Genomic DNA, 72,089 nt, shown 5'->3' with positions numbered 1-72,089 from the left:
GTTGTTCTCCCCACATGAACTACAATAATAATGTGCTTTCTGTTGATATTTACTGCTGTGTTGCTGTCAATTACCTGGAAGAGAAGTTAAGGTGATTCAATGGGTTGGAAAAAGTTGAGCTAAATCAGAAAGCAGGTCTAGTTAAGCAAGTTTATTCTCTATCTATCTATCTAAATACACACACACACACACACACACATATTTATATGGCTAAGGTGACTCGTGCATGTGCCATACATATGAAGCTCTTGCTGGCGCCAATTGCATGCATGTGTTTCAAATCATCCTTGTCAATCTGAATTTGGTTGACACTGCTATTATACAGAAAGGGAAAATAGCAGTATTAAAATATTTCTTCTAATTAATTTCCTTTCAATGTGCACAAATCCACGCACTTGGCCACTGGTATTCTAATAGTGGCAAGATATCATCCGTGAATACTAATATTCTATTGGGCCAGGACATGCCAAATTGGTCACACATATCTATATATATAAAAGCGTAAGCGACATTATGAGTGGTTGGTACAATGCACACCGACCACCAGGACGCAGACGCTCAACACAGGAGCTTCCCCCAGGTGGTCAAGGCTCTCCCACAGCGAGAGCATCACTCAGCCAGAAGGCGGGCTAAAGGCTGGAAAGTGCAGCTGTGACAGCAAGAGCCTCTGCTGCCTATGTGACAAGGCTACGAAGCAGTGGTGGCAGGTGGAGTGGGGCTTGGATGAGCAGGAACAGAGCACCTGGCTCCAGCTTGGGCTCCTGCCCGGCTGCCTGCCGTTTCGTGCACTGCTACATCCCTCAGGAGGTGTCAGACCTAAACTGGCAGTCCCACATCTCCCAAGGTGTCCCAGATTGCGCAAGGGCGCAGGCCAGGCTGTGGGACACCACCAGTGCTTAAATTTCATTCACTGGGCCTCTAGTCATTTTATTATTTATCACCGATTTAGCACGGTTCTCTTCTAATGCTGAATAATTTAAAGGTATAACCTGAATTTTGGTAATAATGGCCATTGAGATTTTACTGCTCTTTAGCGGTATTATTTAATGGCTTATAGGAAGGGCACTAATCTCCTTCAAAATATAAGAACTATTACATCTCCCACAAAAAGTACTATGTTTCAGTGCTAATTCTTTCCACTAATGCTCCTAAATGAGCCTTTCACTAATTTTCTTTGCTCACTAGCTCATCCAAAATTGAAATGGGCAGGCTGCTTGTCTATATTCAAGTGCAGAGGCATATTCTTCTTAACTACACTGATGCTCTCAATACTTTCAATTTTCCAACATAATTTATAGTGAGGGTCTCTATGTTAGACTTGAAAACATCTCTTTACTAATATGAATAAGTCACTTTTACCTTATTTCTTCACAACTATGTGCACACTCTGATTTAGCAACTTTCAATAACTGACTCTTTCAAGTGTAACTTTCCACCCTTCTTTTCATTAAAAACAGACCATCTGAATCCACACTGATCACTTTTCTGCCTGTTGTGATAATGCAGACATTCCTTGGGTTACGTTGGACTCGAAGTACATAAGTTTTGTGGTTACATAGCCATTCCCCATTTATTTATTAAAAAAAAGTTTGATCATTTCTACGTATGTACATATGTGCTTTATGTTTTCTTATTATTCATTTACCACAAGTAAAGGTCAGGAATTGTTATCTTACTTTTAATTTTCCTTTTTTTTTTTTACTGTTTCACGCCATTACTGCTGTGTATGTGTGCTCCATGTGAATGACATACGTGCTTATGTAGGTGGGTTCTGACTTACGGGAATATTGCATTACATCCCACTGCTGGAACGTGTCAACAATGTAACGCGAGGAACTACTGTACTTCTATCCTATTGATTAAGATGTAGTTATTTAGTCTCCATATTTCTTCAATACATATATGATTGTTGGAAGTACAAATTATATCTTTATATATTTATGTGTTTCTTAGAATTTTCATTCAATAAAAATAAATGCCTCGTCCTTATAAAAAGATCTGGCCTTATAATTGAATGGCCTAATACATTTTAGAGTAGGGCACCATTTCCAAAGTATTCTCAGAAGAACATGGCTTGAAATCCAGGGTGTATCCTTTAACACTCTATTGGAAACAAGAGCCTTAGTTGGGCTCCATCATGATCCAAACAGAAACAGAAACAGTAAGAGACATGGCAGGTTTCTGTTACTATATGCCTACTGAGCATGCCTCAATGCACATTTCCTGATGGTGCTGTTGATCAGAATGTGCACTCACAGGACATTAGGGCCTTCATGCACAACTCCATCCTGAAACCACATGAAAGAGAAGCCTATTGGACAAGAATGTTAGCAGGGACTTTACAATGCAGAGGGATTCTGAAGAAGATTGAAAAAGGTGGCAGAACCCTAGCCAGTTTGGAACAGTGGACAGATCACTGGCCTTAAGAATGAAGGGCCCAGATTTGATTCAGGTCAAGGGCACTTGCCTGGGTGTGGGCTCAATCTCCAGTTGGGGCATACAGGAGGGAGCTGCTCAATGAATCGCTCTCATCACTGATGTTTCTAACTCTCACTAGCTCTCCTTTCCTCTCTGAGATAAATAAAAATATATTTAAAAGAATGGTGGCAGAATAAGTGGATGCTGCAGGGACATGCTCCCAGCAACAAACTGATATTCCAACTAAAATACACAAAAACTTCCAGAATAATCAATGGGAAACTCACAGGAGAGAACCCTGACACCCAAGGACCGAACCTGGAGACCACTTAGACACTGGTAGGAGGAGAGGAGGCTTGAAGGCCTGGTACCCACAGACAACAACTGAAGTCCCGGAGAGATATCTCAGCTGTGGAGGACTGCCACTGAGAACTCTGGGTCTAATCCCCAAGCTGGGCCGCCTGGCAGAGAGCACCAGAACTGAGGAGGGTACCCATATAACCTGTGGATGTGAATAGCAGCAGGACACTGTCTGTCAGGGAGAGAGAGCTAGAAATTCAGGTATCCTCTTAAAGGGCCAGCGCACAAATTTCCCTGTGGAGCCACACAGCTTGTGCCCTGGCAAAGGGAGGGGGAAGTGGACTGGAGCTGTGAGGGAAAAAGCCAGAACTGGGGAGTCAAGGGTTCCAGCACAGAAGACAGACACTTCAAGTTTCCTGGGAGGAGTCATTTCCTCATGCAGCAGAGAGAAAATCTTTCCCACTCAGACATTTGCCTTTCCTGCAGGGGACACAATTAACACACACTACTGGGAAACACCTTGCCCTGAGGACACTTAAGAGATTATAAATAACAATTAACCTCCAGGCAGAGGCAACTGCCCCACCCTGTTGGAACAAACTCTTGCTATAACCTGAGGACCATTGCCTTGGAGGCAAGTTAAGTTGGAATCCTATCAGTCTATAGACAGAGGAGGTCTCTAGAGGCTTTGATTCTTTGCCTGACCTACTTAGTCAGAAACATCCTTTAACAATATTCTGCACTAGAGACTGAGAGGTACAGAGGATCTACCTAACTCGTCACCAGAAACCCACACAGAAAGCCAGAAAGAGAAAATAAAGAAACAACCTCCAAATGAGAGAACTAGAGAATTCTCCAGATATAGAGAGAGATGAAGCACAGAGAAGACATTTATCTGAATCTGACTTCAGAGTTATGAAGGTAAAAGAGCTCAACAGCATGAAAAAAGATATAGAGACTAGGAAAAGAAGAACAGTCCTAGATATAAAATACATAATACAAATAAAGAACACATTAGAAGGAATAGGCAGATACTAGGGAAAGCTGAGAATTGAGTCACTGAATTAGAACAGAGTTAAAAATATCACCCAATTAAAAAAAAAGACAGAAAAATTAAGATTTAACAAACAAACAAACAAACAGGAGGACCACTTACATCACAGTATTAGAATAGCGAGTGTGCCACAGAGGCAGGAGGGGAGAAAGGCATAGAGAAGGTCTTTGAAGAAATAATGGCAGAACACTTACCTAACCTGGTAAAGGAAAAATCCCACACAAGATCAAGAGCCAAAGAGAACCCCAGAGAAGAAGTACCCAAACAAACCCGTGCCCAGACACATCATAATTAAAATGCCAAAAATTAAAGACAAAGACAGAATCTTCAAGGCAGCAAGACAAAAGAAAACTGTTAGCTACGAAGGAGTTCCCATAAGGCTGACTCCTGATCTCTCATCAGAAACTCTACAGGCCAGAAGAAGATGGCATGAAGTACTCAAGTTAATGGAAAGCAAGGATCTGAGACCAAGATTACTATATCTGGCAATTCTTTCATTCAAAATAGACGGTCAAATACAGAGCTTCCTAGACAGAAAAAGGCTGAAGGAGTACATCATCTCCAAGTCAGCTTTACAAGAAATGCTACAGAGATTGCTGTAATGAGAAGGAGAAACAGAGACAGAAAGTTAGCCACACAGAAACGAAATGGAAAGAAATAAATATCTATCAATAATAACCCTAAATGTAAATGGGTCAATGCTCCAATCTAAAGGTGTAGTGGAGCAAAATGGATACAAAAACATGATGCAAGTATATGCTTTCTACAGGAACACCACCTCAAAACAAAAGACACACACAGGATGAGAGTGAAGGAATGGGAAAAATTTCCATGCAAATGGAAATGAAAAAAAGGCCAAAGTAACAATACACACATCAGACAAAATAGACTTTAAAATAAAGGCCATCACAAGAGACATAAAGGTCACTGCATGATACTAAAGGGACCAACCAACAAGACGATATAACCCTAGTAAACATATATTCAGCCAACATAGGAGCACCTCTGACTTCACTAGATAGATCTTCCATATGAAAAAATAACAAGGATGCAGAGCCTCTAAAGGACACACTGAATCCATTTGATTTAATTGACATTTTAGAATAGCGGTTCTCAACCTGTGGGTTGTGACCACTTTGTGGGTCAAATGGCCCTTTCACAGGAGTCGCCTAAGTAAAGGGTGTCCCAAAATTCACACAAGAAGTAATTTTGATAGAAAACACAGGTTTATAATTAAAAATTGTAAATTTTTATTGATTCATAAAGAAAGTAAAAGAACTGCACTTGGAAAACTACAGGACATTGAAAAAGAGATAAAGATATCAACCAATGGATTAATATACCATGTTGATGGGTTGGTAGACTTAACATCATTAATATGTCCATACTACCAAAAGCAATCTATAGATTCATTGTAAGCTCCATTAATATACCAACAGAATATTTCACAGACACAGAAAAAAATCCTCGAAAAAATTCAAATAGATTAAAAATAGCCTGAGCAATCCTGAGCAAGAAGAAAAAAGTTGGTGGGCTCACAATACCAGATATTAAGCTATATTATAAAGCCACCATTCTCAAAACTGCCTGCTACTGGCATTAGAAAAGAATATACTCCACTGAAACAGAACAGAGAACCCAGAAGAGGACCCAAGTCATTATGCTCTATTATTAATTTACAAAGGAGGCAAGAGCATACAATGGAATCAAGACAGTCTCTTCAATAAATGTTAGGAAAATTAGAAAGATACATGCAAAATAATGAAACTAGACCACCAACTTACACCATTCACAAAAATAAACTCAAAATGGATGAAGGACTTAAACATCAGATGAGAACCTATAAAAAAAAACTTATAAGAATGCCTATGTAGCAATATATCAGATAGGTCTTCGCAGTATCTTTATTGATACAGCTCCAAAGGCAGTGCACACAGCGGAGAAAATAAACAAATGGACTACATCAAAATAAAAATCTTCTGCACAGCAAACAAAATCCTGAAGAAAACAACCAGAAATCCCAATGCATAGGGAGAACATATTTGCCAATGGTATCTCAGATAAGTGTTGAATCTCCAAAGTTTTCAGGGAACTCACACAAATTAACAATAGGAAGATAAACAATCCAATCACAAAAATGGGCAAAGGACCTAAATTAACACTTTTTAAAAGGAGACCTATAAAACGCCAAGAGACATACGAAAAAATGCTCAAAGGCACTAACAGTCCAAGAGATGCAAATCAAAACGACAATGAGGTTCCAATCCACACCTGTCAGAATAGCTGTCAGAAAAAAATCAACAAACAACAAGTGCTGGTGAGGATGCAGAGAAAAAGCAACCCTTGTGCACTGCTGGTGGGAATGCAGACTGCTGCAACCACTGTGGAAAACCATATAGAGTTTTCTTAAAAAATTAAAAATGGAGCTCCCCTTTGACCCAGTGTTCTCTCTTCTAGGTATATATCCCAAGAAATGAGAAAGGCCAATCAGAAAAGATATACGCAACTGTATGTTCATACCAGCCCAATTTACAATAGCTAAGATTTGGAAACTGTCTAAATGCCCATTAGCAGATGCACGGATTAATAAACTGTGGAACATCTACACAATGGAATACTCTACTGCTGTAACAAAGAATGAACTCTTATAATTTGAAACAGCATGGATGGACTTGGAGAGCATTACACTAAGCAAATTAAGCCAGTCAGAGAACAATAAATATCACATTATCTAACTCATTTGTGGAAATTAATGAACAACATTAACTGATGAACAACAAGACATCCAGACACAAAGAAGCATTGATCACACTGTTAAACCTCAGAGTAAAGTGCTTGAGGCAAAGACCAACAGTAGTATGTGTGTGTGTGTGTGTGTGTATGTGTGTGTGTGTGTGTGTGTGTGTGTGTGTGTGTGTGTATAGAGGGCTAATGAACTTTGATATGAACTTTGATATTCAGCAGGGCTGAAAATCAGCATTATATTACACGGCTGTTGGCAAAATGGCTGAAGGCAATCTTGCTAACCTGATAATTAAACTTTACTACTGATATGCCTGTTTGCTTTGATAAAGGGCATATATGAGAAACCTACAGCCAAGGAAATGAAAGCTGATGGGTGCTGGGTTTCAGAGAGCCTCTCAGCTAGAGAAAAAGGTCTCCGCCTGGCTCCCCAATGCCTTCTAAATTTATATTTGTTGTCTAGTGTATTCATTTGTGTGCAGCTCCTTTCCCAGATCCTGAATCATTGCAGCAAAAGGTTGCAACATTCTGGCGCCCAATGTGGGACATCTGGAGAATAAGTCTCACCAGAGCAAAAAAAGAAGACTGTCAAGGGCATGTACCTTGGTTGCGGAGATATACCCAGTGGGGACTGTGCAGGAGGCAGCTGATTGATGTTTCTCTGTCATTGATGTTTCTAACTCTCTATCCCTCTCCCTTCCTCTCTGTTAAAAATCAATAAAAATATCTTAAAAAAAACAAAACAAAAAAACTCATTCAAGCATTAAATCTCACCATTAATAAAACACGATAAGTAAAAAGATAGTTTTACTTAATCTGTATGCATTACAGCATTGGCCAGCATATCTCTCTCCAATTGGTATTTCCAAAAAGAAACCAAGTTTGTAGCACTATTTAAAAGAAAGAAAAAGGTTTTTAAAAGAAACTCCATAACTGTGGCCTAGAAATTTCTCTGGAAGAAGAAACGGAAGGAGATTCCCTTCAAATATCTAGAAAACTGCATATAAAAATAAATGTATCAGGCCTCAAAAAGAAAACAATTTGCATTATGCTTTCCTAAAAAAAATATTATGTCAATATACTCAAAGACTGATAGCAGAAATCCAATTAGTGTCATTCACTGTCCCCACCCAATGAGAAAGGAAGATAGGAAATAAGCCTTGTTTTAGACTGATTTAAATTAGCAAATGGAAATAAAAGAATATTCAGGGGAACATAGTTGGAATAGGCAGAAACCTATTCCTGGAGAAGTCACTGTTTTTACTGATAGTTCATCTCATGGTAAAGCTGCTTATACTGCAATGAATTCAGACCAAGTCATGCAGACCAGTCATACTTCTGTGCAAAGAATCGAATTAGAAACGACTAAGGCTGACTTGCAGGATTTCCAAAAGCCTCTTCATATTCTCTCTTTATCTGCTTATGCTGCTGGCTTGGTAAACAGAACTGCAACTACTCAATTTAAATGGCTCAGTGACCGAAGCCATTCTATACTATTTGAACAAGTCCTGGTCCTTTAACAAAAGGAAATGAATATGCCTGTCAGTTAGTTATTTTATTAAACAAGTCACAGAATTTCACAAGCTTTTACATCAGCCTGCCAAAATATTGTACAGCCGGCAAAACAGATTATGAAGAAATGCCCTCCTTGCATGTTACATCTACTACAAGGGCTCTAAAATCCCAACTTGGAAAACAAAAGTGGCGGAATAGTGAAGACATCTCTTGTAAGTAGACCACACCAAGCCTTAATTACTTTAAATTTTACCCTTGTAATGCTGATGGCAAGACACCCATAGAATTACACTGGTGTCAGAATAAGCCAAAGCAAAATGGTCTGGTTAAATGGAAAGGTACCGAGTCTGGTTTAAGGAAGGGTCCCTTTATTAATCTTTGGTCAAGGATATGCTTGTGTATTTCCAGAAAACTCCTCCAAGCCTTTGTGGATTCCTGCAACATGAATCTGACAGAGGAACTGACCAGACTACTCCAACCACAGATAGCAGTGCCCCAAGCAACATGCTGAGGAGACAGAGGAGAAACATCTAGAGATGGGGGATGGTGACCACGCCTTGCCACGCTAGCAGTCATCAGCTGTGCCTAGGTGCCGGTGGCTCTTGACAAAGCCCAAAGAGGTCAGACCTGCATTGTCATTTCTCACCGTTTGCCCACCATCCAGAACTCGAACATCATTGCTGTCATGTCACAAGGGAACAGTGACTGGAAAGGGACCCATAAAGAACTGATAGCCCAAAAAGAAGCCTACTATGGACAAATTCCTTCAATAGCTGAAAACGATATTTAAAAGGACATGAAAGAACTCAATCCTTTTCATTGAATCTCCTTACATTTGCTTTTTAGAATAACCAATGTTGTCTCTCTTTCTTGTTCTTCTATGTTTTCTTCCAGTCTGAAGAAGCAGAATCACAAGTCTTAAAAGAATCTGAGCCCAGAAGATGGCATACACCTTGCTAAATTAATTAAGAAAACAAAAAGGGGGAAATGAAGGGGTAAAGACCAAAAGTAGTTAACATATCAATGGGAGAAGTCCCACAGAAGGCGAATGGACTTTGATGTTCAGCATGGCAGAAAATCAGCATTTTGTTATCCTGTTGTGGGAAAAATGGCTGACGGCAACCTCCTAACATGAAAATTCTTCTATTGTTTACCAAACTTTACCATTGATATGCCTGTTTGTTTTACTAAAGGACAAATGTGTATTCAAGTAAATAAAAGCTGTTTTGTCCTGGGCTTCAGAGTGCCTCTCCATTAGAGAAAAAAGCCCACAGTACACAACAAGAAAGAGATAATAAAGGTAAGGTCAGAAGAGAAATAAATGACGTAGGGATGAAAAAAAAATAATACAAAAGATCAATGAAACCAAGAGCTGGTTCTTGGAAAGAATAAACAACATTGATGAACCTCTAGTCATGCTCAGCAAGAAACGAAGAGAGAGCACCCAAATAAACAAAAACAGAAATGAGAGAGGTGAAGTAACAAACGACCCCACAGATATACAAAGGATTGTAAAAAATTACAATGAACAACTCTACTACAACAAACTGGACAAGCTCAATAAAATGGACACATTCCTACAAAAAGACAAGCTTTCAAAACTCAATCAGGAAGAAGCAAAAATCCTGAATAGACCGATAAATACTGATAAAATTGACACAGTAATCAAAAAGCTTCCAAAAAACAAAAGCTCTGGACCAGATGGCTTCACAGGGGAGTTTTACCAAACATTCAAAGAAGAAGGAAAACCAAACTTTCTCACACTATTTCAAATATTTCAAGAGGATGGCATACTCCCAAGCTCTTTTTAAGAAGCCAGCATTACCATAATCGCAAAGCCAGAAAAAGACACTACAAAGAAAGTGACTTACAGGCCAATATTCCAGATGAACATTAATGCTGCAATCCTCAACTAAATTCAGCAAACTGGATTCAGCATTGCATTAGAAAGATCATACACCATGACCAAGTGGGATTTATTCCAGGGATGCAAGGATGGTACAAAATCAGCAAATCAATGAACGTGAAACATCACATAAACTATTTGAGGGAGAAAAACCACACAATCATATCAATTGGTGCAGAAAAGGCATGTGACCAAGTGCAACAGCCTTTTCTGATAAAAACACTCAGCAAAGTAGGAATAGCAGAATCATCCTTCCACATAATAAAAGCCTTATATGACAAACACACAGCCAACAACATACTCAAAGTGCAAAACAAAAACCATTTCCCTCTAGGACAGGAACAAGACAGGGACGCCCATTTTCATCATGCCTGTTCAACACAGTACTGGAAGTCCTAGTCAGTGAGAGCACACAAGAAAAAGAAATAAATGGTTCCCAAATTGGAAAAGAAGAAGTAAATTGTCATTATTTGCAGATGACATGATACTGTACATAGAAAACCACAAACACTCCTTCAAAAATTTAATAAACTTTGAAAATGAATTTGGCAATGTAGCAGACTACAAAATTAACGCCAAGAAATATATGGCATTTTTACACACCAATAGTGAACTTACAGGAAAGGAGATTGAAAAAAGAATCCTATGTATCATCCCACCAAAAAAATTAAGACACCTAGGAATAAATTTAGCTAAGGAGGTAAAAGACCTACACTCAGAAAACTAGAAGATGTTGAAAAAAGAGACAGAGGAAGACATAAACAGATGGAAGGACATACCTTGTTCATGGATTGGTAGAAACAACCTCATTAAAATGGCTATACTACCCAAAGCAATCTATACGTTCAATGCACTCCGCATTAAAACAAAAACAGCATATTTCACAGACCTAGAATGAACTCTCCAAAAATCCATCTGTAATGAAAAAAAAGACCCTGAGCCCAAACAGGTTTGGCTCAGTGGATAGAGCGTCGGCCTCTGGACTGAAAGGTGCCTGGTTCGATTCCGATCAAGGGCATGTACCTTGGTTGGGGGCACATATCAAGTAGGGGGTGTGCAGGAGGAGGCTGATCTATGTTTCTCTCTCATTGATGTTTCTAACTCTCTATTCCTCTCCTTTACTCTCTGTAAAAAATCAATAAAATATATTTAAAAAAAAAAAAAACCCAAAGAGCTGCAGCAATCCTGAGAAAGAAGAACAAAGTAGGAGGGATCTCAGTACCAGATATCAAGCTGTTTTACAAAGCCACTGTTCTCAAAACTGCCTGACACTGGCACAAGCATAGACATATAGGCCAATGCAATAAAACAGAGAACCCAGAAACCAATCCAAACCAATAAGCTCAATTAATATTTGACAAAGGAGGCCAAAACATACAATGGAGTTAAGACAGTCTCTTAAATAAATGGTGCTGGGAAATTTGGTCAGACACATGCAGAAAATGAAACTAGGCCACCAACTTTCACCATGCACAATAATAAGGTCAAAATGGATAATGACTTAAACAGAAAGCTGGAAACCAGAAAAATATATAGAGGAATCCATAGGCAGCAGAGTCTCAGATATATGCTGAAGCAATCTCTTCACCAACGCAGCTCCTGGGGCAATGGAAAATAAAGTTAAAGCAAACAAATGGGACGACATCAAAATAAAAGGCTTCTTCATAGCAAAAGAAACCATCAACAAGACAACAACAAAGCCCACTGCATGGGAGAACATATTTGCCAATGTTCTCTCTGATAAGGGTTTCATCTCCAACATTTACAGGGAACTCATACAACTTAACAAAAGGAAGATAAACAACCCAATCACAAAAATGGGCAACGGACCTAAATAGATACTTTTCCAGAGAGGACAAAAGGAAGGCCAAGAGACACATGAAAACATGCTCAGAGTCACTGATCACCCAAGAGATGCAAATCAAAAGGACAAGGAGGTACTACCTCACAGCTGTCAGAATGGCTATCACCAACAAATCAACAAAGGGCGAGTGCTGGTGAGGATGGGGAGAAAAAGGAACCCTCCTTCACTGCTGGTGTGAATGCAGACTGGTGCAGCCACTATGGAGAAGAGTATGGAGTTTCCTCAAAAAACTAAAAACGGAACTCCCATTTGACCCAGTGATCCCACTTCTAGGAATATATCCCAGGAACCTAGAATTACCAATCTGAAAGGATGCATGCTCCTCTATGTTCACTGCAGCACAATTTACAATAGCTAAGATTTGGAAACAGCCTAAGTGCTGGTCAGCAGATGAGTGGGTTAAAAAGCCGTGGTACATCTACACACTGGCATAGTATGCTGCCACAAAAAAGGAAGGGGCACTGACCATGTGCAACAGCATGGATGGAGCTGGACAGCATTATGCTAAGCAAAGCTAGTCAGTCAGTCAGTCCGAGAAAGAGAAATATCACATGACCTCACTCATCTGTGGATTATAATGAACAACATAAACCGATGAACAAAAACAGATCCAGAGACAGAGAAGCATGGATCAGACCATCACCCTCAGAGGGAAGGTAGGGGAGGGTGGGGCTAAGGGGGAGAGATCAACCAAAGGACTTGTATGCATGCCTATAAGCCTAGCCAATGGACGCAGACACCAGGGGGTGAGCGTGAGGGCCTGCTTGTGGGGTGGGGGTGGGGGTGTGGGGGTAGTGGGGGATAAGAACACATATGTAATACCTTAATCAGTAATAGGAATGAAAAGGAACCCAGGAACATATCATCAGGTGAGAATTCACACACTCACACTCACGCACACTCAGGCACCTGCACACTCACACCAGGAGAGGGCTCTGCCGCTCTCAGTGGAAGTCACCTCTTATCTCCCAGCCTGACCACCGCTTTCTCACCAGCTGAACCAGAGGACAATGATGAGTGACGGCCCTGGTGCTCTGCGGAAAGCGACCTCTCCCTCCCGGACACTTCCGACCGTCCAGCAGCCTCTTTTCGGCCCCCTCTCTGTCCCCCACGCCCTGAGCAGGGCTGGGCTGGCCTGAGAGCCCACAGACTTGAGGACCCAGATCCCGGGGGTGTTGGCGCCGGGGCCTGTGGGGGCCCCCTTGGTCAACTGCAAACTCGGCCAGCTGAGGTCACACAATAAAGGCCGACGCCAGAGTTCCATGAATTGTTGCGTGTAAGTCCCCTCAGCGACTCTGGCGCAGCAAGCTGAAGGCCTCACGCCAGCGAGCCAGGTTTGGACCTCAGGCCTTCACTCCAACCAGGTGGGAACTCATTTCCAGATGGAAAAAGCCGACTGGGGAGGGGCTGGGGGTTGCCAGTGACTAGAGCAAGTTCACCCCTGGAGACAGCAAGTTCACCCCTGGAGACAGCAAGAACCCAGAGTGTGCTCTTACCTGTTCCACAGGCCTTGCTCCTCACCACATGGACTCCTGTACAGCAGGGAGGCTGGCGGGAAGGAAGAGGTGGGGGGCTGCGCCTGGCAAGCTTCCTGGGACTGCGCCCTGGTTCCTGCCAGGGCGAAATCTCGCGGGATCACGAGATCAGGAACAAACCAAGATCAGGGGGCAGGAGGGGGGGCGTGTTTTAACAGGCCCGGAGAAGGTGGGGACAGGGGCGCCTGTGCCACACCCACCAGGCTGCAAGGGGTGGCAGAGGGTTTGGGACTGTCAGGGGGACCCTGTGCTTCCAGGCATGAGGGTGGGGGCGGTCGCAGAAGTGGAGGGAGAAACAGGAGGCCCCGACCCCCAGCTTACCTCCCACTCGCCACCCCTGGTCTGTGTTTCTGGGGACCCCTTTCCCTCTGTGGTTGTGGCTGCCACTTACCTACCTTGTTCCCTGGGCCAGGCTTGGCGCCCCACTCCCACCCCACCGCAGCCCTCTGTCTAGAAAAGAGCGCCCTGCCCTGGGCTAGCCCACTGTCCCTACTGTCTGGATGGGGACATTTTAGTAACCCCCGGGGCAGAGGAGAGCTGGCCAGATGCAATTACATTGTCTCTCTCCACAGGTGCCCTCCTCAGTCTACCCCTGGGGTTTGGGTCACCAGAGCTCTTTGACAAGCCTGGAATCCAGCCTTTGCTCTGCTCACCTCCCCTAAGCCTTCAGGTGATGGCAGCCTCCCTGCCTTCCTGCGCCCTCAGGAAGGGGTTCTCCTCTCACCAACAAATCCCTTTGGCAAAGTCACAACTGGGCCTGAAAGCAGAAGGAGTGGGCAGGGGGCTCCTGAGGAGGAGCAGGCCAACAAAGCTGAGGAGAGGTGGGGAGGCACCAGCCACAGCCTGGTGCTCAGGCGCTGGCAGAGCTGCCCCTTAGCTGAACCTTAACCCAGGGTTCTCCTCTCAGGTGGTGCCTCCAGGGCACACAGAGGGCCTGGCATGCTCATTCTGACAGGGTTTGCTGCCTGCTTTTCCATAGTCTCTTTAGGAGACAAAAGTCAGGCTTGTGAGGAGAGAGGGAGAGGGGAAGAGCAAAGCTGAGGCCCAGCCCTGTCATCCAAGCTGGCCTGAGGCATCTCCTGGGCGTCCTTGGAAATCAGCTTCTCTTAGTGAGGAAGGGCTTCTCTAATAAGAATAGAGCCACAGTTGTTTAATCATTACTTACAAACTATAAATACGAGGCCCTGGGACACTGGAGGATGAAACAGGCTCTACTGAAAACATAGGCTGCCTCCATGGCCCATTACTCAGAAAAGAACTGCATTTTGGGAAGAGACCAGGCACAGGACAGGCTTTGATTTGGCAGCTGTGCCTGCACCCTGTCCCCCTCCTGGGGTCTTCCTCAGGAAGGCTGACCATTCCAATCTCATCCCAGGAAGAGGCTGAGCTGTTCCTAAAGTCTTGAGAGATTAGCCACCTTGTGGTCAGCCTTTGAGCTCCTGAAGGGCAGATAGTAGGCCCTCCCCTCCCCTTTGCATGTGACACTTGCAGCTGGCAGCTACAGGTAGCTATCTTCTCCCCAAGAGGCTGAGAGCCGAATTTCCAGGGTGAGGGACTGCTCTCCCCTTACTGACCGCATCCTTGGATAAACGCTCATTGTGTGGTTCAAACCTCTCTCTGCTTAACTTGGCTCAAGGAGTGACAGGCAGCCTCAGACACATTGTGCTGCCTTTCTCTTCCTCACTCAGACTTGGGGAATATTCAGACTCTGCAAACTGTGAGACCTTATCTGAGAGAGAGAATGGGCAGAGGACACTGTGTCCCTGTCATGCAGGTGACCCTGCATCTCTTCACCATAGGCTGTGGGGAGGTCGTGGGGGCAGAGCGTAACAGCAGGGTGGTGAGGCTGGCTTCTTGTGTGCCCCTACCCTGCCATTCCTCCAGACGTTCCCCATGCCTATGAACTAGCAGAGTTTAAGGTTTCCAGCTACATAGATGGAGGAATGAGGACAAATGAGGCGACTGCTCTCAGCCCCAGTGGATCTGGGATTGTCACCTAGAGCAGAACCGATAAAAAGCAGAAACAAACAAACAAACAAACAAACAAACAAACAGGAACCAACTCTATTATTTTATACTAGAGGCCCGGTGCACAAAAATTTGTGCACTTAGGGGTGAGGGGGATCCCTCAGTCCGGCCTGTGCCCTCATGCAGTCTGGGACCCCTTGGGAGATAATGACCTGCTGGCTAGGCCTGCTCCTGGGTGGCAGAGGGCAGGCCCAATCCCTAGGTGCAGCCCCTGGTCAGGCTCAGAGCAGGGCCGACTGGGGAGTTGGGGTGCCGCCTCCTGTCATGCACAGAGCAGGGCCTATTGGGGAGTTGGGGCGCCGCCCCCTGTCATGCACAGAGCTGCAGGGTGATCAGGGGTTTGGTCGCTCCCCCTGTCACGCTGATCCTGGTGCCGGGAGGTCTCCTTGCTCCGCTGACCCCGGGGCCAGGACCCCTCTCGCTCCGCTGATCCCGGGGTCCTGAGGCCTCGCGGCTCCGCTGATCCCAGGGGCTGGGAGGCCTCTCAGCTCTGCTGACAACCTGGACAGGGAGGCCTCTTGGCTCCGCTGATAACCTGGACAGGGAGGCCTCTCAGCTCAGCTAATCCCAGGGGCCGGTAGGTCTATCAGCTCAGCTGATAACCTGGACAGGGAGGCCTATTGGCTCTGCTAATCCCAGGGGCAGGGAGGCCTCTCACCTCCACTGATAACCTATACAGGAAGGCCTCTCGGCTCCACTGATCCCCGGGTCCTGAAGCCTCTTGCTCTGCTGATCCCGGGGTCCTGAGACGTCTCGGCTCCGCTGATCCCTGGGCCGGGAGGCCTCTCGGATCCGCTGATCCTGGTGCCGGGAGGCCTCTCGGCTCCGCTGATCCCCGGGTCCTGAGGCCCTCGGCTCCGCTGATCCCCGGTTTTTGAGGCCTCGGGGCTCCGCTGATCCCGGGGTCCTGACGCCTCTTGGCTCCACTTATCCCCGGCCAGGAGGCCTGTCTGCTCCACTGTTCCCAGGGCCCTGTGGCCTCTCTGCCCTGCTGCTTCAGGGCTGTATGGCTTCGTTCAGCTTGCAGCCTGAGTATGCAAATTAACCGCCATCCTTTAGCCTCTATAATTAAAACATTGTATCTTTTGGAGTTGTTGCTTCAGGAGCTCAGAGCCCCCCAGCTGCAGATGGGGAACCTTCGCATCCTCATGCTGGGGCAAGCAAGCCTCCCTGTTCCCATCAACTGCCTGGCTGCCGGCAGCCATGTTGGCTGCCAGTTAATTTGCATATCTCGCTGATTAGCAAATGGGAAGGGTAGCGGTCATACGCCAATTACCATGTTTCTCTTTTATTAGTGTAGATTGGAACTAGATATTCAGCCTAGCTCTCCCACCTCTTTCCTAGATGCATTTGGCAATTATTTGTCCTGGCGGGGTTTCCCCCATGGCCTGGGCTCTACTCCCTTCTTTCTCCCCAGGACACACGTGACCGTTCCCAAGGCAAGTTCATGTGGGTGCCTGCACTGACGCCTCTCCCTCCCCTCCAGGTTCACCTGAGTCATCCCCCTCTTCTCCTCTGCATTTCCCCCTTTTCTCCAGGCCCTGGGCCCAGCCATCCTGGAACCAGCCTCTGCCCTGTCCAGCTGTGGGCCTACGAGGTGTGCTGGGTGAGCTGAAATGCCACCAATTCCAGTACTGGACACAGCAGCCACAGGAATTTATAACCCTGCCTCCTGGGACCAACAATGTCTGGGAACCGCTCCCACACTCCTGATTGATGGTGACAGGGGAGGAGGGGTATCTAGCTAATAGAAATCTGCTGAAGCCCTGTTGTTTACCATGTTTCACTCCAATCAGGCAAAGGCAACAACCTTCTGAAGAAGGTCTCTCCCTCTCTCTCTTTTGGCCAGGAGGGTGCTGGGGTGCCCAAAGGTGCTCTCTGACACTTTGGCTACTTAATAAACAGCTGAAAATCAATATCCCCAAAAGAAACTTCAGGGTGGCAGAAACTTGGTTTCCTTTATTTCTTAACCGTTGGCTAAGAGGGTTCAGACTGGTGTCAGTTGGCTAGTTAACCCGTGTCTCATGGTTTCTTAATTTTCCTGACACATGTGTTCTGTTCTTCCTCAACTACCTGCAAATTGCCCATTCTCACTTCTGAAAAATAATGTCCGCCCTTTCTCCTTTGTTCAAAATATATACTACATAGTCCAATCGGCCTGGCTCAGTAGTTGAGCATGGACCTATGAGCCAGGCATCAGCATTCATTTTCCTATCAGGGCACATGACAGTTTTCAGGCTGGATCCCCAGGGTGGTGCCCACGGAAGGCTGAGGATCAATGATTCTCTCTCATTGTTAATGTTCCTACGTCTCTTTCCCACTCCTTCCTCTCTGATATCAATAAAAAACTTGCTTTAAAAACTTTAAAAATGTCATATACCCAATGTTGCTTCAATGTGTTTGTAATTTTATGGCTACGTCAATTCTATGTGAAACCTACTTGCACATGCACTAACCCCTGATGTTTTCCTGTTAATCTCTGTGTGTTAATTTGTCTATTCGCCTGGCCTAGAAGAACCAAGCAGCCACAAATAAAGGACTTGTATGCCTGCATATAAGCAAAACCAATGGACATAAGATACTGGGGGGTAGGGGAGGCCAGGGGATTGTCAAGGGTGGGGGGAAAAAATTAGACATATGTAATACTCTTTGTAATACTTTAAGCAACAACAACAACAAAAAATGTTAATGAGGTATTTTACCTTCAAGTTTTGCACAAAGTCTTCTTAGTTTGATGTCTCTCACAGGCCATCTCACTAAGGATTGAGTGCTAAATTGTATCTTTTTAAATCAGGAATGCTGAGTCTGTATTTGCATTCCCTAGCATTTGATAAAATAGATTCATTGACACACTCAAGGTGTTCTAAACAATAAACAAAGTATATGTTACCTTGATAGATTAAAATAAAAACTCAGCTCCTCAAGTGCACTGCATATATTTCAAGGGCTTAATCATCACATGGGGTTGGTGGCTACCGTACTGGACAGGGAGGCCCTGACCATCTGCTATGTGCAGCACAGCAGGTACTACAAGGCTGAGTACCTTGTTTCCAGGGGTGGGGAGGGACTGCTGTTGGTGAAACTGGTGCCAGGTGAGATGTTGCAAGCACTGGTCAAGGGGAGACACTGCAAGGGTAGATGCTGCAGCTCTGTTTGGCTGTGTGGCAGCTGCAGCCACAATTAGGGACACAGCAGGGAACCTTTGTTTGGGCCCCAGTGTCCCCAACCTCAGTCCAGGGCTCACTAAGTTTTGTGCTGAGCAGAGGTCTCTGGGCTCTGCAAACCTCCAAGTGGGGTGTGTGTGGGGTGTGTGGGGTGAGGCTCCGGGCTCCCTAAACTGCTCCTTATATTTGATTTGCACCCATAGATGAGAAAGTGAATCATGCGCAGGTATCATGAATGTTTGTTTACCAGCTGTTGTCAAACTCTGGGTCAGGAACAATGGAACTACATCCTGCATATCAGATATGTACATTACTATTCATAACAGTAGCAAACTTACAGTTATGAAGTAGCAACGAAAATAATCTTATGGTGGGGGGTCACCACAACATGAGGAAATTTATTAAATGGTCGCAGCATTAGGAATGTTGAGAACACTGGTTTAGACAGTTGTGGAACTATGGAACAAACCTTGGCTCACACTTATTGGGTCCTGTGGTCTCAGCTCTTCGCCCTGAATAACTCTGCTCAGGGGCCTTGTCTCCATGGGGAGCCCCTCCCAGATTTATTTTTAAACATATATACCAGACACACCCTCTTGGCCAGGTCCCAAGGAGGCAGGACACTCTTTGAGGTCCCACCTTTAGGGGTCTGAAGTGAGGGGGGACAGTGAAGACATTCCAGGCTCAGAGAAGGCCTCTGAATGAATAGGCATGAACACCTTCCCACCTCCACCGCCAACACAGGACAGCCTGCTGAGACCAATAACCCCAGGGGTAGGCTGCCCTGTCCAGCTCTCGGCTCAGGAGGCACTCTGAGAGCCTCTAGCATGGCTGGGTTCCTGTGCTCCTCACCACCCTTGATCACTGCACAGGCATAGTTTGTTTCTTGGGTGACCAGTTATTTCATTGAGGCTCAACTGGAGCCATGGTCCTGGACTTGCAATCTGCCTGTGCCTTTGTCTTCATTTTCAAGTTCATGAACTCTCTCTTCATGACTCAACCTCCCTCAGCATTCAGGTCTCTGAAGCAGAAGCTCCAGAAGAGCCAGTGACACTGGGTGGGGAGGAGTGCGGGTTATAATGAGGTGGCCTAGCCCCAATAAGGCAGGGCCACTGCCTCTCAACTTCTGATGGATCCTGTCAGTTTGTAGCCTTCAGGGATCTCAGACCATTCCTCTAGCTACCGGTTCAGCACTCCAGCCTCTGTGATCATCTCTAGGCTCCAGCTTGGAAGGGGGCTGATGTCATTGTTTCATATCCCATCTGTGGCACTTACCACAGTGCCTCAAGCAACTGGGGGAAATGAGAGCAAACCTGCCTGAGCTCCCAGGATCCCTGCTCACTGAATTCCTGTTTCCCTGTGTCCAGGGACATTTATGTCTCCATGGCTGGAGTTCTCTCTGAACTCCTCTCACCTCTCATCATGGACACGAGGAACCTACTCCAGTTTGGTGGCCCCTTGAAAAAGAAGCGTACCACAAGAGACACCACAGATGAGAACTTCCTTTAGGCTCTCTGTCTCCTTTGACACAACAATCAGTCAATATTTCATGAGGACTGAGCTGGGGAAGAGTTGGAGGGACAAATCCTGTGCACTGTACAGAACTGACCCCCCCAAGGCCCTACCCGCTGCCCTCATACCAAGCTTGAGACAGTGTCCTTTCCATCTTGATGAAATATTTCCCAATTGGCTCCTTTGCCCCATCTATCAAAAGATAGCATGGGGCTTTGTCTGTTGAGCAACTTTCTCCTAACTGCATTCACCTAATTTGCCTAGATGAAAGCATGAAGAAATTCATCCACCCACAGGTGTCATGAATGTGGAGTCTATGAAGAACTTCTGAACAAACTTGGGCTTGTGCTTCTGGAGCCTTGTGTACCCGGTTCTTCTCTCTTCCGTATTTTCCCAAACTCAGAGTATAGCCATCAGTCCCAGCTTGAGGAATCTCCTTGCCCCTCCTGGAACAGAGCCTCACAGGGACCAGGGGGAGCCTCTCCTCTCTCAGGTGGAGTCACACCCTGATCACCTGTCCTTCAATTCTGTAATGCCAGGTAGGTGCTGGGCCCAGTGCCTCCTTAGACATCAAGGAAGGAAAGGGCAGAAAGTTGAGAGGTGCCAATGGATGTCACCCAGGCTCCACACGGAAAGCATCTTCCTGCCCGTGATGGGAGGGAAGGAATTCCTTAAACAAAGAACCACATGGGAACCAGTGTGGGAATTCATAAGCGACGTCCTAAAATGTCTTTGATTGTAGGAGGAAAATGTCCTCTTTGGTTTATGGTAAGGCATAATTCAATGGGAAGCACTAGTGAAGGCTACAGAAGCTAGACTGTGAGCAAGGTTATACTGATGGATATTTCTAGGTCCTTCCCTTACTTTGTGTGCAGTCCTAAGCAGTGGGAACAGACTCTCAGGTTTCCATTAATATTAAAAGTATTTCAAGAAAAGGACAGCCAGGTCAATTTAAACGCTGTTTAAAAGTTGGTTTGGGGTAGCTCCTGTGTCTGGAACACCTCCATGTGCTACTGTGCAAAACATCCTGAGAACAGCCTCTCAGAGCCGTGTGTGTGTGTGTGTGTGTGTGTGTGTGTGTGTGTGTGTCACTGTGCAGGACTGGAAGGCTGGTTCCAGAGCCTAGGTAATGAGGCCACAAAGATATCCTGGTGTTAATCCCTGGGATCTGGGAATGTTACCTAATAAGGCCAAAGGGAGTTTGCAGATGGGATGAAGGCTTTGAGATGGGGACTGGGATTGTTAATTGTATGCCTTGTTTTCACAGCCCACAGGACAGGACAGCAGCCCAACCTAAACATGATTTCTGGGTGTGTCTCTGAGCTAGTTTCAAGAGAAGTTTAGCATTTGAAGTGGTGGACCCTAAAAGGATATCACCCTCCCTATGTGCACAGCATCAATGCACTGAGAACCTGACTAGAACATAAGGAGGAACTCACCCCTATATTCATGAATCACTGTAGGGTTGGGACATCACATCCCATCTCACAGGCCTCTGTCCTCACACTGGATCTTAAACCATCAGCTCCTCCGGTTCTCAGGTCCTTAGTCTCAGGCCAAATTAGACCAACAGTTTTCCTGGGCCCCCCAGCTTGCAGATCTTGGGGTTTCTCAGTCTTTGGAATCACACCAGCCAAGTCCTCATATCCTCCTGCTGCTCTGAAGAACCCTGACTAATACAGTGGATTACCAATGTGTGCAAGCAGAGTTGGGGACAGAAGATGAGCAGGAGATGGGACCACAGAGCAGAGATTGGAGTCATGTTGCTACAGCCATGGAATGCTGGCGACCTAGCAACTGGAGGAGCCAGGAAACAGACTCTCTCTGGAATCTCCACAAGGAACCAGCGCATCTCTCACCTTGACTTCTGCTATTCTAAGCCCCTGGGTCTTCTCAATGCCACAGAGCCTTTGCTTCTTTGAGCGCATCTCTCACCTTGACTTCTGCTATTCTAAACCTCTGGGTCTTCTCAATCTCACAGAGCCTTTGCTTCTTTGTACAATATTTTTCTCCTCACAATTTGAGAAGTCAGTGTGTCTTCACCTGGCACCATGTTTCTCATCCAACCTTGCTATTCGGTGTTTTTAGGTAATGTGTCCTCAGCCTTGAGCCAAGAGCTTCCTCACAAGCAGCACCATGGTGCCTAGTCTATGGTGGGGCATACTAATAAGCCCTGATAATAGCATCTGGTGTGGCAGGCAACACCTTCCAGTCTAGAAGAAGTTGATCGACAATGGGCAATGGGCTCACCGGGAAATAGAAGGGGTCAAGGAACCTGGTACTGAGCTGGAAGAGACAGAAGATGGGAAGGAAGTAATCTGGGAATTGCCCCTTCCCACTCAGCTGCCTTCCCTGAGGAATGCAGTCTTGGCACCCCAGGGGGATGTATAGTCTTAGGACCCTAGAGGCACAAGAGCCTGGATGTGGGGAAGGTACTTGCTGGGCTTTATGCTGTCCTGGGATGAAGTTTGAAGTGCTGCTTCCTTGCAAGCCCATGAGGTCCCCAAACTGTTGTGCCCGATACATCATCTCTTAAAAGAGCTAATACATTCAAGGGCTCTGCTTCAGAATAAAACCACTGCAAAGACAGAGGATGGAGCCATGCAGAGGAGCCATCCTCACTAAGGGGAATAAGAAGGAGTGGAGGGCAATATGCAGACCCCAGCTCTGCCATTGACACCCAGGAAATGGAGTGCCCGAACCTGCCTCAGTCAAGCTGTCTTTACCTTTGCCCACACCACACAAAGGGAAGTCCTGGGATAGCTCATCCAGGAGACACCAGGACTCCCTTAAGAGAAAAGGTAGGTATCCCTTGACTGGCTCCATTACTGCATGCTGTCCTGGGCTCTGTCTGACCTTACTTAGAGTATATGAAAGAGTTTGACTGTTTTGAAAGCATTTACTGATTGAATTTAGGGAGAGAGGGGAGGAGAGAGAAGGACGTGGAGGTTTTGTTCTGATTTCCTAAGCACTCATTATGAATTCCTGTATGTGCACTGGCCAGGCATCAAACACCCAACCTTGCCATACCAGGATGATGCTGTGACCCACTAAGCCACCCAGCCAGGGCAAGAGCTTCATTCTTGGGAAAGCTCTTCTTTCCAGGGTTGCAGGTGTATGTAGACTCCAGGTCAGTATGGAGTGGAATGTGTTGAGGCAGGAGAAGGAAGCAGATTTGCATGGAGGCCCCTCCCTCCTCTGAGGCAGGGGAGTGGATAAGAGAAGTGTGTGGAGCCAGGCTCAGGCTTGGGGTGTCAGAAGGCAGCATTGTTGGTGTACCTCCACCATGACCTGGCCTCTGCTCCTGCTCACCGGCCTCACTCAGGGCCCAGGTGAGGCCTCTGTGGAAGGGACCGTGGGTTCACCTTGGCCTGATTCTTTGCCTCCTCTTCAGGCTCACCAGGTCCCCAGCACTGCACCCACCAGTGAGTGCTTTTGCTGTTTTCAGGGCCCTTGGCCCAGTCTGCCCTGACTCAGCCTCACTCAGTGTCCAGGGCTCTGGGACAGGCAGTCTCCTCCACCTGTGCCAGATGCATTGATGATTTTAGTTGTTATGATCATGTCTCCTAGTAAAAAGAATGACCAGGCATGGCCCTAAACTGCTGGTTTATAAAATCCAAAAATGGCCATCAGTGATCTCTTATTTATTCTCTTGATAAAAATGTGGAAAAAGAGCTACACTGCCCAGGCCTGGGCTGCCATTACAGGATGGGGCTGATTAGTACTGTTGTTCTTCACATGAGTCATGGCACTACCCACTGCCGGAGTCCATTCATTGTCTTCACTAGCTGAGTTTAGACAGAGACCCCCCAAAAGCTAGTAGCCCTTGAAAGTCCTAGTAAAGGTCAGGGCTTGAAAGTCCTAGCAAAGGTCAGGGCTGTGCACCACCCAGTTAATCTAGGAACCACTCAGTTAATTTAGGTAATAATAGTTGAAGCATCCCCACCTTAGTTCCCTTAATTCCTTAGATACTTATGTAGATCCTTCTTGATTATTGTTAATCACATACTCCCAGAAATCTATTGATGGGCTAATCAGATACTTTGTCTATTCCTGGAAATTTTCTGCTGATCTGTGTGTCATTGAAACCTCCTTACCCTAAGGGCTACTCCAGATCAATAAAAGATTGGAGCGGCCTGACCAAGGAGGAAGTCCTTCGGGACTTGCCGCCTGGTCCCCCAATATTGCAAAATTATCTCGCATCTTTTTCTCTCATTTGCTGTGCGGCTCCTCTTTCAGATACCGAACCCTACTCCAAGCAGAACATGGAGTGAGTCTCACTCGACAATCCACAGTGGTGCTTGTTTGTGGGAACGTGAGACCAACACCTGCCCTGGGCTCACAGGCTCCCTCCTTGCTCTGAAGATGCTTCACCACCCCGAGCAGGTGCTCATGCAACATGGCTCTGAGGAAAATTCATCCTCTCTCTGTCCTTCCTCCTCTCACAAAGCATTGAGAGCACAGTTGTTTTCTTCAGATAGTGTCCTCTCTCACACACAATCCCAAAGCAAACTCTCCGTTACTGGCTGGTTGTCTTTACTTGTGTTTTGTGCATCCAGATGACCACTCATTCAACCTTTCATTGTAACAGCCACAAGGAGGCCCCTCGTGTGCTTATTGGGTAGGTTTCCCACAATGCTCTGGGAAATCCCCACTTTAAATCCCTTAGCCTCTTGAAGGGACAAAACCGAACTTGAAAGAACTTAGCAGAACTAAGCAGAAATGCACCCTCCTCCCTCTTCAAGGACGAAGCAGGGACATACTCTTCTCCCTCTCCTCTATCTTGTCTTGCAAGGCTGGGCCCTCAGTCCAAGCCGCTCCCCCGCGAGAGTGACCACAAGAATGCTGGTATTGTCCTAACTCTCCCAACCACCCACCTGAGTGGACCAATGAAGCTCCAGAAATGTAGTGACGGTCCTAATAAGGCTACAGTGGAGGACGGCTCCAAACTTCAGAATATGATGGTCACTTCCTGACCCTTATGCTGTAAAACCCTGACCAATCTCTGTAACTCACGCCACCCCTAAAGCCCACCCCAAATAGCTAGCCCTATATAACCTTTGTTGTCCTGGGACACTCTCTCTCGCCTCACCGCTGTGCCGGATAGAGGCTGGGAGCCAATTCTAGAATTGATCAATAAAGACTCGTTGCTTTTGCATCGGAGGAGGCTCCCTGGTGGTGGATTATTGGGGACCCCGAGCTCTGGGCATAACACTCTCATACCTGTGCAGACCACCTGGATTCAGTTCTCCACAAATGAAGTGGGAATGAGAATAAAGGAAAAAAATTTATTTCCTTCTCTTCCTTTCTCCCCTCCTTCCAATTTGATTTTCTGTCTTTTTATGCTCCCAATACTTCCCAGAACCTAGGAAGGTTTGAGGCTGTGTTTTGAGTTAAAGGTTCTGTGTCCTCTCAGAATCACCTCTGCACTCAGGTATCTAAAGGATGCTTCTAAAAGCAGCCCATGGCTGCTTGGATCTTGCAGAATCTGTGGGAGGTGGCCCCATTCCTCAGGGGTCCCCAAAGATTTCCGTGATGCTGCAACACATTTCCAGTGATAATCCCAGTTAAAGTGCATCAAACAGTACAAGTACACATAACTATCAGGCCAAGAATTTCAGGACTGTTGAAGGAAGCTGGGCCAAGGTGCCACAAGCCCTGATGTGTGACCTCATGATCCAAAGGCTGTAAGCCATCTCTGACTACCAGCCCTGCAGATGTCAGCTCTTAGAAATGACATGGATGATCACCCTACCTGGAAGTTAAGTCTTTGCTATAATTTTCTCCATTTAAGTCACTTGGTGACATTTTCCCAAGTACTGCTTTTTTTACCATCATGCTTTAATCGTCCAAGCTGCAACAGTGACCCATGTAAACCCTCTCCAGTTGTGTCACAGCGCAGTGGGAAAGAGTCCCTGTTAATGAAGACGCGGAGAAGATCCTGAGTCCCAGCCCCACATCTGTGTAAAGCTTGTCAGAGGGGTGAGCCTGCCTGTAGGGTGTGTGTGTTTGTGTGTGTGTGTGTGTGTGTGTGTGAGGGGGCGGGGGGCGAGCAATGTCGCTATGCTGGACACCAGTACGAACCAGAGAGTAATGGCTCTGCTGACCCTCCACCATGGCATCTGAGATTGGTTGTGGCTCCTGACTGTAATAGCAGGGCCCATAGGTTGCATGTTATTTCGATGTTCATAGGACTGTGGGAGCCCCCACTGGCCCTTCTAGTGTTTCTCCTCAAAGGTGGACCACCATTTCCTTTTAAGAAGGTAGTCACTATTTCATAAGAGGGACTATTACCAGGAGAACCAGGACAAGCTGTTGGGTGCTCAGGGTCTCTCTGATGAGACCTTGCTGGAATAAGAAGCACACTGTTCCCTGGGTATTTGGGGTCTCAGATGGGAGACATGGTCCCTGCATTTCTCAAGTAACACCATTGGACACCTGTTTAATTTTTATTGGATGTGGAAGAAGGGTCATTTTTGATGGAAGGGATTAGAAGTGCTTTAGGTGTCACTATGGCCAATGTACCCATCACTCTTCTCCCATAAGATTCAGTCAGAGACTCAGAACCACAGAGCATGACCTTTCATGTGTCACAGAACCTCCGTGTCAGGTGCCTCTCTCTTTATCATGTACTATTTCCGGATGTTTCATCTTTCTCCCTAGTTGGCATTCTGAAAGGAAATTATTATATTTCTTTGACCTGAAAGTATGGGTTTGGGAATAAATATTAGTGTGTTTAAATGTATTTGTTTAGCTCTATTGGTTATTAACTATTTTTGCAAGTGGTCCTTTTGCCTGCTCTGGCAGCCATCATGCTTAGCATGTCTACGTCACGTGTTATCATGTGGGCACACAGGTAGAGGATGGTGTTAAATGAGAGTGGTTACTCCTGCAGCACTGGCCCTGGGTCCCTGTGGTCCTGACAGAACAAGGCGCAATGAACGAGGACAAGGTGCAATTCCATGAAGGTCAGAGGTCTGCTTCCTGCAGGAAGGATGAGGATAACTGGAATGCGCCCAGGGCTTCCCACACTTTTCCCAGGAGATGAGGATTCAGTCTACTTGGTCCACAGGTCCAGCTGATGGATTTAAGAACAGGTCAGGGATTAGTACCATTTCACTGTTATCTCACACCAAAGACATTACTGTGGAAACTGACTTAATGGAGCACATACAGGTTTAGGCACTGACACTGAAGCCATGGTATCACATAGAATATTGTCACCGCCTAACATATCCAATTTACACGGCTCTGCTCCATCACAGATGTCTGACCTCCCTTAGCCAAGGTGTCACCACCCTTTGCTCTTCAGAATGTCTGTGCTGTGGTATGAACAATAATACAAACTTTGTGCCCTAGCTTTGTGGGAGCATCTTGATCCATAGGACTTCCAGTCATTACCTGAGTACAGTGCCATGTCAATCTGGCAAGGACCACTCGGTTCTGACTTGTCTGTTCTCCAAATCCAACTCTTTCCAGAAGAATACACCCCGCCAACCATCTCTCTGTGCATGAGGCAGATTTTGCCACCAGAAGTCACATGGCTCAGAGGTGAGGATTCCCAGTGGATCATGTAGGGGGTACAGTGAAGAACATGGTGTGCCCCATTTGAGATCCTGCCACACTCTTGGGAGAAGACCTGGGGTTAGGTTTCTTGCCAAGTCACCTCCCTGAATCTCAAACTCAGGATCCCACTTCCTGTTTTCCTCTCAGTGCAATCAGTCCTACTGAGCTCTCTCCATCATGGGTATTGTGACCTTCAACGTTGTGGGAAGTCATTCTGTCTTCCCTTGATCCCATTTTCTTTTCACCCACTTGCCCTCCTGCAATTGATTTTACTCAACGTCTAATGTCTCCTCAGGCAAGGCAAAGAGCTACCTCAGGAGCACTAACCCTCTGCCAAAACTACCTAGAAACAAGCAAAATGGTCCTAAGGGGAGGGTCTGGTCCACCTCCTGTGGCCGGTGACAGCCCATGCAAAAGGAAGTGGGATACAAAGGTAACTGGGCTCAGATGCATGTAGGAGTTATCGAGGGGCCAGGTACTGAGCTGGATTGGACTTGAAAGAGTAAGAGAAGCAGACAGAGCAGTGTCTGCCACCTCCCTCTCAGCTGCCTTCTCTGACTCTCAGGTTGAATCATCTTAGGCCATCAGGGGGCACCGCTGTCCTCATATGGGGAGGAAGTTTGCTGTGGTTTACCCCTGACCTGTATGAAGTCCTCACTGGTGTTTAACAGGAGATTCTCTTGAGTCTGTGTCTGCCACAGAGGTGTATGCCCTGTGTCTGCTGTGTCCCAACATTTCAACTTCCCAATATTTCTACTTCTGGAAGTGGCAATAACGGGCCCCGAGCATCAGACACTATGCAGATTGGGACAAGGGGGGCATGAGGACTCATTGCAACTGAGAGTGTCAAGGAAATGGCTGAGAAAGAATAAAAGAGTCCAGATTTGTCCATGGTTCTGGAGTAACCAAGCGATTGGATGTTTTCCGAGACAACCTCAGTCACTGTCCGCTCTTTCCTCCCAATGTCACATGAGGGAAGTCCTCAATTCCTCAGTCAAGTACCATGTTGATGCCCACAGGAGGAAAGACAAGGGCATCTGAGGTTGGATCCAGTCACCAGGTCTCAGTGTGTCCTGAGTAAGAAGAAACACTCAAACTATTCCCATTCTCTCAGGTTGGCTCGCCAGATTGTGTTCGTGGTCTTTTCAGGGTCCTGTGTCCTTGTCTGCCCTCAGGGTCTTGTGCCTTGTCCGGCACACCTGGAAAGTAGGTCACCATCTGCTTGCTGGAAGAAGTGATGGCACTGGGTTATGTGACCTGGTACCGTTTATGTCTCTGACATGGCCCCTAACCTCCTGATTTATGGGGTCACACTGGCCCTCAGGAATCCCTGAGCAGTTCTCTGGCCCCAAGTCTGGCAACACAGCCATGCTGACCATGCCTGGGCTTCAGTTGGAGGACAAGGCTGATCATTACTGTTGCTCACACACAAGGAGTGACACTCTTTACACAGTGGAGCCAGCTCATGGGACACTGGGAACTCAACTGGCCCTGTGCTCACAGGCTCCCTTCGTGCCCTGAAGATGCTTCCACAGCCTTCATTCACAATGGGCTGGAGAAACATTGCAGGAGCCTCTCTCACCATGGCATGCAAACCTTCTCTCTAGCTTATTCTTTTGGGACAGTGACGGTTTCCTCTTTACCTGTGTTTCAGAGTCCCAGAACATGCAACTCTTTCCACCTCTTCAACTGCAGTCATGGGGAGAAGAGGGCGAGCATGCATGGGGCCATTTTACCGCTCTCAGGAGAATCTCCACTTTAAGTGCTTTCATCTCTACCGCAGAGCAGAGCGCCTGAGATGGATTTTCTTCTACTGTTGCCCACTTCAATTCTGAGTGCCCAGGCTCTCTTGGCAGGATGGCCCTCCTCAGTGGGTGGTCCCTCTCTGGGCCCGTTGCTGAAAGAAGAGCAACTGAGAAAAGGGGACTGTGTTGCTGAGGGACTGAGGAGAGTCAGGTGCTCTCAGTCTTTTGGCATACCTCATTGTGACACCATATCCAAGGAGGCTGAGCAGTAAAGGTCTGGAGTTGCAACTCTGTTTCACGGAGAATGTCCTCTCCCTTAGAGCAATGGACTCCTAATCTGGAGGCGGTTCTCACAATGCCTCTCTCCCTATCACCTGGCCTCTTTCCAAAATGGCTCCTTTTTCCCCACAAGGGAAGAGATACCGGGTGTGTGTGTGCCCTCTTTGCAAGGACCCTCAAGGGGTCTGCGATACGTCGATGAGTTTCTACCTGGCACATATGTATTTCTGCTGTGTATATACAATGCCAAGAACTGTTTGGATGTCTCAATCAGCCTGGCAGAAGCACTGGAAAAACTGCACTGTGACTGATTCTTGCCATTTTTCCAGGATTTCCCCGGTTTTAGCACTGAAAGCGTATATCTTAGCAAGGTCCTCATTCTCAGGGAAATTAGGATAGGTGTTCATGGTGAAGATTAATTTAATGGTGATCTCGAGTGGGCTACGGGGTTCTGGGATTACACATTATTTCTGGGTGTATCTGTGAGGGTGTTCCTTGCTGTGACCGACATGTCACTGGCTGACTCAGTTTAGCAGACACATTGCCCTCCCGTGAGATTGAGCTCAAACAACCCGCTGAGGATCTGAGAAGAACAAAAGGCCAGGTAAGAAGGATCTGAGCCCCCCTGTGTCTCATGGATTGAATGGGGACATCTCATCTCACCTTCTCCTGCCCTCAGACTGAAATTTACATAATCTTCTTCCCTGGTTCTCAGGCCTTTGTAGTGAAATTGAGTGGCAACACCAGCTTTCCTGTCTCTGTAGCTTAGTGGGCAGCTCCTGGGACTTTCCTGCCTCAGTAATCAATAACCATGTGAGAACCTATTTTATATATCCAGGGTGGAGCAAAAGTAGCTTAACAGTTGTTCATGTGGAAAAGAATACCATGATTAATAAATAATAATACAGGCATAAACTCTGTGTTTCCCATACTCACAGCTGGAAACCTGCCTGTGCCCCATCCGTGTGTTTCTGAGTCAGGACAGACGGAGCCCAATGACAGAGCCGAGGGAATCAAGGCCGCCTTAGGGTGTCCTTACTTTCCTACTGCAGGAGTTACAGTGCTGAAGGCAGAGGAATCCTAGGACATCCCCCATTGCTGTGTGGGACAAAGGTAACAAGAACATCACAGGATGGCTGGGGTTAGGGCGATCCAAATCCTGCCCTTCTCGGGGACCACGGGCAGAGCTGGAGATTGGAAATTCTCCCTCAACCCCTTCTTGATCCCGCTCTGTTGGGAGATGCTTACTGGCACTTCCAGAAAAGGAATTATCCTGACACAATCAACATTGATACAAACAGTAAACATTCTTTGTGTCCCACTTAGGAATGGCTCAGCATGCAGCTAATGAGACTCTACATAGCAAAGGATAAAAACGAAAGTACCTTTCCCAACTACAGGCCCTTGCTGACCCCTTGCGGCCTTAGATAGTGAATACCGAGCACCATGCTCTGCTCCTACTCCTGTCCTCCCTCCCCAGCTCATGACCAGGGCCCGGGCCCCTCTGATCCAATTCATGATCCTTTAAAGTCCGCCAGAAAGGCTTATGTTGGGCAAAGATGTGTCGCCCATGGTAAAGCGTTTCTTCTTTGAAAGCAAGGATATACCTTCGCACAGACCCCAGTCCATTTTGAGATGTGTCAACAGCACCCTCTCCTTAATGGTTTCCCCACCTTGGTAGGAACACCTTGGAACTTAGAGGGGATGGAAGCCACCTCTGATGCCCAGAGAAGACCTCTGACAGAGCATGGAACTATCGACTCCCCACAGGTCTCTGGGTAATGAGAATCCCATGGAGCTTGGCCTAGAGGTTAGCTCATGTCAGCTATCCACAAGCCAGTGAACCATGACGATCAGGGTTGCTACCTTCTGGGTCTAGTTCCACGGCTTCTGGTTTAGCAGTCATGGCAACTTGAAAACGTCACCTGTCTTCTGTGCTGACAAGGGTAGGTGTCTGAGAAAATTGCAATGTCAGTGACTACCCAAGTCAAAGGTATTGAGAAGCTATGGACCGGGAGCTAACATCAGGCCGCTGTCCTCCTGAAGTGTACACAGCCCCTGTCCCCTGAAAACGTATAACATGTCCTTTTTCTTTCCATTTTTTTTTCATGGCAGTTATTTTTTAAAAATCTTTATTGTTGAAAGTATTACATATGTCTGTTTCCTTCCCCCCAGCGACCCTTCCAGGCTACTCCAGCTCCCTTCCCCAGGCCCTGACCGCCCCCATTGCCTGCTTCTGTGGGTTGTGCATACATTCACACAAGGTCCTTGGTTGGTTATGTCTCAGCCATCACCCACTCACCCTCCCCTGCCTTCCCTGTGAGTTTTCACAGCCTGTCCATGCTTCCATGTCTCCGCCTCCATGATTTTTAAATCAATGTATTTTGTTCATGAGATTCCAAATAAGAGTGAGATCACACGATACTTGTGTAGTTCTGGCTTGCTTATTCCCTGAGCATAATGCTCTATAGGTCCACCCATGCTTAGCAAATGAAAGAGTTCTTCCTTTTTTTCTGCTGAGTAGTATTCCATTGTGTCAATGTACAGCAGTTTGTTTGTCTTATCCACTCACCTGTTGATAGGCACTTAGGTGCTTTCCAAATCTTAGCAATTGTAAATTGTGCTGCTATGAATATAGGGGAACATGTATCCTTTCTGATGTGTGTTTTGGGTTTCCTAAAATATATTCCTAGAAGTGAGATGGCAGGGTCATATGGGAGTTCCGTTTTCAATTTTTTTATGGACATGCCATTTTGTTTGTCATTATGGCTGCACCAGTCTGCTTTCCCATCATCAGTGTGCTAGGGTTCCCTTTCCTCCACAACCTTGCCAGCACTTGTCATTTGTCGATGGTACCCATTCTGACAGGAGTGAGGTGATTCCTCATTGTCCTTTTAATTTGCTCAATGTCCTTTGGGTTTCTGGTATGTTGAAGGTGCTCTTTACATATTGACCTTTATACTCTACGTTCATATTTAGGGTTTTGTAGTAGCTAATAATTAGATTTGCCTCATAATTTTTGTTGAGTTCAAAGATCCATTTATTTGACTTATGAAGAATAATTGATGGTCATTCCCTTTTTGCTACTTTCTAAGCACAACAAAATGTAGTTTGTGTAGACGTTATTCCTCAATTTCTTCTTTCAACAGATATTTACACGTGTGCCTTCTGAGTGCTAAGTACGAGAAACACCATATTTTATTCAGCAATGAGTTTTGTGGTAAAGACAACAGATATTCAAGGAAAAGAAAGTAAGTACTATTATGCACAAGAATGTTGAGAAGGAAAATAAGGGTGGTAATTTAGGCGGAATCAGTGGGGGCACTTGAAAACGCTTTTATTCATAAAAAATCAAGGGAACCAAGGGTATTAGCTAAATCTTGAATGTTGGGGATGTGGCAGAGGTGCGTAGATCTCGAGGGAATATTTTAGACCCAGAATATGTGAATGGCTCTTCTGGCTGTCACTCTGTATCAGGGTCCCTGTGTGGCAGAAATTTTATTGGGATTTGTTTACAAAAGTAATACCAAATTTTCCTTCTGAAGTTGTTTATGTGCATCAGTTACTATCCCATCAGTTATGTTTACACAGCCAATTTGACTTTGGGACATCAGCGAATTTAAGCACTTATAATAATGAAAATGCTACGTTTTAAAATGTTATATTCATAGACCCATTTAAGTAAAAATAGCTGAGTGATGTAAACATACGATAGATTATGTAATGATTCTATTTCATAATAGAAGAGATGAAATCATTTTAAACTGTAAGCAAAGAATGCAATTCAAATGGAGAATTTTTACTTCTGGCATTTTAAACCAGAGAAGTAATAAAAATAATACAGACTATAAGTAAAATAAAAAAAATCACTCTGAACGAATGATTCAATACTTTATTTCCAAGCTAGTACACACTTGTTGACCACCTGGGCACACTTTAAAATGAATAAAAGCTGACAATGCAAAAATGAAGAGAGGGCAATGCATGTAATCTCTCATCATATGGGAGACATGTAAAACTTTGCTTATTTCTAGGGGGCATTTGCATAACTTTTAATAATCAATATATATGGCCCACACTTTTTCCTCCACCTTAGTGGTTTCCTGAGTCCCCACCCCATCTATTTAGCAGCTCCAGCCAAGCTGTTTGTAGCAGCTTTTCCATATGCATGGCCTGGCCTGGCTCAGGCTTCAGACTCTCTAACACCTCTCAAACAAGCAGCAGCTGGCATCAGAAAAAAATGTTAAAAACAACCCAAGATCCAGCACTAGCAGAAATCTGCATTGCTTCATGCTGGGTCTCTCCAGGGCATTTCCAAGCCCAATGAAAATAGCAGCTGGTGGTGGGCACGGTTGGAAGGTGCTGTGCCCAGCTTCACAGACCCCTCTCTTGCAGGATACAGGGTGTCCCGTGCCTCTCCCATTCAGTGGTACCAGCATTGTGAATGAGAAGCCTCCATGCACAGGCACCAGGACAGGAGACCCAGCTTCTTCTACTGGTTCTCTGACTACAGTGTGGCAGCATCTGGCAGGATTGCTGAGGTAGAATGTCGCTGGCCATGCCAGCATGCAGCTTCCTGTGTCCGCCTGCTGCTGGGGATTCTATTCGGGTCCCTGTGCTCTCCTAACCCAGGTCTGTTTGCCCTACCAGATCTTCAACAAGGACCTGTGGCTCAATGCCCTGAAGAACTATGAGTGGGCGATGGCCCCCAGTGAGCGGACAGGACGGGTGAGGAGGGGCCGCCTGGGTCTCCCCCGGTGTGCTGCCAGGTTCCTGGGCCATTGCTTTTCTATCAAAGGGACCCCTGGATGCTGGGAGGGATACAGCCTGTGACACCAGGGCCGCAGGGTGTGTGCCTGAGACAGGAACTACCAGTACAACAAGGGCAGTGCAATTCCAGCTCAGGCAGGGGGGCTTAGGCAGGAGGAGGGAGTGTGCATGTCCACTGTCACTCAGAGTCAAAGCAGATTCCTTGAGCCACTCCTCTGAGCTCTCCCTCTAGGCCGCCCACAGCACCTTCAGGCCTTGCCACCTGGCCCTCAACAGGGGCTGCCATGACATGTTCTTCCTATTCTCCTTTCCACAGGTGTCTGCAAATCCTCCTCATGCCGTGGCCTAGGCTGCTGCACTGCCACGCCACATTGCCCTGTTGCTGCTCACCACCATCTCCTATTTCCTCAAGGTCTCCTCTTCCTCCTGGGGCCACTGGGATTGGCCTGCTCCTTATCAGTATCTTAGGGGGCAAAGTGTGGGCCACAGAGCTGGAGGAATCCTTGTTTTGCAGCCTTGTCAGAGGTTCTTCAATCCTTTTATCCATTTAGGTTTTCCAAGGAGAATACCTCATTTGTGTACCCTCCCTAACTGGAAAACAGGGCAGCATGCCCTGAAGCAGAAACACAGTGCTTCATTTTGTATACAGTTCACTTCAAAGACTTTATGTACGTATGGTCATAGACACCCTGGGAAATCTGGGCCATGAATATAACTCACCATCCAAACACATTGCTTTGTATGTTTGTAGTAAAGTCAGACAAATTCAATTTTGTGGGAAACTTTATTCTGAAAATTTTAACACAACAAGTATTCAAATTAAACATTTAAGTATATTGTAATTAAATGAACACCTATGAAAAAACCTTGAATAATTCAAATTTTGCATTCTATAAAGAAATTTCATAAAGGGTCGATAATTCTTGCTTCTTCCCCATCCCACCGTTTGCTTTTAGTCATTCTTAAATAAAAGAAGGCAATGTCTTTACAAATTAAATGTCAACCAAACCTTAGCATTATTTTTTATTTCAGTGTTTACTTCCTTTGTCACAGGGGCTTCCCCTATGACTCCTCCAGAGGAGCCCAATAGTTTAGCTACTGCACTGTATGATTCACTCTCTCCTGCGTAGATGGTGAATCCTATGATCCCCGCCAGCACCACGCTCAGGACCTCTTACAGGGGTGTCCCATCGGCTGTTGCAGTAATTGTTAATCCCCCTCCATCATATCCATCTCGTCTGCGGCTGTAATAATCATCCCAGCGACTCCTTCCACCATAAGTCAGAGGGGCCCTCATGTTGGTGGTGCTCCACCTGAGCTTCCTGGAAAGTCAGTGACCAGATAACAATACTTTAACATCTTAAGGAATAAGTTTAAGTCAGTATGACATGACCCTAGTAAAGCCTTACATAGTTGGAAAACCTATGCTTTTATACATACACCTGTGCTAAAAATATGTCAGTATTGCTGAGGCAAGAAAGGGAGCTTACATTTATCTAAAATACAGCTGAAGAATAATGTTTTAACTGAAATAATTGATTATGAATATATGTGAAGGCACATTTTCTGGAAACAGGCTGAAATCCTGACCTTCGTATTATTTCTATGCTTCACACTATCAAATTATCCTTCTGAAAAAGAAAAAAGTGAAAAGAACCCCCTGGATGTTGTGCCTAAGTGTGTCGAGCACCAGCCTTTGCACTGCAGGATACCGGGTTTGACTCCAGGTCAAGGGCATGACCCTGATTTTCAGGGTCCATTCCTGTCGCTGGATGGGAATTGTACATGAAGAAACGAAACAAAGTATCTCTCTCACATTGATGTAGAGTTCTCTCAGCCCCACTCCCTCCGTACCACTCTCCCGAGGTCAATGATATATATCCTCAGGTGAGAAAAAAAAAAGAAAAAGAAAATGTTGTACTTTGTTTCATTAATAAAGACAATAAATGAGTGTGATCCTTCACCCCTGAAAGAATTGCACTGTTCCAAATGAGCTGCTAACAAAAGAAAACAAGACCTCCCAGATAATACAAAACCCATACTGCATATAGTCCTCCCTGTGGCAAATGGAAGTAAAATTAGAGTAAATCACAAGGCGGCCTGTTAAATCCAATCCTGTCACTTACACACAGTCTGTCTGGACACTTACCATAGCTCTCATAGGAACCTCTGTAATAGCCTCCAGTTCGATATTCAGAATAATATCTACCAGGACTGCTGCCACAGCCATCACAATCACTACGTTAAAAAAACACGGTATTAATTTTGTCCAAGTTAACAACTGCAGTGTGCTACTAGATAAAAAGAGAGAAGCCTTTTAAACACCTGTGTCTCCTACAGGAGTGCTCATCTCCAGAACCTGAAAGGCCATGGTCACAGTGTGCACCCTCCCTAGATGGTGGGCCATAATGCTTCCTGACTCGGGAACCTGGATCACCTCTGCCGGAATAACTGAAGGAAATAAAGCAGAAGTATTTTGAAATCACCTTCTAAGATACAGAACAGGGACACACTCTGACTACACAGATAGGAAAATGCCAATGGGCAGAAGGCTTCAAGAGACATTTCTCCAAAGAAGATACACAAACAGCTAACAAGCTCATGAAAGGATGGGTCATTAGGGAAGTGCCAATCAACTAAAATGAGATACTTTATTCCTAAGTAGGTTCCAATGTTTGAAGAGGAAAACATCAGGAAATGTTGGGGATTTAGAACAACTGGAATCCTGTGCACAAGGAACAGAAAGGTGACAAGGTCTGGCTACTGTTGGAAATAATGGAAATTAGGACTCTGAATATACTACATGCTACTTAGTCGGTCAATGGTAAATATTTAGTGTTATGATAGATGAATTTCACCTCACCAACAACAGTACCTAGCATGTATTAGGTGTCCTTATGTTTTGTTGCCGGTTACCTATAATTAGTAGTGCCATCATCATTTCTTGGAGACAAATGGTAATTTCTCCTGGAAGGGGTTTTCTCTTTGCAAGGAACGCCTGCATAATTCTCTCTCACACCTGACAGCGGTCCTGTAAATGACAAATACTTACGTGAGGGTATCACAATGGAGATCAATGTTTTAAGGAAAAAGCAACTATTCAAAGCACCACTTTATTTCCTCTTTCAATGAAAATGTTTACATTTCCTCTAAGACTCCAATAAGCTCATGGTTAAATGCACTGTAGAATGTTATTCTGGAATGTATTATCTTTTGACATCTTGTCCTCCCTCTATATCTTCCTTAATTTCTTAAATTACCATCGGTGGGAAAAACCTGTCCACTCCTGAACAAAGTGCAAGCAATTTCCATGATGTCCACATACATATTTATCAGTGCCTTCCTATATCTTGACACGCATTTGTCAATTTTTCTCCTTCTCTACTTTGCACTGTCTTTCTCACAATCTCTTGTTGACATTACTAAAAGATTCTTAATCGTCCTGCTACACTCACTCACCATGCACTTTCACTTATGAACTAATAATTCCTTCATTATGCAAGTATTGAATTATTAGCTTCTCGGTGAAAACACTTTCCATTGCTCCCGGAAGTCCATAATATGCCAAGTAATGCACATGCAATTTCAAAATCAACTTCCTCACTTATCTAAGAACATTTCATGGTGTACTTTCAAAAACATTTTGGACAGAGGACAAGCCTTGTGCTCTTGTTGTGCACTTGGGTATATCTATATATCCTATCTAATAAAAAAACAATATGCAAATTAACCATCACTCTGTCACAAAGATGACAGCAGCCACAGAGCTGGGGCAAGGAGGAGGCTTGGGTTTCCCCAGGTGATGGAGCAAACCAAGCTTCCCATCTGCCCTTGCTGGCCATGGGCTCTGCTCAAGGCTACAAAGTTTCAATTATAAACTACCCCCAAAAAAACAATAAATCCCCCATAAACTAAAAAAAGGAGAGTCTGGGAGCTTGGGTCACCAGCGGGTTAAAAACAGCCCTCAGCCCCTCACCCCGGCTGGCCAGGAATACCAGCAGGATCCTCACCCTGATCCGGGACACCCTTCAGGGCAAACTAGCCAGCCCCTACAGGTGCACCAGGCCTCTGTCCTATATAACAAAAGGGTAATAGGCAAATTAACTCTATCAGGAGAACAACTGGAAATGACTGATCACTATTACACACGCTGACCACCAGGGAGAAGATGTTCAATGCAGGAGCTGCCCCCCTGGTTGTCAGTGCACTCCCACAGGGGGAGCTCTACTCAGTCACAAGCCAGGCTGATGGGGGCCAGCACAGTGGTGGTGTTGGGAGCCTCTCCAGCCTTCTCAGCAGTGCTAAGGTCGTCCTACTGCAGCTTACGCCTTCTCCCTGCTGGCAAGTGGACATTCCTGAGGGCTCTCGGGTGGCCAGAAGGATGTCTGACTTCCAGCTGAGGTGGACATGCTAAGCCAGCAGGTGGACAACCCCCGAGGGAGTCCCAGACTGCAAGAGGGTACAAGCTGGGCTGACGGACCTCCCCGAGTGAACAAATTTTTGTGCACCAGGCCTCTAGTCTACACTAGTAAAGGACAAACTTGCAAATTGACCGTACCTTCACTACACCTAAGCCATGCCCACCCGCCAATCAGAGTGACTATATGCAAATTAAACCAACCAATAAGGCAGCTGGCAGCCATGGAGCTGAAGCGAGCAGGAGGCTTGGTTGCCCCAGTGATGGAGGAAGCCAAGCTTCCTGCTTGCCATGACCGGATCTGAGCTCCACTCAAGGCAACAAATTTTCAATTATAGAAGATAAATAAATCCCAGATTTCTGCTTAAGCTGGCCGTGGCCTCGGAGCTGGAGCGAGCAGGAGGCTTGGGCTGCCCCTGGTATGGAGGAAGCCAAGCCTCCCGCCCGCCCTGGCTGGCTCTGAGCTACACTCAAGGCTACAAATTTTCAATTATACTAGGTAAATAAATCCCAGAATATAAAAAAAACAAAGACAAAAACAAAAAAGAGGAGAGGCTGGGAGCTTCCATCGCCAGGGTCTTGGCCAACCTAAAAGCAGCCCTCAGCCCCTCACCCAGGCTGGCCAAACCTTCATGGCGTTAGGGTATCCACTGGGGTGGGGCTTGACCAGCCTGAAAGAGCCATCAGCCCCTCATCCAGGCTGGCCAGGCACTCCAGTGGGCACCCCCACCCTGATGGGTGTGTGACCTGCTGCAAACAGCAATCATCCCCTCATCCAGGCTGGCCAGGCAGCCCAGTGGGGACCCCAACCCTGATCCAGGACACCCTTCAGGGCAAACCAGCCGGCCCCCACCTGTGCACCAGACTTCTATCCTATATAGTAAAAGGGTACTATGCCTCTCAGCACCGGGATCAGCTGAGCCTCGAGGCCTCCCGGCACCGGGATCAGCGTGACAGGGGGCAGCGCCCAAACCCCCTGATCGCCCTGAGGCTCTGTGTGTGACAGGGGGCGGGGCCATAACCTCCCTATCCGCCCTCTCTGTTCGTGACAGGGGAAGGTGCCCCAACTCCCCAATCAGCCCTGCTCTGAGCCCGACCAGTGGCTGCACCTAGGGATTGGGCCTGCCCTCTGCCACCCGGGAGCAGGCCTAAGCCAGCAGGTTGTTATCTCCCGAGGGGTCCCAGACTGCGAGAGGGCACAGGCCGGGCTGAGGGGACCCACCCTCCCCCTCGAGTGCACAAATTTTTGTACACCGGGCCTCTCTCTACATATAAAAGACTGAGTGACTGTATGTCTTTGTGACCATCAGACCCACAGCCAGTATACATGATGTGCACTGGCAATCTACATTTATAAAAGGCAAATATGCTAAGTGTCCATCTGGGTAATGACATCATGTAGCAATGCCCGGCTTCCTCTCCCCAGCAACTCACCTCCTTGCAGTTTCTTCAGTCCTGGAACATGACTTGGTTTAGAGCCAGGTGGGAATATTTTACACTAACCAAATGTCTGTGAAGCATTTTCCCGTGTGTCTTTTGATCCTCACAGAAGTCGTGGAATAGGTAGATGGTAGACTCGGTGGTATCCTATTTTCTCTTCATTAGCCAGAAAACAGAGATTTAGAAAGCTGAGAAACTTGACCTGACTGAAAATAAGGAAGAAATGATGGAACTTGTAAATGACTTCAGGTTTTCTCACTGTGAAGAATATAGTCAAACACTGCTGCAGTTAAATGGTTTACTCTTTGTTCTCCCTGGGTGAGCTACAATAATAACCTGCTTTGTGTTGAAATTTACTGCTGTGTTGCTCACAATTACCTGAAAGAGAAGTTGCGCTGCTTCACTGGGTTGGAAAAAATTTAGCTACCTTAGACAGCAGGTCTAATTAAGCAAGTTTACACCCTCTCACTCTCTCTCTGTCACTCTAGGTTGACCTGCCCACGTGCGAAACATATGCAGCTCTTGCTGGCGCCAATGGTATGCATGTGTTTCAATTTGTCATGGTCAATCCTGAATTTGGTTGACACTTCTATTATAGAGAAAGGGCAAATAGCGGCATTACAATATTTCTTCTAATTAATTCCTTAGTATTACTTAGTATTTCCTTAGTATTAATTAATTAGGGCCACAAGTATTCTAATAGTGGCAAGATGTCATCTGTGAATAGTAAGGTTTTATTGGGCCAAAAGCCTAAGGGACCATTATGAGTCGTTGCTATGATGCACACTGACCAGCAGGTGGCAGATGCTCAACACAGGAGCTTCCCCCTGGTGGTCAGGGAGCTCCCAGAGTAGGAGCCTTGCTCAGGCAGAAGCCAGGCTCATACCTGGAGAGTGCAGCTGTGGCAGCAGGAGCCTTCGCTGCCTATGCCACAGTGCTACCAATTGGTGGTGGCAGGTGGAGTGGGGCTTGGATGAGCGGGAACACAGCACCTGGCTCCAGCTTGGGCTCCTGCCCACCTGCCTGCCGTTTTGTGCACTGCTACATCCCTCAGGAGATGTCAGACCTAACCTGGCATTCCCATATCTCCCAAGGGGTCCCAGATTGTGTGAGGCCGCAGGCCAAGCTGTGGGATGACGCCGGTGCTTGAATTTCATTCACCGGGCCTCTAATCATTTCATAATTTATCACCCATTTAGCATGGTTCTCTTCTAATGCTGAATAATTTAAAGTAGAAACTGAATTTTGGTAATGATGGCCATTGAGATTTAACTGCTCTTTAGCGGTATTATTTAATGGCTTATATGAAGGGCACTAATCTCCTTCAAATATGAGAAATATTACATTCCCATAAATATTACTATGTTCCAGTGCTAATTCTTTCCACTAATGCCCCTAAGTGAGCCTTTCACTAATTTTCTTTGCTCACTAGCTCATCCAAAATTGAAATGGGCAGGCTGCTTGTCTATATTCAAGTGCAGAGGCATATTCTTCTTAACTACACTGATGCTCTCAATACTTTCAATTTTCCAACATAATTTATAGTGAGGGTCTCTATGTTAGATTTTAAAACATCTCTTTACTAATATGAATAAGTCACTTTTACCTGATTTCTTCACAACTATGTGCATGCAATGATTTGGAACTGGCAATGCCTGACTCTTTCAAATGTGCCTTCCCACCCTTGTTTTCATTAAAACACCATCAGAACCCACATTAATCACTTTTCAGTCTGTTAAGAAAATGCAGACCGTCGGCGGGTTACATTGGACTCGAAGTACATCATTTTGTGGTTACAGTGCCATCCTCTGAGTATTTATTTTAAAAAAACTTCCACCATTTATATGTATTTACATATGTGCTTTATGTTTTTTTATTATTTACTAGAGGCAAGGTGCACAAAAATTTGTGCACTGGAGGGGGGCCCCTGAGCCCAGCTTGGCCCCTATCACATACTGGGAGCCCTCAGGGGATGTCCTACTCCCTGCTCCATGCTCCCTTTGGCCTAAGCCACAGCCTGGCCTCCCTTTGTGGGCGCCGACCGGACTTATCAGGCAAAGATATCAGCTCAATCACCCCGCTGTTGCAGCCACTGCCAGTCAACCTCAGCCACCAAGGTGTTTTCATCAACACGGACTCCAGTCCCTTTACTATGAAAAAAATGACAACTTTTATTAGGCATTCTCAAGATGTGTCTTTCATAGGATATGACATTTCTTTCTTTCTTCCTTTTCTTTCTCCCTTCCTTCCTTCCTTCCTTCCTTCCTTCCTTCCTTCCTTCTCACCTGAGAATATGTTTCCATTGATTTTTCAAGAATGTGGAAGAGAAAGGGAAAGACAGAGAGAAACATCAAAGTGAGAGGAACACTTTGATTGGTTGCCGCCTGCATGAGCCCTGACCTGGGCCCAGGCCAGGGAGGAGCCTGCAACCTATGTACATGCCCTTAGCCAGAATTGAACCAAGACTCAGCAGTGGGCAGGCCAAGGCATTATCCACTCCGCAAAACCAGCAAGGATACGATATGACATTTCTTACCCCTCCAGCAGTGGACCTTCCTTTTTTCTCCAGGAGTGCGGTAAAAAACCCTACATCACCTATTTTGATTCTTATTACCCAATTTACTAAGAATATTACCAGTGGCATAGAGGGAGCTTTACCAATGAGCAGTCAGAAAAGGTGTTTCCTCTGGAGTTCACACCAATTGCCGGCTTGGTCCCTGCCCAGCCCTAATGCCTGTGGTCCAGTCATTAGCTCTGGGAAGGGGACCACCAACTCCTTCAATCGTCTGCTCAGACCCTGCTCCCCATGATCACTGGCTCTGCCCCTGCTCCCCGCCATGGCCAGCTGCCTCCCTGCTCTCCGAAATTGCTGGCTCTGCACCTGCACAGGGCTAATGCCTCTGGCCGGGGCATTAGGCCTGGGCAGGGGACCCCCAACTCCGAGGATTGCCAGCTCCACCCCTACCAAGGCCTAATGCCATGGGCAGGAGACCCCATGCTCCCCTCAATCACAGGCTCCTCCCCTGCTCAAAACTAACGCCTCTAGCAAAGGCATTAGACCTGGGAAGGCACCAATAGTACCCCTGCAATTACCGGCTCCAGCCCTGCCCAGGCCTAATGCCTCTGGCAAAGGCATTAGGCCTGGGCAGAGGACCCCCAGCTCCCACCATCGCCAACCCCTCTCCTGCTCCCCACCATCGCTGGCTTACCCCCTGCAACACCCAAAATCCAAGCTCCGCCCTTGCCCAGGCCTAACGCTTCTGACCAAGGCATCAGGCCCTGGCAGGGGACCTCTCAGCTCTGATTGCAGGCTCCAATAGCCTATAGCCATTGGGCACCTACTTATGCAAATTAACCGCCATCTTTGTTGGTGGTTAATTTGCATATCATGCTGATTAGCCAATGGGAGGTTAAGGGAAGATACTGTCAGTTACCCTGTTTGTCTATTATTAGATAGAATTTAGCACAAGTAAAGGTCAGGAATCGTTATTTCCCTTTTAATTTTTTACTTTTATATTTTATTTTTTTTTATTGTTTCACCTCATTACTGCTGTGTATGTGTGCTCCATGTGAGTGATGTAGATGCTTATCTAGGTGGGTTCTGACTTACGGCAAAAATCATTATGACGTGCTGCAGGAATAGATCTTAAATGTAACATGAGGACCTATTGTACTTATATTCTCCTGATTAAGATGTCGTTATTTCGTCTTCATATTTCCTCATTAAGTACATGATTGTTTGAAGCACAAAGTATATCTTTATACATCTATGTGATTCTTAGACTATTAATTCAATAAGAAATAAAAACTGGGTTAGGGGGAAGCTGGGGAGTTCAAGTGGAGAAAACAAAAAAAAAAAGGACACATCTCTAATACGCTTTGAAATACTTTAAGGAATAAAAAAAAAATTTAAAAATGAAAGCCTTATCCTTATAAAAAGATCTGGCCTTATAATTAAATGGCCTAATACATTTTAGAGTAGGGCACCTTTCCAAAGTATTCTCAGAAGAACATGGCTTGAAATGCAGGGTGTATCCTTTAACACCCTATTGGAAACAAGAGCCTTAGTTGGGCTCCATCATGATCCAAACAGAGACAGAAACAGCAAGAGACATGGCAGGTTTCTGTTACTATATTCCTACTGAGCATCCCTCAATGCACATTTCCTGATGGTGCTATTGATCAGAATGTGCACTCACAGGACATTAGGACCTTCATGCACAACTCCATCCTGAAACCACATGAAAGAGAAGCCTATTGGACAAGAATGTTAGCAGGGACTTTACAATGCAGAGGGATTCTGAAGAAGATTGAAAAAGGTGGCAGAACCCTAGCTAGTTTGGAACAGTGGACAGATCACTGGCCTTCAGCCTGAAGGGCTCAGATTTGATTCAGGTCAAGGGCACTTGCCTGGGTGTGGGCTCAATCTCCTGCCTGGGGCTTGCAGGAGGAACTGATCAAAGAATCGCTCTCATCACTGATGTTTCTAACTCTCACAAGCTCTCCTTTCCTCTCTGAGATAAGTACAAATATATTTAAAAGAATGGTGGCAGAATCATTGATGATGCAGGGACATGCTCCCAGGAACAAACTGATATTCCAACTAAAATACAGAACAACTTCCTGAATAATCAATGGAAAACTCACAGGAGAGAACCCTGACACCCGAGGACCAAAGGTGGAGGCCACATAGACACTGGTAGGAGGAGAGGAGGCTTGAAGGGGCGGGCCTGACACCCACAGAAAGCAACTGAAGTCTCGGAGAGATATCTCAGCTGTGGAGGACTGCCACTGAGAACTCTGGGTCTAATCCCCAAGCTGCGCCTCCTAGCAGAGAGCACCAGAACTGAGGAGGGTACCCATATAACCTGTGGATGTGAATAGCAGCAGGGCACTGTCTGCCAGGGAGAGACAGCTAGAAATTCAGGTTTCCTCTTAAAGGGCCAGCACACAAATTTCCCTGTGGAGCCACACAGCTTGTGCCCTGGCAAAGGGAGGGGGAAGTGGACTGGAGCTGTGAGGGAAAAAGCCAGAACTGGGGAGTCAAGGGTTCCAGCACAGAAGACAGACACTTCAAGTTTCCTGGGAGGAGTCATTTCCTCATGCAGCAGAGAAAATCTTTCCCATGCAGACATTTGCCTTTCCTGGAGGAGTGACAATTAACACACACTACTGGGAAACACCTTGCCCGGAGGACACTTAAGAGATTATAAATAAAAATAAACCTCCACGCAGAGGCAACTGCCCCACCCTGTTGAAACAAACTCTTGCTATAACCTGAGGACCATTGCCTTGGAAGCAAGTTAAGTTGGAATCCTATCAGTCTATAGACAGAGGAGGTCTCTGGAGGCTTTGAGTCTTTGCCTGACCTACTTAGTCAGAAACATCCTTTAACAATATTCTGCACTAGAGACTGAGAGGCACAGAGGATCTACCTAACTTGTCACCGCAAACCCACACAGAAAGCCAGAAAGAGGAAATAAATAAACAACCCCCAAATGAGAGAACTAGAGAATTCTCCAGATATAGAGGGAGATGAAGCACAGAGAAGACATTTATCTGAGTCTGACTTCAGAGTTATGAAGGTAAAAGAGCTCAACAGCATGAAAAAAGATATAGTGACTATGAAAAGAAGAACAGTCCTAGTTATAAAATGACATAATACAAACAGGAGGACCATTTACATAACAGTATTAGAATAGCAAGTGTGCCAAAAGAGGCAGGAGGGGAGAAAAGCCTAGAGACGGTCTATGAAGAAACAATGGCAGAAGACTTTCCTAACGTGGTAAAGAAAAATCCCACACAAGGTCAAGAGCCAAAGAGAACCCAAAAGAAGAAGTACCCAAACACGTGCCCAGACACATCATAATTAAAATGCCAAAAATTAAAGACAAGGAGAGAATCTTCAAGGCAGCAATTAAAAAGAAAACTGTTAGCTACGAAGTCGTCCCCATAAGGATGAGTCCTGATATCTCATCTGAAACTCTACAGGCCAGAGGGATTGGCATGAAGTACTCAAGTTAATGGAAAGAGAGGATCTGAGACCAAGATTACTATATACAGCAATTCTTTCCTTCAAAATAGACAGTCAAATACAGAGCTTCATAGACAGAAAAAGGCTAAAAGAGTAAATTGTCACCAAGCCAGCATTACAAGAAATGCAAAGGGATTGCTGTAATGAGAATGAGAAACAGAGACAGAAACTTAGCCATACAGAAAGATAATGGAAAGAAATAAATACCTATCAATAATAACTCTAAATATAAATAGGTAAATGCTCCAATCAAAAGGCATAGGGTATCAAAATGGATACAAAAATATGATGCAAGTATATGCTGTATACAGGAGTGCCATCTGAAAACAAAAGACACACAAAGGATTGGAGTGAAGGAATGGGAAAATTTCCATGCAAATGGAAAGAAAAAAAGGCTGGAGTACCAATATTCATATCAGACAAAATAGACTTTTTAATAAAGGCCATCACAAGAGACAGAAAGGTCACTGCATGATACCAAAGGGATCAACCAGCAGAAAATATTACCCTAGGAAACAAATATTCATCCAACATAGGAATATATGTATATCTCCTATCTAATAAAAGAGAAACATGGTAATTAGCATACGACCGGTACCCTTCCCTTTGGCTATCAGCAAGATATGCAAATTAGCTGCCTGCCAAGATAGCGGCCGGCAGCCAGGCAGCTTGAAACTAACATGAGGCTTGCTTGCTTCAGTGACAGAGGACACCAACGTTCCCAGCCTGCCTTGCCGGCCTCTCAGCTTGCAGTTTAAGAAACATTGTAACAAATATAGAAGCTAAACAAAGCCCCAGAAACGTGCTTTCAGTGAGCCCAGGATCTCAGAGCTGGAGTTCTATATTGTTTCGATTATAGAACCCAAAAAAACCAGATACCTTCTTTCAGCAGCAGAGGCCTCAGAGCTGGAGCCAGAGCTAAAGCTGGCCCAGAATAAAAAAAAGAAAAAAAAAGCATTTGGGAGCTTCAGTCGGCCAGAAAACAGCCCTCAGTCCCGCACCCAGGCTGGCCAGGCACCCCAGTGGGGACCCCCACCCTGATCCAGGACACCCTTCAGGGCAAACCAGCCAGCCCCACCCATGCATCAGGTCTCTATCCTATACAGTAAAAGGGTAATATGCCTCCCAGCACCGGGATCAGCAGAGCTGAGAGGGCTCCCGGCACGCACGGGGATCAGCGTGACAGGGGGCAGCGCCCAAAACCCCTGATCGCCCTGAGGCACCATGTGTAACAGGGGATGGGACCTCAACCTCCCTATCCGCTGTGCTCTGTTCATGACAGGGGAAGGCGCCCCAACCCCCTGGTCAGCCCTGCTTGGTGCCGATGGGGGGAGCTCCCCAACCCCCTGATCGCCATGCGGCTCTGTGTGTGACAGGGTGCGGCGCCTCAAACCCCTGATCAGCCCTGCTCTGTGTTTGACAGGGTGCTGGGCCCCAACCCTCTCCTCCCCCTTGGGCCCTGCTCTGTGTGTGATGGGGTAGAGCCATAACCTCCCCATCAGCCCTGCCCTGAGTGTGACTGGGGGCGGTGTCCCAACCCCCCAATCGGCCCTACCCTGAGCATGAGTGAGGGTGGCATCGCAACCTCCCAATCTGCCCTGCTTTGTGCATGACAGGAGAAGGCGCCCCAACTCCCCAATCAGCCCTGCTCTGAGCCCGACAAGGGGCTGAACCTAGGGATTGGGCCTGCCCTCTGCCACCCAGGAGTAGGCCTAAGCCAGCAGGTCGTTTTCTCCTGAGGGGTCCCAGACTGCGAGGGGGCACAGACCCGGCTGATGGACCCCCCTTTCCCCACCAAGTGCACAAATTTTTGTGCACCGGTCCTCTAGTATATACATGCCAATTCAAAGCTATATGCCAAAATGCTGGACAATGTGGATGAAATAGATGAAGTCAGTAAAAAATGCGAACTACCAAAATTGATTCAGAAAGAATTACTTATACATCTGAAACAAACAAACAAAAATCAAACAAAGAGACTTCCAGGGGACTTTAATGGAGAGCCTGAAAACAGGACAGTCATAGTAGCAGACTTTTATCACTCCTATCACTTCACTGGATAGATCTTCCATGTGACAAGACAATGATTCAGAGACTCTAAAGGACACACTGCATCAGATGGATTTAATTGACATTTTAGAACGTTCACCCCAACAGAGCAGAATATACTTTCTTCTCAAGTGCACAGGGGTCATTCCCAAAGATAGACCACATGGTAGGACACATAACAAGTCCCTACAAGTTCAAGAAGATTTAAATCATATAAAGCATCTTCTTGGATCTCAGTGGAATGAAATGAGAAATCAACTAGCGTAAAAACACCCCAAAACATTTAAACACTTAGAGGCTAAATAGCATGCTATTAAACAATGAATTTGTTACAATGAGATCAAGAAAATATCAAAGACTTTTTGGAAAAAAAGGAAAATGAACAAATAACAACACAATATCTCTGGGAAACAGCAAAAGCAGTCCTGAGAGGGAACTTCATAGCACTATAGACCTATCTCAGAAAATAACAAAAATCAGCAATAAACTATTTATCCCTACAACTGAAGAATTAGAAAGAAACCAACAAGAAGAGCCCAGAGTAAGTAGCGGAAGGAAAAAATAAAGTTTACAGTAGAAAAAATAACAGAGAAAAAAAATTCAATGAAACCAAAAGCTGGTTCCATGAAAGGATAAACAAAATTGATAAACCATTAGCAAGACTCATGAAGAAACAAACACACATGATTCCAATAAGTAAAATCAGAAACAAGAGTGGAGGAGTAAGCACTGGCACCACAGAAATTCAAAGGATTGTAAGAAAATACTATGAACAACTATATGCCAAAATGCTGGACAATGTGGATGAAATAGATGAAGTCAGTAAAAAATGCAAACTACCAAAACTGATTCAGAAAGAATTAAGAAACCTCAATAGGCTCATAACAACTGATGAAATAGAAGCAGTAATCAAAACACTTCCAACCAACAAAAGCTCAGGTCTGGACAGCTTCACAGGGGAGTTCTACCAAACAGTCAGAAAACTACAATCTATACTCCTCAAACTGTTTCAGAAAATCAAAGAGGAAAGAATACTTCCAAACTCTTTGTATGAGGTCAGCATTATTCTAATTCCAAAAGAAGGTAAAGACACTACAAAGAAAGAGAATTACAGGCCACTATAGCTGATGATGACAGATACTAAAATCCTCAACCAAGTATTAGCAAATCACATCCAGCATTATATTAAAGGACCAAATGACATGATCAAGTGGGATATATTCCAGGGATGCAAGGCTGGTATGATATTCACAAATCAATAAATGTGATACAACTCATAAACAAACTGAAGGTTAAAAATCACGTGATCATATTGATAGACACAGAAAAAGAATTGGAAAAAACCCAACCCCCAATTTTGATAAAAAGTCTCAGCAATGTGGTAATAGAGGGAGCATACTCAACATGATAAAGGCCATATATGAGAAACCCACAGCCAACATCATACTCAATAGGCAAAAACTAAAACCATTTCCCATGAAAGAACAGGAACATGACAGTGATGCCAATTTTCACCATTCCTGTTCAACATATTACAGGAAGTGCTACCATAGTGCTCGGACATGAAGAAATAAAAGTCATCCCAACCGGAAAAGCACATAATAAATGAATTTGGTCATGAATCAGGATACAAAATTAACACCCATAAATATATGTATTTTTATTTACCAAGAATGAACTCCCAAAAAGATAAACTAAGAAAAGAATCCCACTTACCATTGCAATAAAGGAATTAAAGAAAAAACTCAATTAAGGAAGTAAAAGAACTGCACTTGGAAAATGACAGAATATTGAAAAGGAGATAAAGATATCAACCAGTGGACTAACATACCGTGTTGATGGGTTGGCAGAATTAACATTATTAAGATGTCCATACTACCCAAAGCAATTTATAGATTCAATGTAATCTCCATTAATATACCAACAGAATATTTCACAGACAAAGAACAAACTCTCCAAAAATTCATATGGAGTAAAAATAGCCTCAGCAATCAAGGGAACTACAAAAAAATATGGAAGGCTCACAATACCAGATATTAAGCTATATTATAAAGCCACCATTCTCAAAACTGCCTGCTACTGGCACTAGAAAAGACATATATACCACTGAAACAGAACAGAGAACCCAGAAGTGGACCCAAGTCATTACGCTGTATTATTAATTTACAAAGGAGGCGAGAGCATTCAATGGAGTCAAGGCAGTCTCTTTGATTTCTACAAGATGGCGGCGATATAGGCAGACGCGTCCCAGGTCTTGTGACAGAGCAGATGGAGTAAGCAGCTGAAACTAATAACACCCACCGCGAATTGGCGAAATTACTCAGCTGGTGAGACGGTTTGCAGTAGGGAAGGGCAGAGCTCCTCTGGAAAGGTAAAAGAACCAGGGATCTGGGCAGGAAAGTTTGCCAGACCTCTGAGCCCAGAGGGTCAGAGGGAGACCGCATGGCACTGGGACAGGCACAGCCCCTGACTGGGGAAAAGAGATCCGCGGGATTCCTGGCACAGGGGGATTTGAGATCTGGGTTCTGTGATTACGGAGGACTGAGCCTAGAGGGGGCTGCCTCAACAGCTGAACAGACCATGCAGTGCTGGTAAGAGAGGAGCTTACAGAAATTCAGACTTCCCCGTTTCTGTGGCCAGCATTTGTTTGTTTATTTTCACTGAACCCTGTTCATAGGACATTTCAGATACAGACACTCACCTGTGCTGAAGAGAGGGAGAAGGTGCAGATGAGTGGAATCTGGGGAGAGGCTGGGGAGAAAGGGGGCGCCGGGAGAGGTGCCAGCGAATTTAGTGCTGAGACACCCCTGGTACCAGGACTCGGGCAGCCATTCTTTCCGGAGTGTGGGACTCCTCCACCTAGCCCCCAGGCAAGGAGCACCGCCAAACCCAGATTAGACCCTGAACGAGATGAAGGATTAAAATAATCTGATCAGTCCCTGGGCGTTAACAGCGTCTGGCCTATAGAGGGACTTTCAGTCCCAGCAATAACATAGACCAGGGCCACGATTAAAGAACTGGTTCTGGGGAGTTGACTTCCCCAAACCAGTTTTAAGTGCAATAGAGAAAATAAACCCTTGCTACTGGATAGAGAAGCTGTATAGCCTCAGAGGCCAACCCAAAAATACTGCCACCCAGAGGCTGAGCCACAACCTTAATCTCAGCTAAACACAAATTAAGGCAGTCTGGGACAAAAATACGGCCTGCTTTAAAATCAGGACTATGGTTTACAATACTGAGGAACAGTGTATCGCAGGGAAATTCAACACTCTCCTGAATAACTGGCAAGACCAAGGCGAGCCAGACTGAAGAGGAGAAGAACCGAATTACCTTCACTACTGCAATTTTTTTTTTTCTTTTTTCACCTTTTAACTAAGAAAGCAATCTTTTTCTTCTTTTTCCATCAGCTGATTTTATCCTTTTAATTACCACATTTTTATGTTTAACCAGTATTATTGCTGCTACCACTTTACCATTTTTTTATTTTTTTTTATTTTTTTATTTTTATTTTTATTTTTTTTATATATTTTATTGATTTTTCACAGAGAGGAAGGGAGAGAGATAGAGAGTTAGAAACATCGATGAGAGAGGAACATCGATCAGCTGCCTCCTGCACATCTCCCACTGGGGGATGTGCCCGCAACCCAGGTACATGCCCCTGACCGGAATCGAACCTGGGACCTCTCAGTCCGCAAGCCGACGCTCCATCCACCGAGCCAAACCGGTTTCGGCGATTTTTTTAAAGTGACATTTTATTGTCTCTCTATTTTATTTTGGGATTAGTGTTCTCCATTCTATTTTCATCGTTCCTATAGCATCAATTTTCCCTACCTCAATTTTACCTCTATGCTAAAACCCTCTTCCCCACTTTTCCCTTTTTGTTGTCCTGTGTCTCTTACCCTATTCCTGCTTTAGATTTCCTGATTCCTTCTTTTTCCCCCTGTCAAAATTTCACCCTAATTATATATCCTATTTCCACTCCACTGCTCTAAATCCTTATACACCTATCCCTTATCTTTCTTCACTATCCAAAATTTTTTCCCTTCTGTTATCTTTCTATGTTTAGTGCTGTTTGCTTGATTGTTGAGTATTTTGGGTGTTTTTTTTTTTGTTTGTTTGTTTGTTTTTGTGTGTGTGTGTGTGTGTGTGTGTGTGTGTGTGTGTGGTTTAGGACTGGTTGTGAGGTTGTTTTGCTTTTTCCTTTTATTTTTCTGTTGCTGGCTTTTCCCCTCTCTCCACCCCCGCTCTACGACAGTTATTTTTGTGCTTCAGTTTTCCCTTGCCTCTCTTGATATTATTGATTATTTGTAGTTTGCATTCATCTCCAGTGATCTGTTGCTGGAATCTGGTGGGATTAGTGGCGGTTCTATCAGAGTTTTCTACTCATGTAAATAGTCTCTTCCCCTCTTCTACTTCGTTCTCTCTTTTCAATCTTTTTTTTCTTTTTTCCCCGTCCTTTTTCCCAATTTCATTTTTGAACTCCTTTTTTCATTCTTACTTTTCTTTTCTTGTTTCTCTTTTATCTTTTTCTCTTCTTTCTTCCTTATCCCCAAATCCTCTTAATTTGGGCAGTCTCCTTTATTTGGGGTTATTAATATTGTGAATATATTTGTTTTCAGTGCCTGTTACATTGTGCCTTGACATGTTGCATTATGTGCCCTTAAATCAACGCAGCAGATCCAAGCCGCAGCAGCCTCCTGATCACCATACCCTCTGAGGATCAGCAGCTGTATGTGAAGCCTCCCCCCACCAGCAAGAAGAGTCACCAAAGCTGTGAACAGCACACATAAGAGGAGCTGCCAACTGAGGAAAAGCTGCTACCGCAACCGCCCGAGGAGCAACCGCAGCCCAAGGAGCCACTGCCACCCAGGGAGCAGCTCATGAATGACTCAACGTCTAGATATGTCAGTGAGAACAAACATGGGTATACAAAGAAACCCCCAAAGGAAAGAGAAGGAGGATTCGCCAGAAAACCAGCTAAGTGATACAGAGGCATGCAACATGAGAAGAAAAGAATTCAGAATAAGGGTCCTAGAGTGCATAAACCGGATGGAGGAAAAAATGAAAAACATATAGATGAACCAAGAAAACACAGATGAAAAAATCAACTACTTAAGCAAGAATCAAGAAGTAAGAGATGAAAAAATCAACAACTTAAGTAAGACCCAAGAAGAAATGAAGAGTGATATAGCTGCAATAAAAAACACCATTGAAAGTATCAACAGTAGACTAGGAGAAGCAGAGGACCGAATTAGTGAATTAGAAGACAAGGAAGCAAACACACCCAAACTGTACTGCAATTGGAGAAAAAAATTAAAAGACAGGAGGAGAGCGTAAGTGAGCTTTGGGAACACATGAAACGAAACACCATATGGATAATAGGGGTGCCAGAACAACAGAAAGAGGAACAAGGATTAGAAAACCTATTGGAAGAAATAATATCAGAAAACTTCCCTGCGGTGGAGAAGAAAAAAGTCACACAAGCCCAGAGAGTCCCAAACAAGGTGAACCCGAAAAGACCGACACAAGACACATCATAATTATCATGACAACTGTTCAGGGCAAAGAGAGAATCTTACAGGCTGCAAGAGAGAGATGGAAAGTTACATACAAGGGATCTCCCATTAGATTATCCAATGATTTCTCAACAGAAACACATCAGGCAAGAAAAGAATGGACGGAAATTTACCAAGTGATGCAAAGCAAAGGACTGAATCCAAAAATACTCTATCCAGCCAGGCTATCATGCAAAATTGAAGGGGAAATAGGAAGCTTCACAGACAAAAAAAGGCTACGAGAGTTTATCACCACCAAGCCGGCAATGCTAGAAATTCTAAAGGGACTGGTGTAAAAAAAGGAACAAAAAGCTCAGAAAGAAAACAGCCACACACAAAAAAAGAAATGGCTACAAACAAGTACCTTTCAATAATAACTTTAAACTTAAATGGACTAAATGCTCCAAGCAAGAGACATCGAGTGGCTGAATGGATAAAAAAAAAAAAAAATGATCCATACATTTGTTGTCTACAAGAGACCCTCCTCAGAAGAAGGGACTCACACAGACTGAAAGTGAAGGGATGGAAAATTATCTTTCAGGCAAATGGAAAGGAAAAGAAAGCTGGGGTAGCAATACTTATATCGGACAAAATAGACCTCAAAGTGAAGGCCATAACAAGAGATAAAGAAGGCCACTTCATAATACCAAACGGAACAATACATCAAGAAGATATAACCCTGGTAAACATATATGCACCCAATGCAGGAGCACCCAAATACAAAAAAAAAACAAACAAACAAACAAAAAAACTCCTAGAATATATCAAAGGAGAGATTGACAACAATACAATCATAGAGGGGGACTTTAATACACCACTGACATCACTGGATAAATCCTCTAGACAAACAATCAGCAAAGAAACAGCAATCCTAAAGGACTCACTTAATCAGATGGACTTAATTGACATCTTCAGAATGCTTCACCCCACAGCCAAGGAATATACATTCTACTCAAGTGCTCTTAAGACACATTCAAAAATAGACCACATATTGGGTCACAAACAAAGTCTCCCCAAATTCAAGAAGATTGAAATCATACCAAGCATCTTCTCAGACCACGATGGCATAATATTAGAAATAAACTACAATAAAAACAACCCAAAATACTCAAACACTTGAAAGCTGAAGAGCACGTAATTAAATATTGATTGGGTTACCAATGAGATCAAAGAAGAAATTAAAAACATCCTGGAAAATAATGACAATGAAAACACAACAATCCAAAACCTATGGGACACATAGAAAGCAATCCTGAGAGGGAAGTTTATAGCTCTACAGGCCTATCTCAAAAAAACAAGAAAAAATGGTAGTAAATCATGTAACTCTACAACTCAAAGAATTAGAAAGAGAGCAACAACAACAACAAAAAAAACAGAGTTAGCAGAAGCAAGGAGATAATAAAGATTAGCGCAGAAATAAATGACATAGAGAACAAAAAAATAATACAGAAAATCAATGAAACCAAGAGCTGGTTCTTCGAAAGGATAAACAAGATTGACAAACCTCTAGCCAGGCTCACCAAGAAGCAAAGAGAGAGGACCCAAATAAACAAAATCAGAAACGATAGGGGCAAAATAACCACAGACACCACAGAAATACAAATGATTGTTAAAAAATACTGTGGACAGCTCTACTCCAAAAAACTAGACAACCTGGAGGAAATGGATAAATTCTTAGAAAAATACAACATTCCAAAACTCAATCAGGAAGAATCTAAAAATCTCAACAGGCCAATAACTATGGAAGAAATTGAAGCAGTCATCAAAAAGCTTCCAGCAAACAAAAGCCCAGGACCAGATGGCCTCACAGGGGAATTTTACCAAACATTCAAGGAAGAACTAAAACCTATCCTCCTCAGACTACTACAAAAAATTCAGGAGGAAGGAACACTTCCAAGCTCATTCTATGAAGCCAGCATCACCCTAATACCAAAACCAGGTAAAGACAACACAATGAAAGAGAATTAAAGGCCAATATCCCTCATGAACATAGACGCAAAAATCCTCAATACAATGTTAGCAAATCGGATCCAGCAGTACATCAGAAAGATCATACACCATGACCAAGTAGGATTTATCCCAGGAATGCAAGGATGGTAGAGTATCCGCAAGTCAATAAACGTGATACATCACATAAACAAATTGAAAGAAGAAAAACACATGGTCCAATCAATTGATGCAGAAAAAGCATTTGACAAAACCCAACACCCATTTTTGATAAAAACTTTCAGCAAGGTGGGAGTAGAAGGATCATACCTCACCATAATAAAAGCCATATATGACAGGCCCACAGCCAACATTATACTCAATGGACAAAAACTAACACCATTTCCCCTAAGAACAGGAACAAGACAGGGATGCCAGCTCTCACCACTCCTGTTCAACATAGTACTGGAAGTATTAGCCATTGCAATTAGACAAGAAGAAGGAATAAAAGGAAACCAAATTGAAAAAGAGGAAGTAAAACTGTCATTTGCAGGCGACATGATATTATACATATAAAACCCTAGAGACTCCATCAAAAAACTTCTAGACTTAATACATGAATTTGGCAATGTAGCAGGATACAATATTAACCCCAAGAAATCTGAGGCATTTCGATACATCAATAGTCAACTTTCAGAAAGAGAGATTACAAAAACAATCCCATTTACCATCGCACCAAAAAAATTAAGATACCTAGGAATAAACTTAAGTCAAGAGGTAAAAGGCCTCTACTCACAAAACTACAGGACATTGAAAAAAGAGATAGAGGAAGACATAAACTGATGGAAGAACATACCTTGTTCATGGACTGGTAGAAGCAACATCATTAAGATATCCACAAAACCCAAAGCAATCTATAAATTCAATGCACTTCCCATTAAAATACCAACGGCATACTTCACAGATCTAGAACGAACTCTCCAAAAATTCATCCATAATAAAAAAAGACCCCGGATAACTGCAGCAATCCTGAGAAAGAACAAAGTAGTTGGGATCTCAATACCAGATATCAAGCTGTATTACAAAGCCGCTGTTCTCAAAACTGCCTGGTACTGGCACAAGAACAGACATATAGATCAATGGAATAGAATAGAGAGCCCAGAATTCGACCCGAACGAATATGCTCAATTAATATTTGACAAAGTAGGCAAGAACATACAATGGAGTCAAGATAGTCTCTTCAATAAATGGTGCAGGGAAAATTGGACTGATATATGCAGGAAAATGAAACTAGACCACCAACTTACACCATACACAAATATAAACTCAAAATGGATAAAGGACTTAAATGTACGACAGGAAACCATAAAAATTCCAGAAGAATCCAAAGGCAACAAAATCTCAGACATATGCCAAAGTAATTTCTTCACTGATACAGCAACTAGGGCACTTGAAACTAAAGAGAAAATGAACAAATGGGACTCCATCAAAATAAAAAGCTTCTGCACAGCAAAAGAAACCATCAATGAAACAACAAGAAAACCCACTGCGTGGGAAAACATATTTGCCAATGTCATATCAGATAAGGGCCTAATCTCCAAACTTTATAGGGAACTCATACAACTTACAAAAGGAAGATAAACAATCCAATCAAAAAATGCGCAAAGGATCTAAATAGACACCTTTCAAAAGAGGACATTCAGAAAGTCAAGAGACATATGAAAACATGCTCAAAGTCACTAATCATCTGATAAATGCAAATCAAAACAACAATGAGGTACCATCTCACACCTGTCAGATTGGCTATCACCAACAAATCAACAAACGACAAGTGATGGAGAGGAGGTGGAGAAAAATGAACAGTCGTGCACTGCTGGTGGGTTGCAGACTGGTGCAACCACTACGGAAGGCAGTATGGAGATTCCCCAAAAAACTACAAATGGAACTGCCATTTGACCCTGTGATCCCACTTCTAGGAATATATCCCAAGAAACCAGAAACACCAATCAGAAAGGATATATGCACCCATATGTTCATAGAAGCACAATTCACCATAGCTAAGATCTGGATACAGCCTAGGTGCCCATCAGTAGATGAATAGATTAGAAAACTGTGATACATCTACACGATGGAATACTATGCTGCTGTAGAAAAGAAGGAACTCACCATTTGCAACAGAATGGATGGAAGTGGAAAGCATTATGATAAGTGAAATAAGCCAGTCAATGAAAGAAAAATACCACATGATCTCACTGATTCATGGAAAATAAAGACCATTATAAACTTATGAACAATAATAGATACAGAGGCAGAGCTGCCTCAAACTGATTGTCAAACTGCAGCGGGAAGGCAGGGAAGGGTTGGGGGGCAGAAGGGAAAGGGGTAAGAGATCAACCAAAGGACTGGTATGCATGCATACAAACATAACCAACGGACATAAGACACAGGGGGGTAGGGGAGGCCAGTGGATTGCCAAGGACAAAGAAACAAAAAGGACACATATGTAATACTCTTTGTAATACTTTACGCAATAAAATTAAAAAAAAGACAGTCTCTTCAATAAATGATGAAAATCAGACAGACACATGCAAGAAAATGAAACTAGACCACCACCTTACACCATACACAAAAATAAACTCAAAGTGGATAAAGGACTTGAACGTTAGTTGGGAATCTATATGAAGAAATATCAGAAGACTGCACAGGCAGCAAATTATCAGACTTATGTCTTGGCATCTCTTTACTGACACAGCTCTGAGGGCAATGAACACAAAGGAGAAATTAAACAAATGGTCCACATCAAAATAAAAATCTTCTGCACGGCAAACTATATCCTGAACAAAACAACAAGAAAGCCCACTGCATAGGAGAACATACTTGCCAATGGTATCTCTGATAAGTGTTGAATTCCAAAGTTGACAGGGAACTCACACAAATTAACAATAGGAAGATAAACAATCCAATCAAAACATGGGCAAAGGACTTAAATGGATATTTTTTGAAAGCGGGCCTACATAAGGCCAAGAGACATAGGAAAAAATGCTCAAAGGCAATAACAGTCCAAGAGATGTGAATCAAAATGAGAGAAGTACCAATCCACCACTGTCAGAGTAGCTGTCAGAAAAAAATAAAAAATAAAAAACCACAAGTGCTGGAGAGGATGCAGAGAAAAAGCAGCCAGGCAGCTGCAGCGAACAGGAGGCTATCTTGCTCCAGTGAAGGAGGAAGCCATGGTTCCCTGCCTGCCACTGCTGGAAAGTGAGCTTGCACTCTAAGCAACTATGTTGCAATTATAGACACTAAACAAACCCATGCTTTCAGCCAGCCAGCAGATCTGGAGTTGCAACACAGTTTCGATAACAGAACCCAAACAAACACAGATACCTGCTTTCAGCAGCCGAGGCCTCAGAGCTGGAGCTGAGCCTCAGAGCTAAAGCCAGCCCTCAGTTCCAGTGACAGCCATAGAAGATAAATAAATCCCAGAATAAAAAAATTAAAAAAAGGAGAGGTTGGGAGCTTCAGTCACCCACCTGCCTGAGAAGAGCTCTCAGCCCCTCACCCAGACTGGCCAGGCTGCCCCCTGTCACTCACAGAGTAGGGTGGATCAGGAAGTTGCAATGCCACACTCAGTCACACTCAAGGCATGGTCGATGGGGTGGTTGTGGCGCCACCCCCTGTCAAGCACAGAGCAGGGTCCATCAGGTGGGTTGGGGCTCCATACCCTGTCACGCACAGAGCAGGGCCGAACAGGGGGTTGGGGAGCTTCCCCCTATCACGCACAGAGCAGGGCCCATCAAGGGGTTGAGGGGCTCCCCCCTGTCACTCACAGAGTAGAGCCGATAGGGGAGTTGGGACACCGACCCTTCACACACAGATAAGGGAAGATCAGGGTGTTGGGGAGCTTCCCCTATCAGGCACAGAGCAGGGCCGATAAGGGGGTGGGGCACCTTACCCTGTCAGGAACAGACTAGGGTGGATAGTGAGGTTGAGGCCCCGCCCCCTGTCACACAGAGAGCCTCAGGGAGATCAGGGGGTTTGGGCGCTGCCCCCTGTCACACTGATCCGGGTGCCCGGAGGCCTCTTGGCTCTGCTGATCCCAGTGCTGGGAGGCATATTACCCTTTTACTATATAGAATAGAGGCCTGGTGCACTGGTGGGGGCTGGCTGGTTTGCCCTGAAGGGTGTCCTGGATCAGGGTTGCGGTCCCCACTGGGGTGCCAGGCCAGTCTGGATGAGGGGATGATGGCTGTTTGCAGCTGGTCACACACCCTTCAGGGTGGGGGTCTCCACTGTGGTGCCTGGCCAGTCTGGGTGAGGGGCTGAGGGCTGTTTTCAGGCTGGGACTGAAGCTCCCAACTGCTCCTTTTTTTTTGTTTTTGTTTTTTTTTTATTCTGAGCCACTTTTAGCTCTGAGGCTCCAGCTCTTAGGCCTCCGCTCTTGAAAGCAGGTGTCTGGTTTGTTTGGGTTCTATAATCGAAACTCTGCATCAACTCCAGCTCTGAGATCCCAGCCAGCTGAAAGCTGGTTTCTGGGGTTTTGTTTAGCTTCTATATGTTACAATGTTTCTTAAACTGCAAGCTCAGAGGCCGGCAAGGCAGGCGGGGAATGTTGCAGTCCTCTGGCACGGAAGCAAGCAAGCCTCATGTTCAGTTTAAGCTGCCTGGCTGCCGGCCGCATTCTTGGCTGGCAGTTAATTTGCATATCACCCTGATTAGCTAATGGGAAGGGTAGCAGTCGTACGCCAATTACCATGTTTCTCTTTTATTAGATAGGATATGCACACACACATATACATACATACATATATATATGTATATGTATATGTGTGTATATATAGATATAGATATAGATATAGATATAGATATAGATATAGATATAGATATAGATATATAGATATAGATATACATATCTATATGTATCTCTCAGAGAGGGCTAATGAACTTTGATATTCAGCAAGGATGGAAATCAGCATTATATTACCCTGCAGTTGGCAAAATGGCTGAAGGAAATCTCCTAACCTGATAACCCTTTTAATGTTTAGCATACTTGACTGCTGACATGCCTGTTTGCTTTGCTAAAGGGCATATATGAGAAACCTAAAGCCAAGTCAATAAAAGCTGATGGGTGCTGGGTTTCAGAGAGCTTCTCTTCTAGAAAGAAAGGTCTCTGCCTGGCTCCCCCATGTCTTCTAAATTTCTATTTGTTGTCTAGTGTATTCATTTGTGTTCAGCTCCTTTTCCAGATCCTGAATCCTTGCTGCAAAAGGTTACAACATTCTCTCTCCCTCTCCCTTTCTCAGTGAAATCAATAAAAAATATTTCAAAACATAAAAGAATAAACAGATGAATAAAATAGAGCCAGAGTAAAAAATATATGTTTTAGAATCTAATAAAAGGAATCCTATTATTTTCATATATTTAATAATTCCTACAACTTTTGTGATAAAATAGGTTTGCACTGTTTTGGTAATATTATATTTAATATTTTTTCCTTAACATATTAATGTTTATTGCATGTAACACTATATTATAACAGACTAATATGCAAATTGTCCCTTCAAACAGGAGTTTGACCAGGAGATCCACCATGGGGTGGGACAGACTGGCTAGCATCCAGGGCTGCACCCTGCAGGCAGCCCCACACTGTTCTGTCCACGGCCCCCTTCCACCCCAGCAATGATCGAGGACGCGCCAGCCAGTAATCTGCCCACAGCCCCTTCCCCTGGCCTTCATCTTCCCCCATCTGATCCCCCACTCGATCTGGGTGGAGCCAGCCGGCCAAACACCTGTATCCCCTCCCCCTGGCCAACCTGGCGATTGGGGTGTGCAGGCCGGACACCACCCATGCATGAATTGTACACTGGGTCTCCAGTATTATTATATTTAAAATTGTTTTTCTTGGAATATTAATGCTTATTGCATGTAAAATTATTACATTTAAAAAAGTTTTCCTGGAAATATTAACATTTCTTCAATGTAACATTATGACACTAAAACCATTTTTCTTAAAATATTAAAAAAGTAAATATAAAAAAGAGGGACACTGTATCAACATGGATTAAAAGGAATGCATTCTTCACTCTGGTGTTATCTACTTATTACCTCACTAATCAGAAGATGAAGAATTATTCCTAACAATGAAACAATAAGATAGTGTTGAGTACAGATGCCCATCCACTACTCACTTTCCACATGGCTTCCAGAAATTAAAGTGTAGCATTCCTTTTAAAACAGCTCATTACTCTAATCCATGAGAGACTGTACCATTTACCTTGAAATCCCATCCCAGTAATGCTTTGCCTTGGATCAGAATGGGCAGGTCTTGTAGGTGGAGGATCCCAACCTCTTGAAGATGGAGTTCTTTTCAGTGGAAGGGAATCCACCCTGCAGCCACTTCTGTGAAGATTAATTGTATGTCCGCCATCCTCTGTGTCATAAATAACATCATTCTACGTGAGTAGGGTCAACATTTGTTAAATGGTCAAGTCTGGTTATTGTGTATAAATATTTACTAAACAGGATCATGGTCATAAGCATGCTGGTTAGCACAAAATGATAAAATTCTATCTTCACATGTCTTCAGTACAGTGCTCAGAGTTATTGAAAATCAGTTTGGATAACTGAGAAAGAACTGAAGCAGAATTATATATACATGCCAATAAAACAAAACAAAACACACACACACACACACACACACACACACACACACCAGAATTTGAATGCAGAGAATCCAGATATACTAAGTGAAAGAAGTTATTTAAAAATACAAGAAAACAGTCTCAACTAGTCTTCAAACTAATTTCATCTCAATAAAAGCTTTTAAAACATGTAATGTCATAGTTAAAAATTAAAATATAAAAAGTCAAAACATGATGCATTACAAAAAAGTGTTATTTCACGAACGTTATCACATAATTCCTACAGTTCATTTATAAAATAACTCTTTGATCAGAATACTACACTCTATTTTAATAGCATTTAAAGAAAACATGTTGAATCATACATAATTAACAATCACTGTTTTCATTTTCAAATAGAAAAGAGGCTTATATTCCAATTCTGTAATTCGTCATGGGAAAGAAGAACTATGAGCATCCTCATATGTGGCCAAATATGAACTGGCAAACTCTTCTCAGTATCACCCAGATGGTATAAACAGGAACATTCACCTTCATCTTGCACAAACCCTGCAATAACACTAGGAAATTTCCCGTGAAATGTCACACACCTAATTATCACAAATGGACACTAAATCTTTGAAATTTGGAAAACTGGTTAATATGAAACCAACTTTTCCTGCTACAGATATGTTGAAATGAATATACTTTCCTTTCATTGTCAGTCAAATAAGTAATTAGATAAATTAATTAAAAGACAACTCCCTGAAAATAGCTCGTCAACATTTTTATTCATGTTTCATATTCCTCATATACAAGAAAGAAAGAAGGAAAGAAAGACCAATAAACTTGGTGAATCATTGGTTTTTAGCCTTTTCCTGAGTCAGAGTCCCCTTTGTGAATCTATTTAATACCATAGACATTTCTCTTATGTAGTTTCCAAATGGAAAGTTTTCTACATCAAACGTAAGTACAAGATCATCTTATCAATTTAATAATAGAGATTATTACTTTACACAGTACAGGGTTGCACATTCCTATACTCAAAACTAGTATTTCAAATCCAATTCTAAATAATGAAGTGTGTGTCCTTGACGTTTATATAGTTAGACCAACTTTTATTTCAGTGGGAATTTTCCAAGGTGAACTGATGTCCTTTTTTGAGACGAAAGAAGGGTACTTTCAGAACAAATTCTTAGTAGTTCAATAAGTATGAATCTTCACTTTAAACCTACATGACTTCCTGTTCCCAAAGTGTAACATTCTAAAATATGATCAATAGAATTAAGTTCTTCAGAGAACTGTTGAAGTGACTAGAGGCAAACAGTAATGCTAAAATAGACTGAATTTAGCTTGAGGTTTAAATCCTATCCGTGTAAGGTCATTAGGAGTGTTTCACACATTACATATTGCATTCACTATTAGAAGTGCGATACCTCTTTAGCAATTACAAATCATCTTGATCATCAGTATACATTCTCAATCTAATGAAAGGTATCATTTCTTTTGCTCTGAATGATATGAATGAAATTGAGGTGTATCTCTTCATTCAATGTTACTGTTTTCACATAAATAATGGTTTCATGCTCATATCTTTTTTTAATTTTTTAAAAACATTTGAGTTACTGACAGTAACTTTATGAATTTAAAGTTACTGAATTTATGGAAGTTAATATGATCTCATAGGCTTCAGGTACACAAGTCTATGATACCTCATTTGCATATTGTATTATGTGTTTACCTACCTCAGATCTCCTACCATCCCTAGATTTTGAAACATTACCTAAGTGTTTTCCACCTGAGGGTCCTTTTGCTTCTCTTACTTCCTCCTCTTCCACTTCTCAGACTTCTCACATCACCTCTATTTCTTGATGGAAGTGGTTCCCCCTAGCCACCCCCACTTTGAAAAGATGGTTTCTTGGTGTAGTCTACTTTAGTTGTTTTTCCACCCACAGACTAAAATGAGTACACATAATATCAACACTACATAACATTTAACCTGAACAAATGAGCAACTGTTTGAAACCTACTTATTATTGCAACTAAAATCAAGATCTACCTCAAATTCTTCTCCCAAACCAAGTGTTTCCTTCAAAAATGACAGAGTCCTTTTTCATGGTAAGTTTATGAAACACTTCATTATTAACAATATTCCATTGAAGTATTCAACACAGAACCATATATGTTGGTTAATAAAATTCCTCCAAAGACCCCTAGTAATAAGGACTAAAATGTATGTTGGTTAATAAAAGTCCTCCAAAGACCCCTAGTAATAAGGACGAAAACGTCTCACATTCCAGGGGAAAGCACATAAATTCCATTCTTGTTTTTTAGTAGGCTTATTCTTGGTTATCTGGAGAGAGGGATAGAGAGATGGAAACATAGATGAAAGAGAAATATTTTGATCAGCGGCTTCCTTAAATGGCTCCTACTGGCAAACCAGCCAGCACCCTGGGCATGTGTCCTCATCCGATATAGATGATGAGACATCTTGGTTCACAATTCTATCCTCAACCATTGAGCAATACTGACTGGGCAATGTGGATTACTTTTTAGAATGTGTCTGTTACTTCATTTATGTTTTGACACATCTATTTCATGTTTTCCAGTGCACCCGGCTTACATAAACTATTTATTTTTTAAAACAAACAATCGTTCATTCAAAATGATTAGGTACTTTATTCCTCCTCTACCGCTTCTCAGGTTTCTTAGTTTTACTATTTCTTCAGTAAAAATGACAGAAAACAATGTCCAGTATGAATGCAACTCTGTATACATAGTTCTGATTTGTTTCTCCATTCTATTTTTAATCGGCTCTTTGCACAATCTTTAGTATTTTTATGTTACTGCACTGTTTGATGTTAAATATGGTTCTAAGAAAACAAACCATCTTGAAGGGGAGAGCTGCTATGACTAGGAACCCAGCCTCACCTCTACCCAGATGGGCCTCACACATCACCTGAGAGCCACTCTGGCCAAAGACCTTTTTACGGCAGCAGCAGACCCACGGACACCGGGACTCCAGCCCCCCACCACTGCCATTGCCTCCTGTGAGTCTTGGAGTGTACAATTGAATTGCGGATCCACTCTGTGGCCATTGGCCCATCACACCCTGGCACCTGGGTTCTGACATGATAGCTAAAATGGGGAGACAAACAAACAACACCCAAAGGACAGAAAAGGAGGAATTGCCAGAAGAGGAACTCAATTAAATAGAGACATACAATATGTTCGAAAAGGAATTCAGAATAAGGGTCATAAAGTTGATACACCAGATGCATGGGAAATCCACAACTTACATAAGAATCAAGGAAAAATGAAAAACATTGATAATAGCTACAATAAAAAATACGATGGAAGGTTTCTATAGTAGACTAGAAGTAGCAAAGAATTGAATCAGCGATTTAGGAGACAGGGCAGAGTAACACACCCTGAACAACACAATCTGAACAGCAACTTGAGAGAAAAAATAGAAAGCAGGTGGATATCCTAAGGGAGATTGGGGATAACATGAAACAAATAACATGTGTATAATAAGGGTGTCAGAAGGACAAGATGAGGAACAAGGATTAGGAAACCTATCAGAAGAAATAATCACAAAACCTTCCTGATCTTGGGAAGAAAAAGTCACACAAGCACAGACAGTCCCAAAAAAGATGAAACCAATAAGACATATACCAAGACACATGGTAATTATAATGGCAAACAATAATGACACAAACAGAACCTTAAAGGCTGCAAGAGGGAGACAGAGAGTCACCTACAAAGGCTCTCCTGTTAGATTATCAAATGATTTTTAACAGAAACACATCAGGCCAGAAGGGAATGAAAGGAAATATACAAAGTGATGCAAAACAAGGGACCAAATCCAGGAATACTTATCCAGTAAGGCAATCATTCAAGACTATAGGGGAATTCAGTGTCTTTACAGAAAAAAAAAAAAATCTAAGGGAGTGTTTCACTACTAAACCATCAATGCAAGGAATGCTGAAGGGACTGTTGTAAAAAGAAGGAATAGAAGAGACAGAAGAAACACAGGCATGAAGAAAAAAGTGGCAACATATCAGTACCTATCAAAATAACCTTAAACCTAAATGGACTAAACACTCCATTCAAAAGATATATAATGGCCAAAATTATAATAAAACAAGACCCATATATATGCTGTCTATGAGAGACCCACCTCAGAATAAGGGACTCACATGGACTGTAAGTGGAAGGAGAGAAATACTTTTCAGGCAAAGAAGGGGAAAAAACTAGGGGATCAATAATTATATTTGAAGAAATAAATCTCAAGAAGCCAAGACGGTGATGGAATAGGCATACATGTCCCAGGGCACGTCCTGGAGCAAATGGAGTGAGCAGCTGAAACTAATAACACCCACCCGGAATTGGCAAAGTACACTCAGGTGGTGAGACAGTTTGCAGCCAGGAAGGGCAGGGTTCCTCTGGTAAGGTAAAAACCAGGGATTTGGGCAGGAAAGTTTGCCACACCTCTGAGCCCAGAAAGGATATAAGCACCCCTATGTTCATAGCAGCACAATTCACCAGAGCTAAGATCTGGAAACAGTCTAAGTGCCCATCAGCAGATGAATGGATTAGAAAACAGTGGTACATCTATATGATGGAATACTATGCTGTTTTAAAAAAGAAGGAATTCTTGCCATTTGCAGCAGCATGGATGGAACTGGAGAGCATTATGCTAAGTGAAATAAGCCAGTCAATGAAGGAAAAATACCACATGATCTCACTCATTTATGGATAATAAAGACCATTATAAACTTATGAACAAAAATAGATACAGAGGCAGAGCAGCTTCGAACAGACTGTCAAACTACAGCGGGAAGGCAGGGGAGGGTTGGGGGGTAGGCGGGGAGAGTAAGTGATCACCCGAAAGACTTGTATGCATGCATATAAGCATAACCAATGGACATAAGACACTGGGAGTTAGGGGAGGCCAGGGGAATGTCTGGGCGGGGTAGAAAGAGGAGACATATGTAATACCCTTTGTAATACTTTAAGCAATAAAACAATTTAGAAAAGAGAGAAAAAAGAAATCTCAAAGTAAAGGTCATAAAAAAGAGATAAGACTGATTGCTATGATGTGTTCTACCACCCAAGGGAGTAGACTCTCAATGCAAGAGCTGCCCTTGGGGATCAGTGAGCTCCCACAGGGCAGCGCCATTCAGCTGGATCCTGTGCTGACGACTGGCCAGTGGAGCAGCAGTGGCAGGAATCTCTCCCACCTCCACAGAGGCGCTAAGCATGTTTGGCAACTGGGATTAAGCCTAAGCCATCATTCAGATATCCCCTGAGGTCTCCCAGGCTGCCAGAGGGTGAGGGACTCCGCCAAGTGTACAAAGTTCGTTCACTGGGCCTCTTATATTGCTAATAAACTACAATAAGATATAACAAAATTCAAATACTTGGAGGCTAAATAGTCTTTTATTAAATAAATGGAGGCCCAGGGTATGAATTCCTGTATGGAAGCAGTCTGGTTGGCCTCCCCAGATGGGGGCACATGGGGCCAGGCCTGAAGCAGTTAGTGGCCATTGGCGGTTAACCAGAAGGCCATGCCTCCAATCTGGGCGTTAGCGCATATAGGGGGTGTGGCTGACCAGGGGAAAGGCTGTGAGTGGTTTTCTTATCAGTCCTGCCCCGAATGGAGGATTGGGGGCAGATGGGAAGCAAGGCTGGTCAGGGATATGGCCGATTGGGGCCCAGATAAGACTGCTTGGCTGCCGCAATGCAAGTCATAGCCACCAGCTATTCTGGTCATTCTGCCATTCCGGTCACAGGGCTTTTATGTACAAAGATAGATAACTGGGTTACGGAAGAGATTAAAGAAGAAATTAAAATCATCCTGGAAGTAAATGAAAATTAAAAATAAAAGTCCAAAATCTATGGGACACACTGAAAGTAGTCCTTAGAGGGAACTTCATAGCATTACAGGCCTAACTCAAAGAACAAGAAAAACAGTTAACAAATTATCTAACCCGCACAACTTAAAAAGTTAGAGAGAGCAACAAGCAAAGCCCAAACTCAGCAGCAGGAAGGAAATAATGAAGATCACAGCAGAAATAAATGACATAGAGACCAAAAACCGCACAAAAGATTAATAAAGACATGAGCTATTTCTTTGAAAGTATAAACCAGATTGACTAAGCTCTAGCTAGGCTCACCAACAGGACCCCAGTAAACAAAATCAGAAATGAAAGAGGCAAAATAGCAAAATACCCCACAGATATAAAAAGGATTGTAAATAAATACTATGGACAACTCTACTCCAACAAACTGATCAACCCTGAAGAAATGGACATATTCCTAGAAAAATACAATCTTCCTAAACTCAGTTAGGAAGAATAAAACATAGGACCACGCCAATAACTACTCAGGAAATTCAAGCAGTCACAAAAATAACTTGCAGCAAACAAAAGCCTGGGCGAGACGGCTTCACAGGGACTTTTACCAAGTGTTCAAAGAAAAACTAAATCCTTCTTCCTCAGACTATTCCATAAAATTCAAAGGAAGTACCATTTCCCAACACTTCCTATGAAGCCAGCATTACTCTAATCCCAAAGCCAGATAGAGAAAACACAAAGAAAGAAAAATGCAGGCCAATATATCTCTGATGACCATAGATGTTACAATCCTCAACAGAACTCTAACAAATGCGATGCAACATTACATTGAAATGAGCATACACCATGCCAAAGCGGATATATTCTGGGGAAGTAGGATGAGTCAACATCCAGAAATCAATAAGTGTGATGCATCACATAAACAAATTGAGAGAGATTCATATCCATTGGTGCAGGAAAAGCATTTGACAAAATCCAACACCCAATTTTGATAAAAACTCTAAGCAAACTGGGCATAGAGGGATCATACCTCAACATTAAAAAAAGCCTTATGTGACAAAACTACAGACAACATCATACTCAATGGGCAAAAGCAATTACTCTAAGAAGAGGAACAAGACAGGGATGCCCACTCTCACCACTTCTGTTCGACAGAGTACTGGTAGTGCTAGGCAATGCAGTCAGACAAGAAGAAGTCAAACAAGGCATGCTAAGTGGAAAAGAGGAAGTAAAACTGTCATAATTCGCAGATGGCATGGTATTGTCCATAGAAATACCTAAAGACTCCATCAAAAAAACTAGGAGATTTAATAAATGAATTTGGCAATGTAGCAGTGTACAAAATTAACACCCAGAATTCTATGGCTTTTTGATACACGGATAATGAACTCAGAAATAGAAACAAACAAAGAAAAATGCCATTTAGCAGTGCAACAAAAATTTAAGAAACCTAGGAATAAACTTAACTAAGGAGGTAAAAACCTGTTCTTGGAAAACTACAGGAAATTGAAAAAAAGTGATAGAGGAAGACTAAAGCAAATAGAAGAACATACCATATTCATGGTTTGGTACAATCAACATCATTAAAATGTTCATAGTACCCAAAGCAATGTACAGTTTTAATGTATTAACCATTAAAATGTCAATGGCGTATCTCACAGACCTAGAAGAAAGTTTCCAAAAATTCCTATGAATTTAAGAAAAGACCCCAAATAGTTACAGCAATCTGGACAAAGAAGAACAAATTTGGAGGGATCACAATACCAGATATCAAGCTATACTACAAGCCACCATTCTCAGAACTGCCTCTTACTGGAACTAAAACAGACATAAAGACCAATGGGACAGAACAGAAAACGTAGAAGTCGACCCGAACCATTATGCTCAATTAATATTTGACAAAGGAGGCAAAAGCATAGAATGGAGTCATACAGTCTCTTCAATAATTGGTGTTGGAACCTGGATGGCAGTGAGGCCTAGGCAGGGTTGGGTAGGTGGGGCGGCGCGGGGCGGGGCGGGGCATGGCGGGGCGGCTGCACACTGGGCTAGGACTCTGCTGGCACAGGCACTGCACTGGAGACTCTTGCCCTTCCCGCGGGGTCTGGGGCCTCCCAGCAGGGCCCCATGGAGGACCTTAGCCTGGACAGCTGCAGAGAGGAGGACGCGGCGCCAGGCGCCAAGGGGTGGCCCGAAACCCAGGTGAGGGTGCACTTCCGCGTGACAAGGTTCATCATGGAGGCAGGTGTCAAGCTAGGGATGTAGTCCATTCCCCTCGCCACCGCCTGTGCCATTTACCATAAGTTCTTCTGTGAGATCAACCTGGACGCCTATGACCCCTACTTGGTCGCCATGTCTGCCCTTTACTTGGCTGGCAAAGTGGAAGAACAGCCCCTGCGAACCCGTGACATCATCAACGTGTCCAACAGGTACTTCCACCCAGGCAGCGAGCCCTTGGAGATGGACTCCCTAGTCTGGGTGATCCGGGACAGCATTGTGCAGTGCGAGCTCCTTGTGCTGCGGGTACTGCGCTTCCAAGTCTCCTTTCAGCACCCACACAGGTACCTGCTCCACTACCTGATTTCTCTCAAGAACTGGCTGAATCCTTACAGCTGGCAACGGACCCCCATCTCCATCACTGCCTGGGCCCTGCTGCGGGACAGCTACCGCGGGGGGCTGTGCTTCTGGTTCCAGGCTCAGCACATAGCGGTGCTGGTGCTCCACCTGGCCCTGCAGGTCTGTGGGGTCCAGGTGCCCGCCGAGGCCATGGCCGAGAAGCCATGGTGGCAAGTGTTTAGTGGCGACCTTACCAAGCCAATCATTGATAACATTGTGTTTGATCTCACTTGCATTTATACCATGGACACAGAGATCCCCAAAGACAAGCCTGGGACACTCGGCTGCCAGGGGACAGCGCCACCACATCGCCCTGAGGGCGGGTCCCCAGAGCACTGGCAGGGAGGACTGGTTTTGTGCTGCTGGAGACAGGCCAGTGAATGCCGGGGTCCAACCCAGCAGGTCCAGGGGTTCCCAAAGGCGTTAGACGGAGTCGGCGAAGAAGGAATGACACGGAGACAGTGTTCAGTTGATCAGCAGCCTAGCCAGGATCTTCAGGCAAGTTCTGGCCTCGATCTCCAGAGAGGTTCTGCTGTTTATTGTCTTGTTACATCAGTATTTATCCCAGTTGATTTTAATCCTATCAATTTCTATTACAAAGGTTAGGGTGTTTCTTATCTCCATTCCAGGGAGTAAAGATTATGTAGCTTAAGCATGATTGTTTGTAGTTATTAACTACCCGCCTGGCACTTAGTTAAGGAGTTTCATCCCCTCCCTAACTTCAGGGAAAAATTCCTACCTGGGGAAGCAACCTTTCTAGGAGAGGCATCCTCTCCCTGACTTCAGGGAAAAGTTCCTACCTGGGGAAACAACCTTTCTAGGAGAGGTGACCTTGGTTAAAACACACAGCGCTAAGGGGAGCAAACATATTAAGAACAGTATGCTATATACGCCAGGTCCCTTGAAACATATGCTGTGCAGATATTTCTTTCCTGCAGCGACTGTGTCAAGCAGCAAGGATGGACCGCCTTCCGGCAGGTGAAGGCGATGACATGCTGCCACTTTGATTCTCAGGCTTTGACTCTCCCTGGCAGCCAAGGTCCAGATGGGGATGGGCACTGCACCTCCCGTGGGCAGGAGGGTGCCATGGGCAGGAGGGTGCTGCGGGCAGCTCTGAGGCCTCCGGGTCTGCTTTTGTCCTTTGAAAGAACGCAGACTACAGCAGAGGTTTGGGATCAG

Source organism: Myotis nattereri (genome assembly GCF_964212035.1).
Source record: "Myotis nattereri genome assembly, chromosome: Y".
In the NCBI taxonomy this organism is placed as follows: domain Eukaryota; kingdom Metazoa; phylum Chordata; class Mammalia; order Chiroptera; family Vespertilionidae; genus Myotis; species Myotis nattereri.
Note: the sequence above shows the minus strand (reverse complement) of the source record.